Source organism: Seriola dumerili, unplaced genomic scaffold, assembly GCF_002260705.1.
Source record: "Seriola dumerili isolate Sdu_G_001 unplaced genomic scaffold, Sdu_1.0 BDQW01000432.1, whole genome shotgun sequence".
In the NCBI taxonomy this organism is placed as follows: Eukaryota; Metazoa; Chordata; class Actinopteri; order Carangiformes; family Carangidae; genus Seriola; species Seriola dumerili.
The window spans coordinates 1-55,162 of NW_019174687.1; the positions used below are offsets into that span (position 1 = coordinate 1).

The window sequence follows — 55,162 nt, forward strand, 5'->3', positions numbered from 1 at the left end:
ATAACTGCATGCTCAGGTGTAACTGATAACTTTAACATGTAAGCATGAAATACTCATATTCTTCATGGATGGCACTAAATAGACAGAAAACTTATCCTTGAAGTGTTCTGTGATGAAATACACTTAAAGTGAAAGTGTCAGTTTGCACACACAGAGAAAGCTTCTAACGAGAAAAGAGCAGATTTAAGCGCTGAGAATGATTTAACAGCGTTATTGAACATAATGCATGTTCAGGTGTAACTGATAACTTTAGGACATGTAAGCATGAATACATCATATTCTTCATGGATGGTACTCAAATAGACAGGAAAACTTATCCTGAAGTGTTCTGTGTAATTAAATACACTTAGTAGAAACACTTATTGAGACACAGAAGACAGCTTCTAAAAGAAAAGCAGCAGATTTAAAGCGCTGAGAATGATTTAACAGCGTTATTGAACATAACTGCAATGCTCAGGTGAACTGATAACTTTAGACATGTAAGCATGAAATACATCATATTCTTCATGATGGGCCTCAAATAGACAGGAAAAACTTATCCTGAAGTGTTCTTGTGATGAAATCACACTTAAAAGTTATAGCGTCAGTTTGCAGAACACAGAGACAGCTTCTATCGAGAAAGCAGCAGATTAAGCTCTGAGCATGATTTAACAGCGTATGAACATAATGCATGCTCAGGTTAACTGATAACTTTAGGACATGTAAGCATGAATTACATCATATTCTTCTGAATGTACTCAAATAGACAGGAAAACTTATCCTGAAGTGTTCTTGTGATAAATCACACTTAAGTAAGCAGTCAGTTTGCAGACACAGAGACAGCTTCTAACGAGAAAAGCAGCAGATTTAAGCGCTGAGAATGATTTAACAGCGTTATTGAACATAACTGCATCTTCAGGTGTACCTGATAATATTTAGGAACATGTAAGCATGAAATAATCATATTCTTCATGGATCTGCTCAAATAGACAGGAAAACTATCCTGAAGTGTCTGTACAGAAATAACATGTTGGTGAGAAAAACCAGGTTGCAGACACAGAGAAGCTTCTAAAGAGGAATAATCAGCAGATTTACAGCGTCTGAGAATAGAAATGATTTAACAGCGTTAATGAACATAACTGCATGCTCAAGTGTAACTGATAACTGTAGGACATGTAATGGATGGCACGAAAATATAATGGATGGCATGAAAATATAAAGGAAAACTTATCTTCAAGTTTAATGTGATGAAATCACACTTAAAGTGAAAGCAGTCAGTTTTCAGTCACAAAGACAGCTTCTAACGAGAAAAGCAGCAGATTTAAGCGCTGAGAATGATTTAACAGCGTTATTGAACATAACTGCATGCTCAGGTGTAACTGATAACTTTAGGACACGTAAGCATGAAATACATCATATTCTTCATGGATGGTACTCAAATAGACAGGAAAACTAATCCTCAAGTATTCCGTACAGTAATAACATGTGATGAGAAAAACTAGGTTTACAGACACAGAACCGGCTTGTGTCGAGGAAAGCAGCAGATTTAAGCGCTGAGAATGATTTAACAGCGTTATTGAACAAAACTGCATGCTCAGGTGTAACTAATAACTTTAGGACATGTAAGCATGATATCCATCATATTCTTCATGGATGGTACTCAAATAGACAGGAAAACTTATCCTGAAGCGTTCTGTGATGAAATCATACTTAATGTGAAAGCAGTCAGTTTGCAGACACACAGACAGCATATAACGAGAAAAGCAGCAGATTTAAGCGCTGAGAATCATTTAACAGCGTTGTTGAACATAACTGCATGCTCAGGTGTAACTAATAACTTTAGGACATGTAAGCATGATATCCATCATATTCTTCATGGATGGTACTCAAATAGACAGGAAAACTTATCCTGAAGCGTTCTGTGATGAAATCATACTTAATGTGAAAGCAGTCAGTTTGCAGACACACAGACAGCATATAACGAGAAAAGCAGCAGATTTAAGCGCTGAGAATCATTTAACAGCGTTGTTGAACATAACTGCATGCTCAGGTGTAACTGATAACTTTAGGACATGTAAGCATGAAATATACTATATTCTCCATCGATGGTACTCAAATAGACAGGAAAACTTATCCTGAAGTGTTCTGTGATGAAATCATACTTAATGTGAAAGCAGTCAGTTTAAAGACACAGACACAGCTTCTTACGAAAAAAGCAGCAGATTCAAATGCTGAGAATTATTTAACAGCGTTATTGAACATAATTGCATGCTCAAGTGTGACTGATAACTTTAGGACATGTAGGCATGAAATACATGATATTCTTCATGGATGGTACTCAAATAAATAGGAAAACGTATCCTCAAGTGTTCTGTGATAAAATCACACTTAATGTGAAAGCTGTCAGTTTGCAGACACAGAGACAGCTTCTAAAGAGAAAAGCAGTAGATTTAAGCGCTGAGAATGATTTATCATCGATATTGAACATAATTGCATGCTCAGGTGTAACTGATAACTTTAGGACATGTAGGCATGATGTCTATCAAATTCTTCATGGATGGTACTCAAATAGACAGGAAATCCTATACTGAAGTGTTCTGTGATGAAATCACACTTAATGTGAAAGCTGTCAGTTTCCCGACACAGAGACAGCTTCTATCGAGGAGAGTAGCAGATTTAAACTCTCAGAGCACGTTAACACAGCTAATGAATAGTATTGCATGCTCAGGTGTAACTGATAACTTTAGGACATGTAAGCATGAAATACATCATATTCTTCATGGATGGTACTCAAATAGACAGGAAAACTTATCCTGAAATGTTCTGTACAGAAGTAACATGAGGTGAGAAATACTAAGTTTACAGACACAGAGACAGCTTCTATCGAGGAAAGCAGCAGATTTTAACACTCGGAGCACGTTAACACAGCTAATGAATAGTATTGCATGCTCAGGTGTAACTGATGACTTTAGGACATGTAAGCATGAAATATATCATATTCTTCATGGATGGTACTCAAATAGACAAGAAAACCTATCCTGAAGTGTACTGTACAGAAATAACATGAGGTGAGAAATAGTAAGTTTACAGAAACAGAGACAGCTTCTATCGAGGAAAGCAGCAGATTTTAACACTGGGAGCACGTTAACACAGCTAATGAATAGTATTGCATGCTCAGGTGTAACTGATGACTTTAGGACATGTAGGCATGAAATATATCATATTCTTCATGGATGGTACTCAAATAGACAGGAAAACTTATCCTCAAGTGTTCTGTGATGAAATCACATTTAAAGTTAAAGAAGTCAGTTTGCAGACACAGAGATAGCTTCTAACGAGAAAAGCAGTAGATTTAAGCGCTGAGGATGATTTATCATCGATATTGAACATAATTGCATGCTCAGGTGTAACTGATAACTTTAGGACATGTAGGCATGAAATACATCATATTCTTCATGGATGGTACTCAAATAGACAGGAAAACTTATCCTGAATTGTTCTGTACAGAAATAACATGAGGTGAGAAAAACTAAGTTTACAGACACAGATACGGCTTCTATCGAGGAAAGCAGCAGATTTTAACTCTGGGAGCACGTTAACACAGCTAATGAACAGTATTGCATGCTCAGGTGTAATTGATAACTTTAGGACATGTAAGCATTAAATCCATCATATTCTTCATGGATGGTACTCAAATAGACAGCAAAACTTATCCTCAAGTGTCCCGTGTTGAAATCACACTTAATCTGAACGCTGACAGTAAGCAGACACAGAGACAGCTTCTAACGGGGAAAGCAGCAGATTCAAGCGCTGAGACGACTTTAAACAGCGCCATTGAATAGTATTGTAGTGTAGTGTATCGTACTCACCCCTTGAGGAAGAGGAATCAGGCACTGGCTGGTATTCAGTGGTGATGCTTTCCTCCTCTGAGGAGGGTGTCCCATCATCTTCAGGAGAGAATGTGTCCTCATCTTGGGTAGAAGATGTCTTTTCTTCAAATGCAGAGGATTGCTGCCTATCATCGATCTTCGAATCCATCGCATAGTCAATTGCTTAAAGCAGTGAATATGACCTTCTTGCCATCCTGCCAGAGAAAAAATGATCTGGAAGCTGTTAGGCTTACTTCCAGCATTAGTATTGACTGCACCTGCATAAACTCCAGGACATATTTACAAACAATGCCTTGGTTGTTTTTTCTTTACGCTGCAGCTGCGACTTTGAACTCTGCAAGATGTCCTGTGATTTTTTTTGCCTGCCTCAGACCATTTTCTGCTATCCTTAAGATCACACCTATGTCAAAATTGTGTCATTCATTCGCTCAATTGGAGTGCACTAAGCCATCATAGACCGATATTGGAAACTAAGAATATTACATGAAATTTCTCCCTTGGCCAAAAATGGAGAAATGACTAAATTTTGTAGAAAACATTAAACACTAAAATTTTGAAGTGTTGAGTTTAGAATGAAAGCAGTTTTACCTAAATTGTATGATTTAATACTGTAAATAAAAAGGAATTAAAAAATGTAGTTTTCATGGGTTTCAATCGGCCAAAAGTGATGCGTAACTGACCAGCAGCGACTGGATGACGAGTGCGGGAGGCAGGCGAACACTGGAGGTGAAAAAGGGATCCCAAATAATATGGTAATCACCACCTTTTTAACAAAAGTGTGCAGATTGGACAAAACTAAATTATCCTCCAGTATGAAGTTCATTATTCCTCCTGCTAGTATTTAATATGTAATCTGAGTAAAACCAAGCAGTGAGCAAGAAGTCTGTACGTAGTAGGGGACCTACATGTGCTATTTTATTCTGTGTCTGTACGTAGTATTGGCTACACGTACTATTTAATTCGTAGGGGGCTTCGGGCCTTAAAAGCCTACTGTCTGTGTCTGTACGTAGTAGGGGGCCTACACGTGCTATTTTATTCCGTGTCTGTACGTGGTAGGGGCTACAAGTACTATTATTTAAGTAGGGGGATTCAAGCCTTAAAAGCCTACATTTTGTGTTCATAAATGTGTTCAAAAGGTGCCGGGGGCGCCTAGTCTTTAAACGTAAAATTGTGTTATTATAAGGGGAATGTTGGGTGGGCCTGGTGTATGTTAACCATACACGCATTTCAAGAAGGTAAAGTATTGGGGTGGTTTGGATGGATAATAATTTCATGAATTAAAAGATCGGGATACTGTGTGAAACTTAAACACCCAGTGACCGCAGCCACTCATTAGGAGGGAGCTGTAGAAGCTTGTCTCTCAGCAGCCCCAGTTGACCTACAGGAGTCATTCATGAGATATTTCCATGTGTGAAGTACATTAAGTAACTTGTAGTGTATAACTGAGGAATTAATTTGTAAACATGGATGGAAAATTCAATCGTGAAAAAGTAGAGTCCAATATTCCCACTTTAAAAAAGGATTTTGGAGTTCCAGGGACTTGGGGAAAGAAATGGGAAATAATAAAAAAACAAATTGCTAGTGTGTCAGCCAGAGAAGAAAAGAGGGAAAATCTTAAAACATTTAGAGGACTGGTATGGAACAAAGCGACAGCTTAGCTGGTTTCCACATGAGGACTGTAAAGAAGACATAAAAAAGACTCTCCAGACACGACTGAAATCACTAGGACTAATGACCACCAACTACACCACAAACAGAGCCACCAGTTAAAAGAGTCATTGACTTCGATCAGGATATGGAACAAGGAATCAAGCATGCAAACTCAGGAAAGGGGTTAGAAATTATGGGGAAATTGAGAAAAGGAGAAATAGGTGGGATTTTGAGAAAGTTGGAAAACAGAGTAAACAGATGCCGCAGTTTGTGGAGGGCAGTATGATGATTTAGGGTTAGAGGGACAGAGTAAGAATGAGGGTGACAGAGTAGGTGAAGAAAAGATATTAGGAAATAGACATAGCGTCGTAGTAGAAGGGGCAGGATTAAGAAGGTCTGAGAGACTTAAAGAACGTAGGGAGAAGGAAGAAGGATTTTAACAGCCTAAAGACCTGCAGATGCCCCTATTTGGAGGAGGCACGTATAATATTCCAGTTAAATATAAATCATTCTCATTGGGTGACATGACAGCCTTAGTCAATCAGCTGCCTCCTCTTAGGGATGGAGCTAAACCATAGTTAAACAAAGTATCACAGCTTACACAGGGACAAACATTGGCCATGGGGGATATGAGAGGCCTACTTGGTCACTCATGCGGCTCCTGGGAGAGTGAAGCTGCAGCTACAACAGGCTAGAGACCAGGCGACAGATAAGAAAGCTAGTGTTAAGCAACATAAACAAATACTGCAAATGCCTTCTACAGATGTTGTTGCTGCTTCAGCTCTTTCCCTATCCCCATCTCCCCCTCCTAACCCTTCCCCTAATCCATACACTTACGACCCTCTGTATATCCCAGTGTCTGTACTCATGCCAGGTGAGATGTTCCAGGGTCCAGGAAACCAGGGAGGGAGGAGAGGCAATAAGGGAGGAGCAGGGGGAGTGAAAAACAAGGGATGATTTATTTGTGGAGCAATGGATCATTGGGTCAAGGATTGCCCTTATAACGGCTATGCTCAGCAGCAGGGAAGAAGCGGTGGTCCCCCAGGGGGGGCAGCCTTAAACCCACCCCAGCAGGCACCCAATCCACATATGGCCCCAGGAGGATGGCCTCCACATTCTGGTGCATGGGGATAGTTCTCACAGCAGCCATAGGGATGCCAAACAGAGGGGGAACTACACGGCCTGGCAGCTCCCTGTTTTTCTCTGAAGGTGAATGGAAAAACACAATGGGTCATGGTGGACATAGGAAGCTCGCTACTCAACCTTGGGTGATCCACCTTGCAGACTTTCACCCACCTATATTTCTGTTTTGGGATCTTCTGGCACTGAACAAAAACTGCCTTTCATGGAAGAAATTGTTGTGACTGTGGGAAACCAAATGCTGAGACACTCCTTTGTCTATGCAACTGACTGTCCTGTGAACTTGATGGCAAGAGACTGGTTGGTTCGCCTGGGAGTTGCAGTGAAATGTGCACCTCAGGGAAAAAAAATGCATTTTCCAGATGGAACTGTGATCACCTGCAGCTCTTCTATCGATACGTCTGTTAGGCAAATGCCCCTGGGTGCCTCTGCTCCATATACTGCTGCTGAACCACCAGCTGATGTATACTGGGTATTGTTAAATACAGAAAATAATCCCTTGGTAGAACAATTTGATTTATGGGCTCCGTAGATTCACTCTCTCAACTCCTACCACTCTGTTCCTGACCCTCCCCATTGTACTTTTTCTGTCACAGGCCACATCTTTGGCAACCCCCGATTACACTCAACTGTTTTTTCTTGATGTTTCTGAGAGACAAGCATCTGCATATGGTGTTCTCTATCAGAAACAAAGGGGGATTAGGAGAGTGTTAATATACTGCAGTGTACTGTTTGATGTACAGGCAAAAAGAGCCGCTCCATGTGTCAGATGTGCAGCAGCAGTTGCTAAATTGACAGTAAAAATCGCACATGTAGTCATGCACCACCCACTAAAAATCTTAATTTCTCATGCTACAGTTGCATTTGTGACATCCTCTGCATTCACACGGACACCACTAAAACAGAGCAGGATTCTCAAAGTGCTATCATAACCACACATAACATTTGTACATCAAGGAACCAACATGGCAGAACAAATACTGGAAGGGACACCACAATGGCGCATAACAACTACACAGGACAGGACCAAGGTGAGGACTGATTTGAGTAAAACACCTTTGGTAAATCCTGAAGCGCAAATGTATACAGATGGCTATTGTTTCAGACAACCAGATTGTGGGTTGCAGGCAGGATACGCAGTGGTGGAATTATGGATAGACGAGACGTCTTGAATAGTCAAATAGGAACAGATGACTGGAAGTGCGTCAGCGCAGAAAGTAGATTGGTGATGATATAAATATGGCATGTTAACAGCCAGGTGATAATGTCCCCTCAGTGGCTACACAGCATGTTGACACAGACTCACGGACCTGACCACAGGAGCACTAGACAGATGACACATGACTTACGACACTGGTGGATTGACGGTAAGCATGCTGTAGTCAAAAACTTTGTTAAAGACTGCTCAGTGTGCCAGACATGTTAAACCGTGAAAGTGGGAAATGTTATTTGTTGGTAATTGTGGGCTCCTTCTTATGGTGGGTTGAGGCCTATCCCACCGCAAAGGAGGACGCCACATCAGTGATAAAATGTTTGATAAACCACTACATTCCCACTCATGGTTTTCCCAGTCTAATTCGCTCTGACAATGGAACACATTTCAAAAATAAAGACATGGAGATAGTTGAGAAAGCATTAGGATTAAAACATAACATAAGTATAACCGAGTTTTATAATTGTTATTTGTGTCTGTGTGATTAAAACAGAGACCGGCACCACTCGTCTGAGGGAAAGGAGATCAGGTGGACGTGCTGTGGCTGAGGTGAAAAGGGGGGGTCTCCTGATGGATCAGTAACTTGAGCTCTGGCTGAACTGAGAGCCCTCTCAGCCACCATGCACGAACACTCTGGCGTCGACAACCCCTTGGACGACTGGTTTGACCGAGTGCTTGGCAAGTATAAAAATATTATATTATCCATGTTTACTTCATTTGTGGTTATTATTGTAGAATTAGCCTTCTGTGGTTGTTGCTGTATTCGTGGTGCTCGTACTCTAACTGAAAAAGCTATTGTTGCAACACTCACGAAGAAAGACGTCCTGATAGCACCCCCTCCATACGGCCAAATGTGTATTATGATGGATGAACGCCGATCTCTTTTAGAATTGGACGGGGCGGAGGAATCAGAGAACGAGGTGGAGGATGGTATCTGAGGAGGAAAGTAGTCCCACAGGGGAAGGTTAAAACGTTAGGTATGGGGGGAGGTTCCACCCCATCGCAAGGTTGACCTGTGGAGGACACAGACGGATATGTTGAACTCAGTTTGTTGAGTTCAAAAGGGGGTCTGTTGGAAAATTTCAGGCTATTAAACCTAAACCTGTTAAATGTTTTAGGTTAGAAGATATTTAAGTGCTATGGGTGAGTGGTGGTTTAAACATCTGCCTCAAGGAAACTATTTACAACCACTGATAAGTACCACTCTATGGGCATGTGTAGGGGGCAGCCGGAGGTAACGGATAGAGATGTGGTAATTTATGTGTAAAAACTAACTGTCTTCTTTTAAGCTGCTGAGTTTTAGGTTTCACTTAGGGTCGGAGTAAGATGGGAAGGAAGAAGCCAGCAGAGCCAATCAGAAGACGACAAAACGCCCATGCACATTTCTTTGTTTGTACCTGTATAAAAACACTGGATCAGGGAAAGTTAGGTTATCAGACTGTGGACTGACCAACACTTGTTATTGGTTAGGGAAATACACATTTGATCCAGAATTCTGTAATTGTTCATTGTTCATTGTTTGCTGAAAAGATTCACTAAACAAATTTAACTAAATTCTTTGGTGTGGACATGCACTTGTCATTTGAGTATTGTGATCACTGGAAGGAGGGGTGAGGGTTTTTTCCTCTGAAGAGCAAAAAATTCCTTCAAGAGACAGCTTCTATCGGGAAAAGCAGCAAATGTAAACACTGAGAGGACCTTAACACGGCAATTGAATAGTATTGCATGCTCACACTTAATCTGAAAGCTTGACAGTTTGCAGTTTTCTCGTTGGAAGCTGTGTCTGCAAACTGTCAGCGTTCAAATTGTCATTTCAAGAGAGAACACCTCAGGATAAGTTTCCCTCTCTATTTGAGTAGCATCCATGAAGAATATGATGGAATTTCTTTCTACATGTCCTAAAGTTATCAGTTTTACCTGAGCATGCAATTATGTTCAATAACGCTGTTAAATCATTCTCAAGGCTTAAATCTGCAGCTTCTCCGTAAGAAGCTGTCCCTGTGTCTGCAAACTGACAGCTTTCACTATAAGTGTGATTTCATCACAGAAGACTTAAGGATAAGTTTTCCTGTCTATTTGAGTACCATCCATGAAGAATATGATGTATTTCATGCTTACATGTCCTAAAGTTATCAATTACACATGAGCATGCAGTTATGTTCAATAACGCTGTTAAATCATTGTCAGCGCTTAAATCTGGTGCTTTCCTAGATAGAAGCCGTCTCTGTGTCTGAAAAAGTAGTTTTTCTCACCACATGTTTTTTCTGTACAGAACACTTAAAAATAAGTTTGACTGTCTATTTGAGTACCATCCATGAAGAATATGGTGTATTTCATGCTTACATGTCCTAAAGTTATCAATTACACCTGAACATTCAGTTATGGTCAATAACGCTGTTAAATCATTCTCAGCGCAGAACACTTGAGGATAAGTTTTCCATTTAAGTACCATCCATGAAGAATATGATGTATTTCATGTTTACATGTCCTAAAGTTATCAATTACACCTGAACATTCAGTTATGGTCAATAACGCTGTTAAATCATTCTCAGCGCAGAACACTTGAGGATAAGTTTTCCATTTAAGTGCCATCCATGAAGAATATTATGTATTTCATGTTTACATGTCCTAAAGTTATCAATTACACCTGAGCATGCAATACTATTCATTAGCTGTGTTAACATGCTCACAGTGTTAAAATCTGCTGTTTTCCTCGATAGAAGTTGTCTCTGTCTGTAAACTTAGTTTTTCTCGTCTCATGTTATTTCTGTACAGTACAATTTAGGATCAGTTTTCCTGTCTATTTGAGTACAAACTGACAGCTTTGGAATTAAGTGCGATTTCATCACAGAACACTTGAGGATAAGTTTTCCTCTCTATTTGAGTACCATCCATGAAGAATATAATGTATTTCATGCGTACATGTCCTAAAGTTATCAATTACACCTGAACATGCAGTTATGGTCAATAACGCTGTTAAATCATTCTCAGCGCTTAAATCTGCTGCTTTTCTCCTTAGAAGCTGTCTCTGTCACTGCAAACTGACTGCTTTCATATTAAGTGTGATTTCATCACAGAACACTTGAGGATAATTTTTCCATTTAAGTGCCATCCATGAAGAATATAATGTATTTCATGCTTACATGTCCTAAAGTTATCAGTTACACCTGAGCATGCAGTTATGTTCAATAACGCTGTTAAATCATTCTCAGCGCTTAAATCTGCTGCTTTTCTCGTTAGAAGCTGTCTCTGTGTCTGCAAACTGACTGCTTTCACTTTGAGTGTGATTTCATCACAGAACACTTGAGGATAAGTTTAACTGTCTTTTATAGTGCCATCCATGAAGAATATGTTGTATTTCATGCTTACATGTCCTAAAGTTATCAATTACACCTGAGCATGCAATTATGTTCAATAACGCTGTTAAATCATTCTCAGCGCTTAAATCTGCTGCTTTTCTCGTTAGAAGCTGTCTCTGTGTCTGCAAACTGACTGCTTTAACTTTAAGTGTGATTTCATCACAGAACACTTGAGGATAAGTTTTCCTGTCTATTCTAGTGCCATCCATGAAGAATATGATGTATTTCATGCTTACATGTCCTAAAGTTATCAGTTACACCTGAGCATGCAGTTATGTTCAATAACGCTGTTAAATCATTCTCAGCGCTTAAATCTGCTGCTTTTCTCGTTAGAAGCTGTCTCTGTGTCTGCAAACTGACTGCTTTCACTTTAAGTATGATTTCATCACAGAACACTTGAGGGTGAGTCTTCCTGTCTATTTGAGTACCATCCATGAAGAATATGATGTATTTCATGCTTACATGTCCTAAAGTTATCAGTTACACCTGAGCATGCAGTTATGTTCAATAACGCTGTTAAATCATTCTCAGCGCTTAAATCTGATGCTTTTCTCGTTAGAAGCTGTCTCTGTGACTGCAAACTGACTGCTATAACTTTAAGTGTGATTTCATCACAGAACACTTGAGGATACGTTTTCCTGTCTATTTGAGTACCATCCATCAAGAATATGTTGTATTTCATGCTTACATGTACTAAAGTTATCAATTACACCTGAGCATGCAGTTATGTTCAATAACGCTGTTAAATCATTCTCAGCGCTTAAATCTGCTGCTTTTCTCGTTAGAAGCTGTCTCTGTGTCTGCAAACTGACTGCTTTCACTTTAAGTGTGATTTCATCACAGAACACTTGAGGGTGAGTCTTCCTGTCTATTTGAGTACCATCCATGAAGAATATGATGTATTTCATGCTTACATGTCCTAATCAGTTACACCTGAGCATGCAGTTATGTTCAATAACGCTGTTAAATCATTCTCAACGCTTAAATCTGGTGCTTTCCTCGATAGAAGCCGTCTCTGTGTCTGTAAACCTAGTTTTTCTCACCACATGTTTTTTCAGTACAGAACACTTAAGGATGAGTTTAACTGTCTATTTGAGTAGGATACATGAAGAATATGATGTATTTCATATTTACATGTCCTAAAGTTATCAGTTACACCTGAGCATACAGTTATGTTCAATAACGCTGTTAAATCATTTTCAGCGCTTAAATCTGCTGCTTTTCTCCTTAAAAGCTTTCTCTGTCACTGCAAACTGACTGCTTTCACATTAAGTGTGATTTCATCGCATAACACTTGAGGATACGTTTTCCTGTCTACTTGAGTACCATCCATGAAGAATATAATGTATTTCATGCTTACATGTCCTAAAGTTATCAGTTACACCTGAGCATGCAGTTATGTTCAATATCGCTGTTAAATCATTCTCAGCGCTTAAATCTGCTGCTTTTCTCGTTAGAAGCTGTCTCTGTGTCTGCAAACTGACTGCTATAACTTTAAGTGTGATTTCATCACAGAACACTTCAGGATAAGTTTTCCTGTCTATTCTAGTGCCATCCATGAAGAATATGATGTATTTCATAAGCATGTCCTAAAGTTATCAATTACCCCTGAACATGCAGTTATGGTCAATAACGCTGTTAAATCATTCTCAGCGCTTAAATCTGCTGCTTTTCTCGTTAGAAGCTGTCTCTGTGTCTGCAAACTGACTGCTATAACTTTAAGTGTGATTTCATCACAGAACACTTCAGGATAAGTTTTCCTGTCTATTCTAGTGCCATCCATGAAGAATATGATGTATTTCATAAGCATGTCCTAAAGTTATCAATTACCCCTGAACATGCAGTTATGGTCAATAACGCTGTTAAATCATTCTCAGCGCTTAAATCTGCTGCTTTTCTCGTTAGAAGCTGTCTCTGTGTCTGCAAACTGACTGCTATAACTTTAAGTGTGATTTCATCACAGAACACTTCAGGATAAGTTTTCCTGTCTATTCTAGTGCCATCCATGAAGAATATGATGTATTTCATAAGCATGTCCTAAAGTTATCAATTACCCCTGAACATGCAGTTATGGTCAATAACGCTGTTAAATCATTCTCAGCGCTTAAATCTGCTGCTTTTCTCGTTAGAAGCTGTCTCTGTGTCTGCAAACTGACTGCTATAACTTTAAGTGTGATTTCATCACAGAACACTTCAGGATAAGTTTTCCTGTCTATTCTAGTGCCATCCATGAAGAATATGATGTATTTCATAAGCATGTCCTAAAGTTATCAATTACCCCTGAACATGCAGTTATGGTCAATAACGCTGTTAAATCATTCTCAGCGCTTAAATCTGCTGCTTTTCTCGTTAGAAGCTGTCTCTGTGTCTGCAAACTGACTGCTATAACTTTAAGTGTGATTTCATCACAGAACACTTCAGGATAAGTTTTCCTGTCTATTCTAGTGCCATCCATGAAGAATATGATGTATTTCATAAGCATGTCCTAAAGTTATCAATTACCCCTGAACATGCAGTTATGGTCAATAACGCTGTTAAATCATTCTCAGCGCTTAAATCTGCTGCTTTTCTCGTTAGAAGCTGTCTCTGTGTCTGCAAACTGACTGCTATAACTTTAAGTGTGATTTCATCACAGAACACTTCAGGATAAGTTTTCCTGTCTATTCTAGTGCCATCCATGAAGAATATGATGTATTTCATAAGCATGTCCTAAAGTTATCAATTACCCCTGAACATGCAGTTATGGTCAATAACGCTGTTAAATCATTCTCAGCGCTTAAATCTGCTGCTTTTCTCGTTAGAAGCTGTCTCTGTGTCTGCAAACTGACTGCTATAACTTTAAGTGTGATTTCATCACAGAACACTTCAGGATAAGTTTTCCTGTCTATTCTAGTGCCATCCATGAAGAATATGATGTATTTCATAAGCATGTCCTAAAGTTATCAATTACCCCTGAACATGCAGTTATGGTCAATAACGCTGTTAAATCATTCTCAGCGCTTAAATCTGCTGCTTTTCTCGTTAGAAGCTGTCTCTGTGTCTGCAAACTGACTGCTATAACTTTAAGTGTGATTTCATCACAGAACACTTCAGGATAAGTTTTCCTGTCTATTCTAGTGCCATCCATGAAGAATATGATGTATTTCATAAGCATGTCCTAAAGTTATCAATTACCCCTGAACATGCAGTTATGGTCAATAACGCTGTTAAATCATTCTCAGCGCTTAAATCTGCTGCTTTTCTCGTTAGAAGCTGTCTCTGTGTCTGCAAACTGACTGCTATAACTTTAAGTGTGATTTCATCACAGAACACTTCAGGATAAGTTTTCCTGTCTATTCTAGTGCCATCCATGAAGAATATGATGTATTTCATAAGCATGTCCTAAAGTTATCAATTACCCCTGAACATGCAGTTATGGTCAATAACGCTGTTAAATCATTCTCAGCGCTTAAATCTGCTGCTTTTCTCGTTAGAAGCTGTCTCTGTGTCTGCAAACTGACTGCTATAACTTTAAGTGTGATTTCATCACAGAACACTTCAGGATAAGTTTTCCTGTCTATTCTAGTGCCATCCATGAAGAATATGATGTATTTCATAAGCATGTCCTAAAGTTATCAATTACCCCTGAACATGCAGTTATGGTCAATAACGCTGTTAAATCATTCTCAGCGCTTAAATCTGCTGCTTTTCTCGTTAGAAGCTGTCTCTGTGTCTGCAAACTGACTGCTATAACTTTAAGTGTGATTTCATCACAGAACACTTGAGGGTAAGTCTTCCTGTCTATTTGAGTACCATCCATGAAGAATATGATGTATTTCATAAGCATGTCCTAAAGTTATCAATTACACCTGAACATGCAGTTATGGTCAATAACGCTGTTAAATCATTCTCAGCGCCTAAATCTGGTGCTTTCCTTGATAGAAGCCGTCTCTGTGTCTGTAAACCTAGTTTTTCTCACCACATGTTTTTTCTGTACAGAACACTTAAGGATGAGTTTAACTGTCTATTTCAGTACCATCAATGAAGGATATGATGTATTTCATGCTTACATGTCCTAAAGTTATCAGTTACACCTGAGCATACAGTTATGTTCAATAACGCTGTTAAATCATTCTCAGCGCTTAAATCTGCTGCTTTTCTTGTTAAAAGCTGTCTCTGTGTCTGCAAACTGACTGCTTTCACTTTAAGTGTGATTTCATCACAGAACACTTGAGGATAAGTTTCCCTGTCTATTCTAGTGCCGTCAATGAAGAATATGTTATATGTCATGCTTACATGTCCTAAAGTTATCAGTTACACCTGAGCATACAGATATGTTCAATAACGCTGTTAAATCATTCTCAGCGCTTAAATCTGCTGCTTTCTCCTTAGAAGCTGTCTCTGTCACTGCAAACTGACTGCTTTCATATTAAGTGTGATCTCATCACAGAACACTTTAGGGTAAGTCTTCCTGTCTATTTGAGTACCATCCATGAAGAATATTATGTATTTCATGCTTACATGTCCTAAAGTTATCAATTACACCTGAACATGCAGTTATGTTCAATAACGCTGTTAAATCATTCTCAGCGCTTAAATCTGGTGTTTTCCTCGATAGAAGCCGTCTCTGTGCCTGAAAACCTAGTTTTTCTCACCACATGGTATTTCTGTACAGAACACTTGAGGATACGTGTAACTGTCTCTTTGAGTACCATCCATGAAGAATATTATGTATTTCATGCTTACATGTACTAAAGTTATCAGTTACACCTGAGCATGCAGTTATGTTCAATATCGCTGTTAAATCATTCTCAGCGCTTAAATCTGCTGCTTTTCTTGTTAGAAGCTGTCTCTGCAAACTGACTGCTTTCACTTTAAGTGTGATTTCATCACAGAACACTTGAGGATAAGTTTCCCTTTCTATTCTAGTGCCATCCATGAAGAATATGTTGTATTTCATGCTTACATGTCCTAAAGTTATCAGTTACACCTGAGCATGCAGTTATGTTCAATAACGCTGTTAAATCATTCTCAGCGCTTAAATCTGCTGATTTTCTCGTCAGAAGCTGTCTCTGTGTCTGTAAACCTAGTTTTTCTCACCTCATGTTATTTCTGTACAGAACACTTCAGGACAAGTTTTCCTGTCTATTTGAGTAGCATACATGAAGAATATAATGTATTTCATGCTTGCATGTCCTAAAGTTATCAGTTACACCTGAGCATGCAATTATGTTCAATAACGCTGTTAGATTTAACAGCGTTATTGAACATAATTGCATTCTCAGCGCTTAAATCTGCTGCTTTTCTCGTTAGAAGATGTCTGTTTCTGCAAACTCACAGCTTTCAAATTAAGTGTGATTTCATCACAGAACACTTCATTATAAGTTTACCTGTCTATATGAGCAGCATTCATCAAGAATATGATGGACATCATGCTTACATGTCCTAAAGTTATCAGTTACTCCTGAGCATGCAATACTGTTCAACAGCGCTCTTAAAGTGCTCTCAGCGCTTCAATCTGCTGCTTTTCTCGTGAGAAGATGTCTGTTTCTGCAAACTCACAGCTTTCACATTAAGTGTGATTTCATCACAGAACACTTCATTATAAGTTTCCCTGTCTATATGAGCAGCATTCATCAAGAATATGATGGACATCATGCTTACATGTCCTAAAGTTATCAGTTACACCTGAGCATGCAGTTATGTTCAATAACGCTGTTAAATCATTCTCAGCGCTTAAATCTGCTGCTTTTCTTGTTAGAAGCTGTCTCTGCAAACTGACTGCTTTCACTTTAAGTGTGATTTCATCACAGAACACTTGAGGATAAGTTTCCCTTTCTATTCTAGTGCCATCCATGAAGAATATGATGTATTTCATGCTTACATGTCCTAAAGTTATCAGTTACACCTGAGCATGCAGTTATGTTCAATAACGCTGTTAAATCATTCTCAGCGCTTAAATCTGCTGATTTTCTCGTCAGAAGCTGTCTCTGTGTCTGTAAACCTAGTTTTTCTCACCTCATGTTATTTCTGTACAGAACACTTCAGGACAAGTTTTCCTGTCTATTTGAGTAGCATACATGAAGAATATAATGTATTTCATGCTTGCATGTCCTAAAGTTATCAGTTCCACCTGAGCATGCAATTATGTTCAATAACGCTGTTAAATCATTCTCAGCGCTTAAATCTGCTGCTTTTCTGGATAGAAGCTGGATCTGTTTCTGGAAACTGTCAGCTTTCACATTAAGTGGGATTTCAACACAGAACACTTGAGGATAAGTTTTCCTGTCTATTTGAGCAGCATTCATGAAGAATATGATGGACGTCATGCTTACATGGCCTAAAGTTATCAGTTACACCTGAGCATGCAATACTGTTGCTGTCAGATCTTAAATCTGCTGCATTTCTGGATAGAAGCTGTATCTGTTTCTGGAAACTGTCAGCTTTCACATTAAGTGTGATTTCAACACAGAACACTTGAGGATAAGTTTTCCTGTCTATTTGAGCAGCATTCATGAAGAATATGATGGATTTCATGCTTACATGTCCTAAAGTTATCAGTTCCACCTGAGCATGCAATACTGTTGCTGTCAGATCTTAAATCTGCTGCTTTTCTGGATAGAAGCTGGATCTGTTTCTGGAAACTGTCAGCTTTCACATTAAGTGGGATTTCAACACAGAACACTTGAGGATAAGTTTTCCTGTCTATTTGAGCAGCATTCATGAAGAATATGATGGATTTCATGCTTACATGTCATAAAGTTATCAGTTACACCTGAGAATGCAATACTATTTAATCGCCTTCAGCGCCTGATTCTGCTTCACGCTTAACTGCGTTTGGGACGCATTTAATCACCATCATCATCAACAAAATCTGCACGTCCAGCATTTGTGCTGCTAAAAATAAAACAACATTTTTTAAATATAATCTGACAGCAACTAGGCCTTCCTTGTCAGTGGGTTTGGGGTCATTCAGAGAGTACAGTTTATCGTATATGTCTTTGCCTGTAAGGTAACCTCAACACCTCACTGAGGAAAGTGTCTGACTCCAGGAAGTAGGTGAGTCTCTCTCGAGACCAACACAAGAACTTACAGTTCTTCTCTTACATGATAGTCACCTGTCAATCACAGTAATAAATTTGTTTTTTCAAGAAGTGAGGATTGTATAACCTATTCATGAAATCTTAGGAGTATCAGGTTAAATAAAGCTCTGACTAATTATTCATTTTACCCCACATAAAGGCTAAGTGTATGGTAAGACAATCAAGTCTTTTTTTCATTATTTATTCTGAGATTTTTAACGCAATGAGCAATGATGACATAAATCGGATTTGTTCATCTCTTTTATTTGTCAGTGATCAATTTGTCAGAATTTGTCAGAACTCTCGAGAATCAATGAATGAATTGGTGTAGATGTTGTGGAGGAAATGGCCTCTGTATGACACCTCCATCCTGTCACAGAGAAAAAAGTCAAAACTCAGATTAATCTGAAATACAAAAATGTGTATTATGTTAAAAAGTGGCAGCCACTTGTTGACTGGTGAAGCCAAATGAGGAAGTTCCTTGAAGTCCCATTTCCTCTAATGACCCCTAGACAGAGTCCCACATTACTCTTAGAATTACTCTCAAAATTATTTCATAGGTTTCAAATTCAATATTGTTTAAAAAATATCCAAATTCACTTTCAAATTAACTCTTAAAGTATACACAAAATATTCAAACAGTTCCAAATTAACCTACTTAATATAAAAGTTTATTCATCGGTTTATTCATTTATCATAAGTATAAATTCATCATCATAAGTATAAATTCATCATCAGGATTAGTCAAAAAGTCCCAGAGTTACTCTAAAAGTTGCTCAAACATCCCCTAAACGTTTCTTAAAATTATTCAAAAAGTTCCACATCCAGTCCCAAAAGTTTTCAGAAGACTTGTTTTCACAGAATAAAAAAAAACAGAAAAATTATCCTGGCAAAAACCCCCAAAACAAACAAACAAAAAACATTCACTTTCCTTTCAAGGCTTTTGTAGAATGTTTTCTCATTATTCTTAGATATTAAGGTATAATATGTATAAACCTATATCAGTGTTTGAAGGCTGATGTCAATGTTGATATATTTTATATTATAAAAGCAAATAGTCATTGTTTTTATTCAATATTTACATATTTAATATAAGTAATGCTCGCAAATAGCAGAAAATGTATTTTAAGGGCACACGCTCTAATTTTGTTATAGCTCCTTCTTATTGCTGCTGTTTTAAAAATCATTGTCAGCCATGACAAACTGGGAGAGTATATTTTTTTATTTTGTTAGGGTTGGGAAACCTTGTGAAGCAGTATTTAGACCATGGAACACAAAGAACCCCCAAACAACTGACAGATATGGATATTCAATGGTATAAGACAAAAGCAAATAAGTAGTAAATAAGTAAAAATCATATGTACTAATTGGAGAAGCTGGATCAACACAATCAACCAATTATCAAAACTGCTGACAATTATTAATTTGTCTTATTTATCAATCATTTCAGCACCAAACCACAATATTAATAACAGTGTTACGTGCCGTAGTGTTATGAGGTTGTGTGTGCGTGCTGGTCTGCCCTCTGCCCTCCCCTTTTTTCCACCAGGTGATTCGGCACGGTTGTCCCTGGTTCCCCAATCAAGGGCTGGAGCTTAAAGGGGGAGTGATGAGGCTTGGCCAGTGCCAGAGTAACATTCAGCATCTTTTGAACGGTGTGTGTTGTCTATAAGATAGCTGCGTAGAGCTTTAGTGTTGATTCTGATAGTGATAGTGTGTGATAGTGCGTGATAGCTTATTGTTCATTAAGCTTGGTTTATGTACAAATATAGTTAACCATTGAGTGTTCCACTGTTGTTGTTATAGTTTTCTAAATTCCTTATTTTTGGCTGAATCTGTTTTCCTGTTCTGCACGGGCAAAACAGAAAAGAATTTTATTCATTGTTACTTTCCTGTACCCCTGGACTCTCATACGGAATGTAAAGAACAGTAATAAGAAATGCAGTATTTGTCATTTGAACAATATGAATCAATCACTGAGACTTGTCCATCTATAAAGGATGACTGACAGAACAACAGCTGCACCTGGATTCAAACAAAATGCACATACTTTCCTTTGAGGAGAATGCTGAGACGTTCATCCACAGAGGTCTTGTCCTCAGCAGCGTACTCCTGGCCTTTCTTCAGTGTCTGGATGGTGCAGAACTGTCCTGTGAGCCTCTGAAACAGAGCCTCCTTCACATGGAGGGACTCAAACATCCGCTTGTAGACTGACAGCAGCTCCCTGTTAACCTTAGTCTGGCAGAGCAGAGTCATAAGCTTACCTTATCTTTCCAATGAAAATCTCATCTAATGTTGCTGTGGTCAAATTTAAATAACATTCAAAGAGTTGGTGAATTGGTAAAGGAACAGTGACTGTGGAGGATATGTGTCCTGTCACATTATGAAAAGTCCTGGTCTGGCTCTACCAGCTTGCTGGAGGTCCCTTTCTTACATTAAATCCTCGAGTGGCACTCATGGATTTGATAAAACCTGCATCCTATATGTTATAAAGCATGCCTGAACTCAAGAGGATATGCTGCTTCCTGCCAGAGACAGCGAAGAAAAACTCAGCACTGAGCCTAAATAAACACTTGCAGGCCTCGCTGTTAGAATGTGAATGAGGGCATTTTGTTTTTTAACTCACTGGCCTTCACTTGTACAAGAGGAAGAAGAAATGCATGAAGTTGACCACCAGAAATACCACATTCCAATCCATCACATCCAGGTTGCACCTATACAGAGTCACCAATGAAATTAAGAGACCACATCCTGTGAGGGTTAAAGACAGAGAACAATGTGTATTTAGGGGAAGAAATATCTATAAACTAAATATTAAAACTTGATTCAAAGATTCTCAATCTAAAGTTAAATACTTTAGTCTGATTTAATATTAATTCATAAAGACAACATCATATATAGCTACTGTGGTTGTAATTTCAAGTTTCTGATTTTTATCACAGCCGTGCAACCATATTTGTCACTAAAATGCATGAAATGTACTTGCATCATAAGTATAAACTGAATACATGTGGAATTAATCAATTATTAGTTGTTAAATACAAGTCATTTATAAAGTACACTATATGGGTCAGGTATTTAAGACTGATTAATGAACTTAGTATGCAGGAAAATTCTCCACCCTAAACTAGAATGAGTTGCAGGGATAATACTAAAGCCTGTAACTTTACATTTACAGGTTTAAGGATACTTAATTCGGCTGCAGCTTAAAACAAGAAATTATTTTTCATTAAATAAATATAAAAATTAAATTAATTAATACATTAGTTGATTTATTTATTTTCTATTTTATTACTATACTTATGACCCATCTAGACTTTGATAATACAAGAATACCCAAGATGTTTTAAAGTTACCTTACAAGACTGACTACTGCAGCTCTGTTAGTTTACTCTTCCTCTTTCTTCTCTGAGACTAGCTTTGGCCAAAGGTCAATATACATAAATGAACTGTCAAAATTACAACCACTTTTCCTATAAATCTGCTGCTTCCTGTCTCCACTCTCTTTCCAAGTAGAAGATAAACATGTTGGAAGTGCTTTTTCCATCTGCCATTCTCTCCTTCCTTTATCTGCTATTATCAGAGCCTTTTAAGACCTCAGCTCTGTTATAAATTGATCCCTCTGTGCAGAACAGATGGTAAAAACAAGCTGGTAAAAATTTACTGATGCTTTGATGCACAGGACAGTTTTGATTATAATAAAAACATCTGTTGATGCTGTTATTAGTATTCTCCAATATTCCAAACTACAGTATTATGAACACAGGAATGCCATCGGCGGGGGCACTGTGGACTGAGCTGTAATGAGGAGGAGGCACAGCAGGATCATGTGCAGACCAAGGGTAGTTGGGATGACCACGCCTAGCAGCAGGGAAAGTTTCCACAGATGGAATAGGAGGTGATGGGTTTGCTCCCACTCCTGGCACAAAGTGGCATTGGGCATAGTCGGGACTCCTGGAGTGGACAAGGGGAACGAGGGCAGTGTGTTGTAGAGGGGGTGGTGGTGCTCTGAGGTAGAGGACATCCTTCAGCAGGGTCACCTTAAAGACTAGGGCAAGGTTAGAGAAAATATGATTGGATGTATTGATCAAGGATTTCAGGTCACATGCAGATTTGTACCTGTGGCACCTCAAGCCACGCCCACTTCTTACGTAGAGGTTCCATTGTCTGCTGGATCAACGTTGCCATCATGTTGGTTCGACCGGGCAACTTTACATAATGTTCAGAGAACTGGACTGCACTACATGTAGTTTTATATTTCACTATCGTTACTCTAATATTTATTCTATTATAATTGTTATTACATTATTGTGTCGTTCGACCAGCCAGCTGGAGCAGCCGGATCATACATAACTGCAAACGGTGCGATCGATCCAGAAAGAGAAGAGGCAAGTCGGGATAATAATAATTGAAGATTCAAGCAGTTGTAGTTATTGACTTGTGTTTGTGCAATAAAAAATATCCAAGAAAAAAAAAAAGGATTTGTGAGAAAATATTTTACAGATGTGCAACTTCATTGCATGAATTCACATTCTGGTTTGCAGGTGTGCAAATTTGGCCATGACTTCACATATTTGATAAGGGTGTGTAAATGTGTTTTGCACCACATTCACTGTAGCAACTGTGGCAAAAATGTGAGTGTATGGGTTTCTTGATTTGCGATTTCTAAACCAGGAGTGTGCAACTCCTATTGCATTTTTTCTCTGTGACCTCAAATTTACTGATACATGTGTGACTATTTTATACAACTACTAATTCCCCTCTCACAGGTGCTCAGTTGTTTTGCACCAAAAATACCTTCATATGATAACAAATACAAACAGATACAAACACTGCACAGCTTTCTTTTTAATTAGCTGAGTGGAATGAGGTAAAATTAGAGGTAAAATGGACTTTTATTTAGATGTAACTGCCACCACCATTTTTTATGCAAATTTAGGAATAAGTGTTTATTGTATTTATGCATTCTAATTTGAGATAAATATGACTTATGTACAGTAGTTCAGGGTTGGTGTGTGCAAATATTTAGTCTATTTCAGTATTTCTTCAGCCTGTGAGCCATCACTTACGAATTTAGTACACACAAATCTAGTTGGTCAAAACTCATAACGTATGTCACGTTATGTTTTACCAAACAAAAAAATATAATGCTATAGAATATGTAATTTCTGTGAAAACAACTTTTTCAAATTGCATTCATCTACAAAACAGACCTAAAAAACTAAATGATGAGCACTTTGGCTGTGTAGTTACTGCACTCACACAGTTCAATGTTACTACATATCCTGTGATAAATCTCACAGTAGGATTTCACATGGAAACGCCTGTATAAAGATTTGACTGCATCTGTTCAACTCAGGAGATTAACTATAGTCATGTGCTCACAATCTTTTTGTCAAATTTTGCTGAAGTTACTTTTACTTCCCGACTACAAGCGACTTAACATTCTCCCACTGTAACAGTATCTGCTGCTGTCTTTTCCGTCACATGTAAAAATAGATGTAGTTGTGCTCTCAAGCTTCAGACAATTCCTGATAGCTTAATTTTCCTAACCGCTTGCCAAAGTACCGAGAGGAAAACTTACCGTACCGCATCTGTCGGTAAAACTGCGTACTGTCTATGAACTGTCTGTACCGCAAAGGAGGAGGAAGGATATCGATGAAAGACTTAAGACGCTGCTGGTGTCTGCAGGCTGGACCCTCAGATCGGGGTCTGCACGATGTGCGTCGCACATTCCACACAGCTGACAGTGTCAGACTGAAATAGGCAAGAAGGCGAGAGGGGTGAAGCCCGCAGTGACTGAGAGCTCCGGGGGGGGGGGGGGGGTTCCTTTAAAATACTCAAGATTTCCTAATAATATACTGAACACTATTCTCTTTAGCAAATATTTCTGCGACACACACACACACACACACACACACACACACACACACACACACACACACACACACACAAATCTAGTTTACACAATTTATTTTTTCAATAAAAACACAGACACCATTAGCCTATTTACGTCAACATTTTACATTGGCACAATGCTATATTGACATTAAGATAGTTACTGATCTACTGATCTAATCTATCACACATTACAGAAACTTTTACCATTTTGACATGTGCAGTCACCTATTTATTTCATTTTCATAATGTACATATACATCCAGGTAATGAGCTGCTTTTAATTAAACCATAAGCTGTTTGCCTTTACTCACTTTAACATCAGTTGAACAACACAATCTGAAGTGTTATACACTTAAAATTATTTACATACAGACACAAACATACACATTCAATTCAGTTACATCCACAGTCATTTATATTTATTACTTCTTGACTGCGTGCTATTTGAATGGATGCTGAAATTAGACTTGAGCTGGAAAAGCAGACAGAAAAAGATGGCAAGATGTCTGAAGTTCTGAAGATCTGTTGTCATTTTCTTATGTTATGCTTCAGCATATAACTGAAACTATAGTCATATCAACAAATTATTATTCAAAATTATAACATTATAGGCAAATGGCTACTCTGCTAAATTGTTCTAAAGTGACAACTAAACGCTAGAGGATCTTTCAAGCCAAATGACTAGAAACTAGCACCAAGATAGGATTTTACCACAGGTACACACACACACTTGTCTAATACACAGTCAAAAGTAGACAGTCTCATCAGTGTACACTTGACTGAATGATTCAGATTTAACTTTGAATATTTGAGATTGTAGTTGGGTACAGCCTCAACAGTGAGACATCAAATTATTTTCTAAACTACCTGCTTAATTGGATAGTTCAACATCCTGAAAAACATGTGTTTTCTCTTTCTTTGTGATATGTCTTGGCAAACAGTAGCCAGTCATAGTGACTGTGCACTATGAATATATTAAGAGAACTTGATGCCACATTCCAAGATGGCATCCCATTCATTTCTATAAAACTTGCTGCCAGGACACATGTGCAAAAAAGGTTTCCCTGGTTTCCGTGGTTTTTGCCCGATAAAACCTGAGCATTAGAGTTCTTCTCCAATTGAACCAGTTGAGAGCATTACAACCAATGTTACAAAGAAAAGGTCAGAATGAGTGTAAGATATACTGAACCAAAGTTACAGAGGCTCGTACATATTTATTGCAGGTTCTCTTGTCAAAAGCTGTTGCAGTGTTGTGGGGATCTTGCACAGACAGAGCTTTCAAACTGTCATTTGTCAAGGTTATGTGAAGACTGAAAGCATCCCACAGGTTGGTCTTGTTACCAAACCTACCATAAACAGTCTATAGATGTTAGGCTATCAGTTATGTGACCTTGTTCTTAGTATTCTCCTCCAGCAGTATCCTCTTGACCTGACACACCAATGCTGACTGCCAGCTCCACATACCTAATTTGCATTTTGAGGTCTGATGACAATGGGGGCAGATTTGAGTTAACTTCACTTGAAACTCACTAACCCTTACATGGCACCAACACACTTAACCCTTACAAAATGCCAGTATTTTTTTACATTTCATCCTTACACACAATGAGTTACTTTAGTTCCAAGTTTTTAAGGCCTGGAGCAAATTGTGTGTGTGTGTGTGTTTTTTTTTTTCACAAAGTCCTTCCACCCTGTCCCGGCACTTGCAGCAGGACCTCTGCCATTTCTAATTCTGTCCCTGGCATGTGACAATTACTTGGTAGGCGGAGATCATAGCGCTGCCCGGACCTATTGAAAGCCTTGTCATTCAGGGAGTATAGCTTCTCTGCAATATCATTGCGCACAACCAGAGCAAAAATCTTGGCTATGTAGCGATGCTTAGCAAAAAGCAGATACAGTTTCTTCCTCCTCCACGCCACATATCGGCAGGGGTTATCAGCACGCAGGGTCACCTGTGGAGAATAAAACATTTAACAGAAAGATGAGGCTGAAAGGATGCAAGCTGGTTTCACATGTGTAAGGTAAATGATAATTCCAGCTTATTACAACTTATGTCTTATAGTTTATCCCATCATTTCTATCAATTATGATAACAAATGTAAGTGCTGAGATCTGAGAAAACTTATAACCACTCAAGTTTAATTGACATTTTAATCATACAAGTCTAACAATTTATCAAACTGACCAATAATACTAATACTCATTATTCATCAACTGGATTTGATTAACCAGTTTACAAATTTACAAGTTAAATTAGTTTAACAACTTTGTTCATAAATGTTATGCATGGACTTTTGAGATGGGACCCATTGCTGATGGAGATTTGTCATCTCTCAGCTCCAAGTCCCTGGTTCCTACTGTAGAAGTAAATCTTTAAAAGCAGGTCATAAATAGATAGTAATTTTGAAAATGGGGTCAATAATTCTCTAAAGTAGCTGGTGCTCTAGTGAGTATTTGGGGCAGCAGTATGGTATAGTATGTGGGATTCAGCCAAAATAAACTGCTAAGGTGACTAAAGTGTGTGTTCTTGGTAATGAGGGAACATGTCACCCAGTGCAACAGTGTGTAATTTTGGACAATACCACATCTTTTTCACAACTAACATTTTCATTTGTCATAATGGGTAGAGCACGGATAGACCTAATCAGGGCTTATCAGTGCAACTATTTACACACTTCTATTTTTAGTTGTGAGTTAAACAGTAAATTATATTCAGGAGCAGAAATGTGAATAAAACCTATTACAAAATTCCACTGACCATTGAAAAAAAAAAAAAAAAAAAATCACATGAGCCCTAAAGACACCACTTTTCTGTCTAAACTGACTTTTTTTGTGTGTGTTTATAACTAAGACCTACTTCATTATCAATTAATGCCAAAGCACAATGATTTACTCAGCCCCTCCTTGCCCTGTTCTTTTTCTGTGGGAAGCACTGTTCATTTCATACCATTTATACTGTTTAAAGCATTTTAAAGTATAAATAATTGCACATTATTTGATTGATTTTCATTGCGGCCCTAATGGTCTTTATGCACTCCTAAATTTTTCAACTTAGCTTGGGACAAAAGGTCAAAGTGCCCCAGTGAGACATTCCCATTACCCCACATTCAAAAATACTAGGACCCTAGAAATGCAGTTGGAGTTTAATTAATTACACCTATGCTTTTCATGCTAGGAAAATATCTACAAAGGCCTGTGGCACAAAGAAATAAGATAAATAAGATGTTTGTTGGGGCAATTAAGATTTGTGGACCTAAAATTGGGATTAAACTCAGAAAACCTTGAATGATGTTGGCACAGGGTTTAGTGAATTGCCATTCCTGAGTTATTAATGCCTGAATGTTTTTTGCTCATGCAAAAGTTAAAATTAACCTGGAAGACACCCTCCTCTGATGGTCTGAGAGAGTCCCACTCAGGTGAATCCAGAAACTGGAAAGGGTAGATATAATGCAGAAACTCTCCATTAACTGTCACACGGATTCTGTTGGAGGATGGATGGGAGGTTGATATTAATTTTACAGCGGGAAACAGTAGCATGAACAGCATATCAACACTAAATCACACAGGACACAAAAACTGTTGCTAAAATGATAATCAGTGATACTGTATCACAACAGATGTCCTGGCAGAACAGCTGGGGAAAAACACCTGCAGTGACTTAAGTATATTGGCTGAACAGGCTAGAAAGTTTCAACCCTTATAGCATATATTTTATGCAATTTAGTGCGATTGATTGTTGAGTTAGGTAACCCTTTCATCTTGGACATCTAGAGGCAACACCTCCATCATCAACAACACAGTTCTCCAATAGGTTTTGCCACTTTTGAATAACAGATGTTTTCATTGTCTATTGCAATGTGTAGTTGATACCCTCTGTTCTGTCTAGGTTAGTGAAATATTACCATCGCTCAAAAGGAGGCCAGCTTCGGCTGAATGTTTGTTTTAACGAACCAAACAAACAAATTATTGGCTTCTCACTAATCAAATCACTATCATCATCAAAAAGAACATCATTTGCACTGATCTCCCTGCTAGCCAACTACACATAGCCCTGACAGGCGGTGATGGGAACTACCCTAGAAATGAATGGCTAATGGGAAGCACAAAGCTAAACTGGCTTTTTCTTTTGTTTGACCAGTCAAGCAGCTCATTTAACAACCCAAGAGCACAAGTGGATTTGTTGATTTGGCAAACCTCTCACAGTCCATTGAAAAGCATTTTAAGTCCCAAGGTCATATTACATCTGAACTCAAACTAACCTTTTGGACAAATGAGGATAATAAGGCACTGGACCAAGTGGCTGTTCTGTAACTCGGACACCAGCGGGAGACATTCCAGGACGACATAAGTCAGCTATCAGCTCTGGCAACAAGAGCAACTTTGTGGAACTAGTGTAAGCTTTTGCTGAGTTTGATACAATGTTAGCACAACACTTATTATTGGCTACTGCATTTACCAGTATGTCAAAGACAATTCAGAATGACATAGAAAGCACTGCTCATTTTATTCTAAGAAATAGCCAAAGACAAACACAGTGCCATTCATAGCAGCTGAAGTGGATGTAATCACATATCCTGAAAGTGCCAACTGACTGTTATAGTCCGCTATGTTAACAAAAAGGGTAGTGAGTGTTTTATTGGTTTCTTTGACATTAGCGTCTACAGAGATGCTGAAGCCATACGTACTGTGGTGATGAGGGCAATTACAAACTACAGTCCTGAAACAAAGCTCATTTGTCAAACATATGATGAGCTGCATGAGAGGGCAAAGAGGCAAAGTACAGGCACTTGTCAAGGCACAATGCCCATATGCAAGATTAATTTAGTTTTGGCTCAGGGAACAAGCAACATTCAGAAATAGAAAAGCTATTTTTGCATCTCTCGTCTGGTTCCACAGCGTCTTCAACCGTTCAAGTAAAAGCACAGCACTACTAAAAACTGGCTTGTTGGTACTAGTCTGTGTACTCTTGCCACCTACTGGGCTTTAAGCAGTTTAAGCATTACAGCAACACACCACAGGATTATTATTGAGTGAATGAAAACCTTCAACTATGTGTTCATTCTTTAGCTCACAAGAAGAAATTCCAAAGCAGTGTCATGGGTTACCCTATAACATGCATGTATATAGTGTGTCCCGTTTTGCTCGCATCTCTCTCATTGACTATCCAAAAGTTCTATTCACCACAATAAACAGCAGCAGGATAAGAGACAGAACTAAATGATGTGTTCTGTCTGTTGATTTCCATTCTTAACCACAGCACAACACCTATACACAACAAGCAGCGCTTCATTACAACCTGATAGGAGTGTGGGAAAACAAGACAAATATCGCCTTGACATTTTCAAAGGCAATCAGTGATTGTCCAGATGATCGGCGATCACCGATATCATCAGCACAACCGTAGTTTGCATTATTTCTTGCTGATTGCAGTTATTGTTGCAGATGTCCCCACATAAGGGTATGCACATAACCAGTGCTTATGGCTGTGAGAAGTTTCCACGTTTTCTTACAGTATTGGTAGAAAATAAATTGCATTGTGTTTTTGTGGTCCACAAAAGCCTTGCAAATATTATTGTTGTTATTGTTGGGGATGGGGGAGTTCCACCCCTAAAGAAAAATTTTAAAACCAAATATTTTATTCATGTTATTTTCCTAATTAATGTACACGTTTCAGCTCAGTGTATCTAATGTGTGTCACTGCCATTTGCAAGTCACATTTGTCTCCTCTGCTTTCTGTTCAAAGTGTGTGTCACACATGGAGCAGAGCAGAGGAGAGAATTTGACATCTTGTTATGTTAAATGCTATAAAAGCTTTCCAGCAAGTGTTACAAATCCCACTAAAACCAAAGATGGGACAGACATCGACCCCAAACAAGGGTTAATTTGAAAAAAATCATCGTACATATTTACTCTGTCTTTTAGCTATGTTTCACTTTGGGAACATAGATAATGTCACTGAAGCCTTGACTGTATTTCACAGCTCGTCAGGTGTGCCAAAAATAGAATCAATTTGGTCTAAATTTAGAGAAGGGAAGAATTAAATTATATAGTAAGCCATATTTTCACTACTGTCAATTCTAGGGCTAAATGTAGGCTATGTTAGGGACACTACAGGTATAGTAGAGGTACATTATAATGGGGTATAATTATGGGGCTCAGTTTCACAACCACTTTTGCTTCCTACCCAGTTAATAACTGTGTTTGAATGTATTTTAAGCCCATGTAGCTTTGCTAAAGCCATGTCAACCAAATCTACATGTAGCACATGTGAGTTCAATTGTGACCCATGCACATTTATTTGAATGCATTTCTTTTGTTACATGCTGTATTTTACAAATTAGACTCTTTGGTATATTAGGAGTCTGAACTGCACTTGCAAATGTCAGCGAATTATTGACATAATCTATCATCCTTTAGCAAAACAAGTTTCAGATATAAATACAATTTGGCGTCAGACATTATTATGGGTGATTGCGTCACCTGCCAGACAGGAGCACTGACAGCTTGTCAATAGCGGTTTTTCCCTCTATGGCGAAGCAGTGGTTCTGCTCTATGGTGTGGATGTCTCCGTCACAGCAGGCCACTATCTTCCCAAAATGTGTGAGAGACACGCCTAGTTTTTTAAACATACAGTGGTAAAGCTCCTGGAATTCCTGCTCGAAGGAAACGCTCCTCAGCCGGTAGGCAACATGCAGCACTTGTCCCAAACACACGCCGAAGAGTGCGACACTCCATAGAAAAGAGTCCGTAGTGCAGGGGTCCGACCATGCCCAGAGAGTTGAGCAAAAGAAGCCCAGAGTTAGGAAGGTGAATAGGTAGAGGAGTCCATAAAAACCGCTGCCGCCCATGAAGCCGAGGAATAGGAGGATACTGGCGAGGTGGAACACGGAGCCTTCCGAGCCGTCTCTCCATTCCTCACATAGCGGGTACAGCGAAGCCACTTGCTCCACCGTAAAGTTCATGGCTTCGAAGTCCGGAGGTTCCATGTGTACAAAAGTGAATTAAACTACCAGCAGAGTTAACTCAAAGCAACCAAGGGTCTCTCGGAGCACTCAGAAAACACCGCAGACACGAACATACACAGACATACCATTCGGCCGTAGGCATCCAACTGTGTGAAGAGGACCGAGTCAGCCAAAATACGACCGGAAATTGTGTTGGTAGAAAAAAAAAAAAAAAAATTCGTCGGAATTACTGAGCAAAGCGCTCATATTCAGGCTGAGCAACACAGCGCAGCCTGCCTTATATGCCAAACATATGCGGAAAGGACAATCGAGCACCAGACAAGATTTATTAATGGAATTAAGAAATAAATTAATGAATCAAATTTAACGTTCAAACAAATATGCCTAAATAGGCGTACATTTATTTTCATAAACATCTAATCATTAAAGGACTCAGATCAGGATTAGGAGCAAAAAACATGATCAGGACCACTTATGAGCTTGATGATCTTCCATGTAACAGGCGCTCGGAGGTGACTGGTTTTGAAGCTCCTGCCTTTATTGGGTCTCGAGGGCTGTGCCTAATAGGACCAGTCAATAATCCACAGAGCAGCTTTTAAATTGTAATGTATTATATTTTTAATGTCAGACCAGAAAAAGGTTTATGGGATCTATAAATGCTAATCAAAATATCAAAGCTTTTATTTTGACAAGCAAAACAACACTTCTGCCATGTCTGTCTCTGTGTGACTTGACACTGGCAATGTATCTTTTTATAACAATCTTAAAAGATGGAAGTGGTCGTCTTTCCCGGTGGCCCCTGATTCTAAATATGAAATGGTGAACGTGATAGTGGGGCAGAAATAAAATAAATAAAATAGATTAATACTAAGCAGATAAAAGACTATAATGTAAAGATAAGAAGTAGTCAGAGTGTAAGTGAACTGATTTCCTCAAATTTCCTCTTTAATGAGAGCTATGGAAGGTTACGAGGGTGAGTGATCTTTGTGGACCAGAATAGCAGCAGTACTCCCTCTGTGTACCCGGTCAAGGTGACTGTGACTGTTTGCTGGATGGGAGAAGGTGTGTGGGTGGCATATGGGGTAGCAGAGAAGGACAGAGAGCCCCTGGGTGTATTTCACATCAGGTCAGACATAAGGAGCTGGTGCAGAAACAGTCTTACCAGGTCTGACCCAGTTTTTTCAGACAAGCGATGTGGGATGACTAGAACATAGAAATGGGGTGTGTGTGTGTTGTTCCATACGTTTGATGGCATGCTTAAGTCTCATAAGGGAATTTATCTCTATGCAGTACACATCAGCAGATACCTAACACCATCTATTTTTAGAGCATTTCCACCCTGGACAGTCTCTGTATCTGTATGATTACATGCACAGGAAAATGTGTGTGCATACCTAATTTTAAGTCTGTGTCAGGAGTTAAAGAACCCAGATGCAGCCAACACAAGGGAGATGTGAAAAATGTTTAATAAACAGAAGAACTTACGGAACAGGAAGCAGAAGCACACGGAAACACAGGGAACTTCAACAGAAGCACAGGGGACTTGAACAGATGAACTGACAGACAAAGAGGAGCACAGAGACTAAATAGACACAAGGGACGCAAGGGTGATTGAACACACGTGAAACACATTAGGGCGGGCCAGACAGTCAATTCGGAGGGAAACAGGACAAAGACAGGAAGTAAAAACATAATTAGAAACACAGAAAATAACTACAAAATAAAACAGGAAATGACAATAACAAAAGTCCAAACGAAATCTCAAATGTAAAACGTCCGTCATGGCAACCGATGACAGTCTGTGTAAGCAGCCTGAGATCAGATATCAATAAATGAGAAAGAGCCAGTCTTTACTAATGTTGGTATGTAGGCAGGGAATAAGACTGTGTGATAACGTGATAACTGTTATTAGCAGATGTGTCAATCACACACCACTTTCCCTAAAATACACTCATGAGAAACAAATAATGATTAATCTGCTTCAGAAGATAAGATTTCTATCTGCTAGTGCTATTTTAGAATTTGGCATCCTGGGATAGAGCTCAGGGTAGGGTAGCAGTTACAGGAATCCTCTCTGGTGCCAGAAGGTCTCAGGTTCAGTGAGTGCTGAACTGTCCTGAACTACAAACTAAAGTTTATTTATATAAACTTTATTATTTAGGTTCAGCCTCAGCGCTCCAATCAGCCAATTTTCTAGCAGCAGCAGTTGGCTTTTTTTCTGTGAAAAATCTCTGATAAACTTAATCCCAACTGCTCAACAGCAAACTGACAAGGAGTAAGGAAGAGACTAAGAACCGAACAACTGAAAATCAAATACTGTATTCCCAGATGACACTGTATTTTTACAAAAGTATGACTGTGTTGTTATGGCTGATGTCAATTCTCATGAATGAGCATGCTTGTAACAACCACAGTGATTGGCTGCATGATTATAGACCCATCTGTGCTGGTGAACATGCATGCGCAACAATATTAAATTAAAAAACGATAGCCGTTAGCGATAGACAAATATAGACCGAATTAGGACATACAAATTAAATAATTTGGTTATTTTTTTGTTTTTTGGATTTTAAATACAACTCTGAGTTTTGCCTAGAGTCTTGCAGAGTCCTGGTGACCCACAAAAACAGTAATTTGTGGCTGGTATTTTGTCTTAATTTAATTTCCAGGTTCGGCTCTAAAAAAAGAACATGCTGGTCGGATCAGGGGTTTGGATGATAAGTGCATTAAAAAGAAATAAAAAAAAACAACTTGATGTACACTGTAAAATGTTTTCGCCGTTAAAAAACAGTGAACAACTGGAAGCAGGGTTGCCATTATTTTACTGTAAAATTAACGGTACCATGCTGTTGCTGGTATTTACAGTTTGCTACTGTTTTTGTAAATACAACAAAAAGCTGTTATTTTCTACTTTTACAGTAAAATACTGATGAAGAATTGGCAGTTTATTACTGTTTATTTACACTTTTTTCACAGGAGCTATATTTGCAGATTTTTACCGTTAACTGTAGTACATATATAAAACATGCTGCAGTATAAGCTATTGATAAATTAACTGCTAATAAAAAGAACTACATTTATTTCCCTAAACTTTATGAGTTGATAAATTATTCCTTGGCAGTCTTGCTATAAAACTATATTTTAATACATTGAATAAACACGGTCTTTGAAATTGCAACTTAAAATTTTAAGACAAATAATACTAATATACTTAAAGTGTCTTTTCAAACCACATCTCTCTTTATTAAGCTTGTGAAAACACAACATGCAAATAAACAAAATTTCAGTCATTTAAAAAACATCTCTAAGAAGTGTTGTAGTCTGCATGAACATTAAACACTGAACACAAATAAACACAACAAAATATTATCAAAAATAATCAAGTGGTTGTCTAACATAAGCTGTCATACTGTATGTGAATATTTATAAGGATTGTATGAGGGAACATCTTAAGGAGTGAATGATTGGCCAGGTGAACTGAAATAAGAGTGTGCCTAAGACACTGACAGTGTGTGTGTGAGTGAGAGTGTGAACTGACTTATGTAGAGTCTCACTCAAAGTCCTTAATTTCTTTAGTAGACTGGAGACACAAGGGTTGACTGATGCCATCTTTTTCTGGGTGACCTTCCCCAGACTTTGACCTGTCCAGCCTTGGTGCCTCTGTCAGGATTTATCCCCATGAATGTCCTGAAAAACAAGAGTGTGTATTCAGGTGGGGAAATAGGACAGTGTACTTTCATGGTGCAGATTAAGTAATAGGTTGTTTCGCCTTGATTAGTGTCAGAATAGCTTCCTTAACATGCTCAGATGTTTTAGGCAGCTTGTATGTAACATGTGAGACAAAACTCAACAAACACAAGGTCAACATGATCAAAGCTGCTGTGAGCACACAGTACCAGCTGAAGGATGTAAGCATCTCACCTTTGAACGAATTCCAGTGTGCATGCAGCATCATCTTGGGACTTAAGATTGAAGCTATAGTGAGTAGGAAAGACTGCAGCGATTCAGTCAGTCAATTCAGTCCCGACAGTAAAGTAATGTTATCTAAATAAAATCAGCAGCGTCCTTTGGAGCTGAGCACTTAACAGATGCTAACACAAAGTAAAGTGAAGATGAAACTCACCCTGTAGTTTGGAGGATCAGGATCAGAGTCCAGCTCCTCTCTCTGTCACAAGGTGAAACTGCCAGGGAAAAGGGTGATAGACAGTTAACATTACAGTGTTACCGACGTTTTCAGATCACAACAGAAGGATTTTTTTCCAATTAGCAACTGTACAGCTATACATCGAAGTAACTAACGTTAGCTGAAAGTACTCACTGTTTGCTTGTGTGTGTGTCAGCTCAGACTCTGATCTCAAATGACTTAAACTTTATTTGAGTCCAATGCTCTTTACATTCACTCTGAATACACTTCATTTTAGAGAAATAATCCTAAACATAAAGATAAGCTTAAAGTATCTTAAAGGCTAACATTACAAGTAAAATAACTCGACTTGTTTGATGGTATTCTACTAGATAATCAATACAACTTGATTGGAAATGTGATGTATAAGGCTCTCACCTATTCAATTGAAGGATGAAGATAGAAAAAAATCAAAACTGCATTGTCCAATCAAACGTGTCTCATGCTCTGTTTTCCCAAAATGCATTGCAAAAAATACTGTGAATTACTGTTTTAATACTGTTTCATGAGAGAAATTTACAGTAATATACTGCATTTAAAGATAACAGGATTGTACTGTTGAAATTTCCCCATAAATTTACAGGAATTTATTACAGTGTACTGACTTTAATCAGATGCATTACTAATAGGCATGTTAACTGGAGATGTGCTGCTCAATATTATTAGAATAAGCAAAAAATAGTCATTTAAATTGCATGTCATGAATTAGGCCTACCTTCATTTTAAAATATATTATCTTAGTTTCACATGTAGGATGAAATGGCTCAAAATGATCACTTTGAATGTGCTGCCTAACCAAATTATTTGAACAGTGCATGGTTATTGAAGGATTTGCAGTTTCGAGTCGGGCCACAGATCATGTGTCCATGGATAGGGGCGGGTTGCGTAACCAATTGGCCATACTGTGCGGGTGGCAGGGCGGGTATGGTATTGCATGTCACAGGGCCGGGGCGGGAGTGGGAGCAGGTCTGGAAAATCAGACCTGTGCAGGACTCTGGTGTTGCCACCAGAAATACTTGGATGACACAGTTATTGTTGTGTGCATAAGGAGTGGGCAGGAAGAGGAGTACAGGGATCTGACGATGGCCTTCAGTGAATGAAGCGACAAGAACTGCATCCTTCTGAACACCTCCAAGACCAAGAAAATAGTCATTGACTTACGGAGGTTTAGGCCCACCCTTGAGCAGGTCAACATTAGAGGGAAGGACATTGAGGTGGTGCACACTTAAATAAATAGCATCTGAACAGTAAACTGAACTGGTCACTGAACACGGATGCCGTCTACAGGAAGGGGCAGAGCCGGATCTTTTTCCTCAGGAGGCTCAGGTCCTTTGATGTCTGCCGTGAAATGATGCACATGTTTTTTCAGTCAGTGGTGGCCAGTGTCCTTTTTTATTCTGCAGTCTGCTGGGGCAGCAGCATGTCTGACATGAACACAAGGAGACTTGACAAGCTAGTTAAAAAAGCTGGATCTGTGCTCGGCAGGAGTCTGGACTCACACAGGACTGTTGAGAGATGCATGTAAGATGCAGCCATCTTGAATAATACCACCCTCTACACAACATTCTGGCAGGACAGAGAAGCAGCTACAGCTTCAGCAAACATCTCATCTCACTGCTCTGCAGGTCTGAATGAATTTTCTAAAATGCATCTGAATGATGATGTTTGTGTTTAATTTAACAAATAAAATTAAATTCACTCAATGGAAAAAAATGTGTTTAGTAAATAGATTGGCTTCCAGATGGCTGGAAATTCTTCAAGCCGTTGGCATTGCAACATTGCATTGTCCCTGTTGCCAAGTAAAGTGCTTAATTTCTGCACTGACTGGGTTGTTTCGGTTGGTTGGAGATGTTATTGTATCCCTAACAAGCTCCACAACAGTCATTATTCCCTCAGGATCGGGGGCGGTACCTAAGTGACTGAGCGTCAGGTATGGTTTCCCCAACATTGTGACGTGGAAAGACAGCAGCTAGGTAGCTTTCTGAATTACTCTTAGTCAATAAATGAGTCCTTAGTACTGACACAGCCCTTATTTATAGGAGTTTCTCCTAAACCTTCAACTTGCTTTGTGAATACTACCCCAGAGCTCAAAGAAAATTGAATACTGAATATTCAACAGGTGAACACAAATATGTGAAATGTGAAATAAGTATACGTGATTTAAATTAAACAAAATATGAATAATCACCATTATCCTTTCACACCACCACAATGTTGATATGACATTGCTATTATTGCTGCCCTTTTTATGTTGGGTAAATTGGGCCAACCACAGCTGATTCCAGTCTGGCTTAGACTCAGTGGCAGGGGTTATTTTTTTTCTATTACACTGACACTTATACAGTAAAAGGAGGACTTTGAGGAGTGATGTTTTTGGAAACAGAAACAGAAAAAGACAAACACTGTAATGTCTGGATGAGGAAGAGTAAGAGCAAGGGGCCCAGGGAAAAGAGAAGGCCCAGTGAGAGATGCAGTGAGAGGTGCAGGAGCAGTGAGAGATGCAGTGAGAGGTGCAGGAGCAGTGAGAGGAGCAGGGCCAGGGAGAGGAGCAGGGCCAGGGAGAAGAGCAGGCTCAAGGAGAGGGCAAGGTAGAGGTGTAAGAATGCGTGGTGGTGGCATTCCAAGGGCTGCAAGAACAGTAGTCAGTGATGAAATTCATGCCACTATCATTGACCATGTAATCAACCACCAATCCCCTTTCACTAAGAGAGGCTGGTGAAAGAGTGCAGCCCAATTTGAGGCGGTCAACGGTTGCCTCCATTATACGCATCTTTCAACAAACCAACAGGTAAGTATTGCATTTTACATGGATTGTTTCTATTCTCACTTGACATGTCAATAAGGCCATACAGTAATGCATATGTTGATTTTTTTGTCCCTCTAAAGAAAGCAACGTCTTCCTCCCTCTGGGGGAAGAGGAAAGCTCCTCAATAATGATCAAGAGCTTGCCATTGTAGAAATGGTTGTTGCAAATAATGCAATAAAACTGCATGAAATTCAAACTAGAATTGTGGGTTAGGGTTACCATGAGATATTTGACAATATCGATAGCATCAGCCTCACAACCATTACGCGGACATTGTCCAAACACAGAGTACGGATGAAGCAGCTCTACACTGTTCCCTTTGAGAGGAACAATGAGAAAGTCGAGGAGCTACGATGACAATATGTCCACGTATAGTGTATATTCAATTCAATGTCCAGTTCTATAAGCTTTGCACTTTGCAAGTAGGTAACCTACACAGTAATAGGTTACAGTACAGTATGGTATACGGTAATGACATGATTTACATAAACTTTGTTTCAGAGAGTTATGGAATTGGAGGCCAACCAGGCCCCTCATGAATTCATACACATAGATGAGGCAGGATTCAATCTGGCCAAAAGGCGTCGACGTGGACGAAATGTAATTGGAAAAAGGGCCACAGTTGATGTGCCAGGACAGAGAGGGGCAAACATTACCATGTGTGCAGCAATTGCAAATGCAGGATTACTCCTTCACAGATGTCAGGTTGGACCCTACAATACCGAGCGCCTCCTTGCCTTTCTCAATGATCTCCACCAGCGCCTGGTTCCAGAGCAGGATCAGGAGGGTTAAAACATGAGGACCTTTGTAATCACCTGGGACAATGTGGCTTTCCATCATTCGCAAGCAATAACAACATGGTTTGAAGTCCACCCAAGACTGGTACGTCTCTTCCTTCCACCCTATTCACCTTTCCTCAACCCCATAGAGGAGTTCTTTTCTGCAAGGAGGTGGAAGGTTTATGACCATCAGCCACATGACCAGATGTCCCTCCTTGAAGCCATGGCTGCTGGCTGCAGGGACATCACAGTTGATGATTGCCAAGGGTGGATCCGACATACCAAGTGGCTTTATCCCAGGTGCATCGCCTTGGATAATATCAGATGCGATGTTGATGAAAACATGTGGCCTAACCCTGAAGATCGCAGAGATTAGATACAGTAATTTTGTGCTTTTTTTTACTTCCCCCCCTTTTTATCTGGGCTTTTTACTGTTGTTTTTTTGTTCAGAATGCTCTTGTGTGTTTCATGGATATTTTGTTCACTGTAAGCAATACTGTAAAACTTTTTCTGTTCTATCATACTGTAAACAGTATCTCTACTGTACCTCCAGTAAAGGAGTAAACAGTAAAGGAAAAAAAAACTGATTTGCTTTTTACTGGAATGCTTTTGAATGTGAACATGTGGACATACAGTTCCCAACCAAGAAATTTAGTGTAAAAACGGTGGATTGCATGTTTTGCATGCAAATACCTGTAAAACTGAAACATAAAAGTCTATGCAGTTTTTGTAATGTCAACAATAGCCAGTATTTTGAAACCTGGTGTACTTTGATTGACTGCATGTACCTTGTGAAGTGAAAACAAGTGTTATTCTTTGACATAATAATTCATTTAGAGTCAGATTTCCAGTGTTTTGGTAAAGTTAGTGTGTGCAGAGAAAGATGTGTTCTATTTTGAAATGAAAAGTTAGTATATGTTTAACAAAATGTGTTTTTGAGAAGAAAATTATCCATTTGGCCAATTGTGTTTTGTAGGTGTGAGTCTGTGTTAAGAGTTTAGAAAAAGTATCTGAAGTCTTGGTAAGCGCTTGTTAGCGATTGAAAAAAACTGTATTCAATTGTTTGTTTATTATCAGCTGAGATATATTGTTTTTGAACTGATATCATCGCAGAAGCAGAGGTTTTTATACTGTATCTAAGGTTTGGAATATTGTTTTTGCTATTGTGGGATGTTGTGTGTTAACATTCGTAAATAATAGAAAAACAATCCATAATTTTGTTGGGAGGTATAGCTTGTCTGTTAAGAAAATGTAAGCATTGTGGAAATGTGTTCACTGACTGCATATTGTGTGAAAACGACATGAAATGTGTGAATGGTATGGCCACAAAAGGCCGATGCTGTGCTAATTGTGTTTAGAGTTTTGAAAATGTGACAACTGGTTGGACAAACGCTTGTTAGCGACTGAAAAAAACTGTAATACCATGAATGGATATAAATCAATGTTATAATGTGTCACTGATCAGATGTCTCTGAATATTGAATGTCAGATACACTTAATAACTCATGAAAAACCTTTAGTTGTTATGGCTGTAATTATAAGTAAAATCATGCTCTTTTCTCTATCCCTGTCAATTAAGTTACATTTTCACATGAAGCAATGCACTACCAATGTTAAACGTTCAACATGTCATAAGAACTGCAACACCAACAGCTAAGTTAACAAATGCAACAGCAGCCTCACTTATGGTGTGAAGTCTGTTGGTTTATAATTTTGACTAAAAACTATAAACTACCACAAAAATAACAATTACTGAACTACCATGTTCTGAACAGAAGCATTCTAGACACTAACAAGTAACTTTAGCATTTGTGATCATAAAAAAGCAAAACAAACACACTTCTGAATACAGCACAGGGGATGATAGGAAAAATGGGCTGTCACTATTACCAAGCCTCATTTTGATTCGCTCCCGTTTTCAGCATTTGATATGATATGCAAGATGTCTGCTTCTCAAATATAATGGGACTAAATGGCACAAGTCCTATGGTGCTCAAAGCACCAAAAAAATACATTTGAATAATTCAAAACCAGTGTCTCTTTTCAGAAGTCATGACTCAAGATAATTCACAGACATTGTTGTGAGCAGTTTCACATAGGAACTACTTTCTTTCTTCTTTCTTTCTTTCTATTACAAAAAAAGGTAGTTCTGGTAGATTCTACTACAGAAAGAAAGTAGTTCCTACGTGAAACTGCTGACAACATGATTTTTGGAAAGAGACACTGGTTTTGAATTTTTCAAATGTAGTCTTTGGTACTTTGAGCACCACAGGACTAGATGGATGAATACAACAGGCCAGAGGAAAAATATGTATTTTTGATTTTGGGGTGAAATGTCCCTATAAATGAATCGCTGACTATTTTGATAATCAATGAATTGGTTTGAGTAATTTTTTATTTTCTGGTTTCTTTACTCCTTCATGACAGTAAACTGAATATCTTAGAGTTGTGGACCAAACAAGACATTTGAGGACGTCATCTTGGACTTCGGGAAATGGTGATCGACATTTTTCACAATTTTCATAGACCAAACAACTAGTCAACAAATCTATACAAATCTATTTTCGCATTTAGTTTCTATCTCACCTCTGTAGCTACCCTCTGAAGATCACCGCCGCCCAATGTGCAGTGTTTCTTGCCCAGCTGCTGAGTTACACTGCTGCTGCTATGACCAGCACAGAGAGTGGGGAGGGAATCTTTGAACATAATCAGAAGAAAAAAGACAAGCTTTATTTGCCAGGTAAAATAAACAGAAATTCTACATAGTGAAGTTGTTCAAGCATTACAGAAATTAACACAATGTCAGTAATATTAAACAGCACAACATACATATTAATTTATCTGATCTTTTGCATGTTGTCTGTGAACTGCTGCATGAGTCTCTGGACAAAGACTGTGTCAATAGTCCACTTCTGAAACTGGCTGTAGATAATGTCCACATGAGGCATGTTGCGATGGAACAGTTCCAGGAAGAAGCTGAAAGTTTCATCCTCCTGTAGCCTCACAAATCCTCCAGCTTCTCGTATAGTGGTAGGATCAATCTCTCCTGAGTCCCTGATGGTTTCAAAACACTGGAGGAGATCATCTTTGTGCTCAAACACTGTGTTCACAACATGGCTGTGGAAGTTCCATCTTACTGTTGGGAGTCTGTGCCACCACTCTGTCAAGCACACTGGTTCTCTTAGGAGATCTTGAGAAAAAAACAGAGAATCCGGCCAGGTCAGAGAAGAACTGGCAAACTTTTGAGCTGTGTGATGTCACGAGCTGCATGATGAGGTTAAGTTGATGAGCATTGTGGACATAGTGTGTGTTCACATACATACCTTGCACTTCCTTCTGCACACCACCTGTGGCTCCTGTTGGGAGTTATAAGTCTGAGTTTGCTCCTCTGGTCATCAGGCAGAATGGAGCTCCACCTATCCAGAAGCGCTGTGGTGATGGACACGCGCTATCCATTTTGCGCTTCTGCCTTCATGAATATGCAATATAGGCGTGCCTGCCAGGGCACGCCGACTTTGCACTTTCTTGCGTCTGGTTCATTCCAGCGCACAGTTGCTGTTAGTTCTGGCATCTCCCAGAGCGTTTTTTCCAGTGCGTTGTCGCAGGTGTTGAATGCCATGTGCCGCAGCATGGGCCGATACATTCAATTTCCACGCACGCGGGTCACATTGAATGAGACAAAACATGGTTTTTATGCAGGCTTCCCCAATATTATTGGAGCGATAGACTGCACTCATGTTCAACTTGTTCCCCCTTCTGACAAGGAACATATTTACAGGAATCGAAAACACACACTCTCTCTGAATGTGCAGGTTGTGTGCGACTCAAAAGGGATAATCACAAACGTTGTGCCAAAATATCCAGGGTAAGTGCACGACTCATTTATCCTGAGGAACAGTGCCCTTTTTTCCAACTTGAGAGATGGCGAATATGGAGATGGCTGGCTTTTGGGTGAGTTGATCCCTTGTATGCATTGGAGAAATTCTTTTCTAATGTCTTTTAATTGAAGTGTTTTGTTGTTTTAATATATTCTGTACTGTCTTTGAGTTCCATTATAAGCGCTATACAAATAAAATGTATTATATCATTCCTCACACTATGAAAAATGTGAAAGTGGTTCATGTTCTACTTTTAGGTGACAGTGCGTACCCCTTCACCCCTTCCTCTTGACACCTGTGATGAACCCGACCACTCCAGGCGAACTCCTCCAGCCCGTGAATACAATTATGATTGGCTTGTTTCACCCTCGTCACCCCCGACCTATAATACAATTCAAACGTAATCTGGCGGGAGCTAGTCACAGAGACTCAGGAAGCTTGTGTGATGTGTGTGGAAATAACAGAGGATAAGAAAATAGGTAGGCCCTAATCAAGTCATATTGTAATATCGTAGCCAAATAATGCCTGGTTTAGCCACTGAGCTAAGAGAGCTTATTGAAGGCAGAACTAAATCTAAAAGAAGACACAGAGAAGTAATCAAATGGATGCAGAAGAAAAGGCTTCTAAGAAGACGGATGAGATGCCAAAAATGCAAACACAAGATGAAATTCAAGGAATCAGTTTGCATGCATGGTAAGTTTATTTTTATTGCATGAAATGACAACATACATGGGTATTTTGGTTCAGAATTCTAGTGAAAATGAAATCTATTTAATTGTGAGCTAATAAGAGTGCCAAATATATCTTAATTCATGTTAACATTAATTTCTAGAAATACACTACTATACACTACACTACTTAATACTAATCTACAAGATCACAACACGTCAAAACGTTGTGAGTTTATAGATCTGCTATTTTCAGAAAAAAATACTGAAAAAATTTCAACACTGAAACATATTAACACACATTTTATGGGGGTTCTTGGCACAAAATATTTTCAGATGGGGTCCATGGCCAAATACATATTAATTTGGGGGTCCTTGACATGAAAATGTTTGAGAATCACTGCTCTAGCCACTACCCTGGCCTGTGTCATTCTTATCTTTGTATATATCTTCAGGGTTTGCAAACACCATAACCACAGAGGGAGGAAACTGAAGAGGTCAATTAGACATAAATCTATATTCAGCAATTCAAAGGTCTCCCTCTTCAACTGGATGTGCTTTGTGTACAGGTACCCTATGGCATAGGTATATGATTTTAGTCTGTCTATGATGAAAAGTGTTTATTTCAATAGAAATACTGTATAACTATGCTGTCATAAACAATAACTGGAGACTATGTAGTAAAGCTTGTGATTATTATGTTATGGAGCATCTCTAGACTGATGATAACAGGTGCTTGGAGTTATTTCACTTTTGTGATTTATTTTGCTAAAAGGTGTAATTTACAGCTTGAATTCTTATTCTTAACAGTTTAATTATGGAAATATGTTTAATTGCTGTTACTTATGGGATGCTGTGTTGGTCAGCATTAGGCCTGGTGGAGCAACATGAGTGTCTGACCCTGCCTCTTGAAGCTCAATGGCAATTGGCTCTCTCAATCTATAGGCTCTGGCAATTAATATTAGAAATAGGATTTTACAAATATCCTACAGTATTAGTCCCAAATGTATTGACAGAGCTCTGTAGAAAATACCACAAAACATATTTTCCATCATTATTGCTGTTTTTGTCTACACAGTAGTGGACAATTTTCATATCCTGGGATGCAGTAGATGCAAACTTTGTGTATCAAACCAAAAAGATCAAAAGAACTGTGCTATAATAATTATTTGCCTTGTTCTATCAGATGTGCACAAGGCCTATGTCTACGTCAAGTGGACATGATCAATGATGAAATTTCTGGAAGCTCAGCAACCCTGTCCAAGATGGCTCAAAAGCTGCGAGATGTGTGCACTACTGCGATGGACAGGTATCAGCAAGCAAGAGGCCAGTACATTGGGGGCGGCAGCAGTTTGTCACCGTTGATGAGAGCCACATCAGACACAAAAGAAAGGCAAGCAGCAAACATTATTATCAAGATAGTAATGCAAATTACCATTGACTGACAGATTATTCATTTTGTTTAAAGAAGAATAATGCCTAATATTTTATGTTTTCAACAGTACGGACGGGGATGAATGGCTGGTGGCTGGAAGAGGAAGAAGTGGGTGTTTGGGATGCTAGGTGTGAACCGGAGAGGAAGAAGACATGCAAAGCCTGTTCTTCGCTTAGTCGAGAGAAGAAGAAGGAGAGATCTGGTGCCACTTATAGCTCACCATGTTAAAGTGGGATCTACAATAATAAGTGATGAGTGGCGGGCTTATCGCAATGCTTTACCTCAGCTAGGTTACACCCATTTCACTGTCAATCACAGTGTGTCATATGTCGATGCCCAAACAGGTGCACATACTCAGCACATAGAGAGGGCCTGGAGAACGGTTAAGGAAAATGTATGGAGACTCAGGGGGAATCATACAGAGGAGTTACTGGTAGACCATCTCAGAGTTATTGAATGGCATGAGTGGCTTGCCCGTGAGCATTGCAAAGGGCCGTTAGGACGGATAATCCATGACATTGCTTTGATGTATGGACATTAAATGTCCCTCTGAAATTCTGTTTATCCAGTGTTTAGCACAAAAAGTGTCCAAACCTCATGGGTTTGTATACTGTTGTATACTGCTGTTCTGCCATGTGATGGCTCAGTATGTGTGTTTCTATACATTAAACACAATGTTCAACATTTCATCTGTGGTGTTTCTTTGGTAAAATACAGTACACAGAAAAGCCTATGGGTGGAACAAGGTTGAGGTACAAAAATTTGATATTTTAAATATCACATCAAATTTCTGTACCTTGAACTTGTTCCACCCATTTGCTGTTCTACAAAGTTTCACTGGTATTAGTAGATGGTTAACAAACTATTAACAACTGATCCGTAAAGTGTGAGTTAATATACTAGTTAGGTATTAGTTATTAGCTTATGTATGTTATTGGGTTATTCTAAAGTTGCAACTATTCCTCATTTACTAACAGCTAATAAATGAGGAATAGTTGCAACTTTAGAATAACGTCCCAATAACATATATAAACTATTAACTGATACTTAACAAGTAATTTACTTGTTCATGATCTATTACTAATTTATAAGGTATAGTTATAAATCATTAACATACAGTTAACAATTCATTTATAACTCATTAACTAACAGTTTATTAATGATCTATTAAGTATCTATAAGGAATCATTATAAATCCTTGAACTGTTAAGAAACACTTAACAAGTCATTCATAACTCATTAATTAACAGTTTACTAATGATCTATTAACTAGTTATAACGGATAGTTATTATAAAGTGTTACCCATTTTGGTTAATATCTTATAATCAGTATGATAAAACTTAATGGTCCATAATTTTCTAATTTAAGAGGATTCCCTCTATTCTTCAATGAAATTTTATTGACCCCTGTCGCCATAGTCTCTTGCACCTCCTTTTCCTCCATACATTTATATACCCTCCATAGTATTGGTGCCAAGATATCTGAAAAAGTCTTATAAACTTCATGTGTTAGTCCATCCAAACCTGGATTCTTATTAGATTTTGTTTGTCCTATTGCCATTTTAATTTCATCAATTTCAACAAACCACCACTCACAAACATTTTCCACAAGGGATTATCTTTTTCATCTCTTATGCACTTCATTACATCCTTTTTATATGCCTTCTCTATGAACAAAAACAAAAATTTTGCAAACATATTTTATATCTCTCACCCAACTTAAAATATTTCTCCTAACTAAACACAAATCTATTCTACTTTGTTTTACATTTCCCATCACCATTTGTCTTCTTGGAAAAGCTCTTTTACAATGATTCTCTTCCCTCCGTGCATCTACTAAATCCTGCTTTTGCATTATATAAAATAAAATGTTCCTTGAAGTCATATTTGAAATGAGAATAACTAGATGTAGCTTATCTTCTGCACCATACATTTAAATCACCTATTATCATACAGTTGTCTGTAGCTAACCTTTTCATTTGATCAAAATTTTTTTCTTTCTGTTTCTACATTTGGTGCATCTAAATTAATTAATCTAAATACATAATTTTGATACCTAAATTCAATAGCACTTATTATTCCTTTATCATTTGGAAGACCTGCTTTATATCATTTACAATCCCTTGTCTTACTAATAATGCAACACCGCATGCCCTCTGATTACAATGATTAACAAAAATATCTCCATTCCACAAACATTTGATTTTGTCCATTATTTCCATTGTCAAAAAATTGCTCTGCTTTTGTTTTTTCTCTAAGTCCGTTATAATTAAAAGAAATTATATTAATTGAGGGAGTCATAATAAACATAAGAAGAAAAAATAGCAGAGCCACAGTCATACCTTTAATTTCGAACTTTCATCTTCCCTTTTTCTTTCTATTTCCCCTTCTTCTTTCTTTTCAGCTTTCTAATTGTGTCTTCGCTGATGTCCATATCTTCTCCGTTGTCTGTGGAATCCTTTTCTGCAGAATTCCTCCTTCTGACCAATATTTCTCCTCCTGCAACCTGATAAAGCTCTCCATCTCCACACTTGGTGGCATCTCCCTCCATCACTCCAGACTCCTTTATGAGGACGACCAGGCCTTGGCTGTCCTCTCTGTCTTCTCTTTGCTCCCTCTCCTGAGTGAGATCCTCGTCCTCTCTTTCCTCCTATTCTCTAATAGATAAGTCCACATCACCATCCTCTTCCCCGCGCGCTGCCAATGTCCCACAGAGCAGTTGCCTCCTCGCACACACTGCATTTATCTTTTTCCTCACACTCTCTTGTATTTATGACATTTAAAACATTTACATGTCGGACAGTCTTTGACAATATGACCTAGTTGTATGCATAAATGACAGACCTTCACCTGTCGATCATGAATGACACGAAAGTGTTCAAATCCTCCAGCTGTTTCAAATGTTGTGGAATATGGTAATGATTGAACAGTGACTGTGAGTTTCACTTTTAAAAATAGGGTTCTGTCGGCAATGTCTGTCCCCGGCCACATCCGTCTTTTATTGCGTCCACTCCCCACTCTCTCAGTTTCTCCAAAATCTCCTCGTCTTCAATATATGTCGGTAGATTTAGGAAAGACACTACCAATTCATTATTTCTGTATTCTTTTTGCTATTAGTCTGTTATTTTTTTTTTATCCTCAGTCCATCCGTCAGCTTCTCATTTTTTCCGGTTCGCCCTTCATTGTTAATTCATAGGTTTTCTGATCCTTAAATCGACACCCTATGACTTCTCCGCAATCCTCTGTAATTTTCTTCAACATCTCCATCATCGTCACTCTGTCCTCTCCTTCAATCTCCACCACCACTGTTAGTTTTTTGTCAATCTTCTTTTCTTTGTTTCCAACCTCCGTCTCGCGCCTCACAATCGACTTTTCCTTTCCTTTGTCCATACAGGTGTTGTGCCAAAAAGTGACTGCCTGCCAAAAAGTGATTTCTGTCCGTGGGAGCGCGCACAGCCCGTTAAAGCTGAAAAGCACAGTTTCTATGCTTCTACAGCTGCTTCCATCTGGATCAAACAGCCATTACAAACAAATACTCTAACTCTGTGTCCGAGCTAATAGTGATGTTATGTATGTGTGAGGCGATAACGTTTATTTCAACAGAATTTGCGGCCATAAACGTGTTTGCTGTTCATAGTGTAATCAGACATGATATTAACGTGATTACAGTCAATAATGTTATTTTTATGTTTGTGTGTTTGTTATGTCTGATATCCTTGTTAAATAGACTGTAATTAACATGATGTATGTCTGACTTATGTATGCAATAAAGACTGAAAGGGTTTTCTGCCCCAAAATTACTTCAAATCACTCACCTCAGTTATGATTTGAAGATTATACCATAACCAGTACTCCTCACTAGTTCAAAACTCTGTAAAGGGCCAATGCAACACATAAAATGCAGTTTTTCACTTGACAAAAATTGATTCCAGCTCCTAATGTTGGACTGAAAGAGATTTTCTGCCTCAAAATGTCTTCATGTAACTCACCAGAATTATATTTAGAAGATTATAGCATAACCAGTACTTTTCACTAGTTCAAAACTCTGTAAAGGGCCAATGCAACACATAAAATGCAGTTTTTCACTTGACAAAAATTGATTCCAGCTCCTAATGTTGGACTGAAAGAGATTTTCTGCCTCAAAATGTCTTCATGTAACTCACCAGAATTATATTTAGAAGATTATAGCATAACCAGTACTTTTCACTAGTTCAAAACTCTGTAAAGGGCCAGTGCAACACATACAATGCAGTTTATTTATTTATTTATTTTTATTTATTTATTTTTTTTGGGGCTTTTTGTGCCTTTAATGGACAGGACAGTAGAGAGAGACAGGAAATGGGGAGGCAGACAGAGGGGGAATGACATGCAGGAAAGGGTCGTCCGATGTGGGAGTCGAACCGGGGGCCAGCTGCAGCGAGGACTGTAGCCTCTACATATGGGGTGCCTGCGTAACCCACTGCGCTGCAATGCCCCTCAATGCAGTTTTTTACTTGCCAAAAATTCATTCCTGCTCCCAATTTGATATTGAAAGGGGTTTTCCTTCACAAAATGACTTCATATCACTCATCAGAGTTATATTTAGAAGATTGTTCCTTAACCAGTACTCTTTACCTGTTGAAAACTCTGTAAAGGGCCAGTGCAACACATACAATGCAGTTTTTTACTTGCCAAAAACTGATTCCAGCTCCTAATGTTGGACTGAAAGGGATTTTCTGCCTCAAAATGTCTTCATGTAACTCACCAGAGTTATATTTAGAAGATTATTCCTTAACCAGTACTCTTTACCTGTTGAAAACTCTGTAAAGGGCCAGTGCAACACATACAATGCAGTTTTTTACTTGCCAAAAAATTGATTCCTGCTCCCAATTTGATACTGAAAGGGTTTTTCGCCACAAAATGACTTCATATCACTCATCAGAATTATATTTAGAAGATTATAGCATAACCAGTACTTTTCACTAGTTCAAAACTCTGTAAAGGGCCAGTGCAACACATACAATGCAGTTTATTTATTTATTTATTTTTATTTATTTTTTTTTTTTGGGGCTTTTTGTGCCTTTAATGGACAGGACAGTAGAGAGAGACAGGAAATGGGGAGGCAGACAGAGGGGGAATGACATGCAGGAAAGGGTCGTCCGATGTGGGAGTCGAACCGGGGGCCAGCTGCAGCGAGGACTGTAGCCTCTACATATGGGGCGCCTGCGTAACCCACTGCGCTGCAATGCCCCTCAATGCAGTTTTTTACTTGCCAAAAATTCATTCCTGCTCCCAATTTGATATTGAAAGGGGTTTTCCTTCACAAAATGACTTCATATCACTCATCAGAGTTATATTTAGAAGATTGTTCCTTAACCAGTACTCTTTACCTGTTGAAAACTCTGTAAAGGGCCAGTGCAACACATACAATGCAGGTTTTACTTGCCAAAAATTGATTCCTGCTCCCAATTTGATACTGAAAGGGTTTTTCTTCCACAAAATGACTTCATATCACTTATCAGAGTTATATTTAGAAGATTGTCCCTTAACCAGTACTTTTCACCTTTTGAAAACTCTGTAAAGGGCCAGTGCAACACATACAATGCAGTGTTTTACTTGCGAAAAATTGATTCCAGCTCCTAATGTTGGACTTTAAAGGTATATATATTTGTAGATATATATATATATATATGTAGCTTTATATCTACATATATATGTGTGTATATATATATATATATATAGTATATATATATATGTATTATATATGTACAGAGAGAGAGAGAGAAAGAGTGATTGTCCATGCATTGTCCACGCATACTTGATTGAGACGTCCATGCATATTTGATCGACACATCCACGCCCACATATTAACCAAAGTTCTGTGCACAGAAAGAGATGTGATGTGTTCAAAATCTACAGTTACATCAATCTCAATTAACCTGAGAACGCACAGATTGCGACATGGATGCCTGTCTCTTTGACCAGATACTATGCTTCTTAAATGATGGAAGCTTTCCCCCAGGATTGTCCAGAATCCAAAAATTGAATTTTCACCGCAAGACCAAGAGTTTTGAGGTGCAAGGTGAGTTGAGCCCTCAAGCTAAATTGCAATCATTGGCCTAATGAGAGCATAGGCTACATCTTATGTGGCAAATCATATAAAATGCTTATAAATGTTAAATAGGTTCAAAAGCAATTGTAAGTGTGCCTTCTGATATATTTAAATATATTTTAGAAATAGTTAAGGATGCGTGTGTTTGAAAGTGTGGTTTTTTTTAATGATTTATCTTCGATTAACAGCAATCAATCGAAATTGCTTTGCCACCCTTATTACATTAGTAATAATAGCCTTAATTAGAAGCAATGCAACTTCTTATGTAACAAATCCTATAAATATTTAATAGCTTTAAAAGTAAAAAAATGAATAAAAAAAATACAAAAAATATAAATTCTAATAGCTCACAATTCACTATTTTTTTTTTTGTTTCCACTTTTAAAAATAGGGTTCTGTCGGCAATGTCTGTCCCCGCCACATCCGTCTTTTTATTGCGTCCACTCCCCACTCTCTCAGTTTCTCCAAAATCTCCTCGTCTTCAATATATGTCGGTAGATTTAGGAAAGACACTACCAATTCATTATTTCTGTATTCTTTTTGCTATTAGTCTGTTATTTTTTTTTATCCTCAGTCCATCCGTCAGCTTCTCATTTTTTCCGGTTCCCCTTCATTGTTAATTCATAGGTTTTCTGATCCTTAAATGACACCCTATGACTTCTCCGCAATCCTCTGTAATTTTCTTCAACATCTCCATCATCGTCACTCTGTCCTCTCCTTCAATCTCCACCACCACTGTTAGTTTTTGTCAATCTTCTTTTCTTTGTTTCCAACCTCCGTCTCGCGCCTCACAATCGACTTTTCCTTTCCTTTGTCATACAGGTGTTGTGCCAAAAAGTGGACTGCCTGCCAAAAAGTGATTTCTGTCCGTGGGAGCGCGCACAGCCCGTTAAAGCTGAAAAGCACAGTTTCTATGCTTCTACAGCTGCTTCCATCTGGATCAAACAGCCATTACAAACAAATACTCTAACTCTGTGTCCGAGCTAATAGTGATGTTATGTATGTGTGAGGCGATAACGTTTATTTCAACAGAATTTGCGGCCATAAACGTGTTTGCTGGTTCATAGTGTAATCAGACATGATATTAACGTGATTACAGTCAATAATGTTATTTTTATGTTTGTTGTTTTTTATGTCTTGATATCCTTGTTAAATAGACTGTAATTAACATGATGTATGTCTGACATTGTATGCAATAAAGACTGAAAGGGTTTTCTGCCCCAAAATTACTTCAAATCATCACCTCAGTTATGATTTGAAGATTATACCATAACCAGTACTCCTCACTAGTTCAAAACTCTTGTAAAGGGCCAATGCAACACATAAAATGCAGTTTTTTCACTTGACAAAAATTGATTCCAGCTCCTAATGTTGGACTGAAAGGGATTTTCTGCCTCAAAATGTCTTCATGTAACTCACCAGAGTTATATTTAGAAGATTATTCCTTAACCAGTACTCTTTACCTGTTGAAAACTCTGTAAAGGCCAGTGCAACACATACAATGCAGTTTTTTACTTGCCAAAAAAATTGATTCCTGCTCCCAATTTGATACTGAAAGGGTTTTTCGCCACAAAATGACTTCATATCACTCATCAGAATTATATTTAGAAGATTGTTCCTTAACCAGTACTCTTTACCTGTTGAAAACTCTGTAAAGGGCCAGTGCAACACATACAATGCAGTTTATTTATTTATTTATTTTTATTTATTTATTTTTTTGGGGCTTTTTGTGCCTTTAATGGACAGGACAGTAGAGAGAGACAGGAAATGGGGAGGCAGACAGAGGGAATGACATGCAAGAAAGGGTCGTCCGATGTGGAGTCGAACCGGGGGCCAGCTGCAGCGAGGACTGTAGCCTCTACATATGGGGTGCCTGCGTAACCCACTGCGCTGCAATGCCCCTCAATGCAGTTTTTTACTTGCCAAAAATTCATTCCTGCTCCCAATTTGATATTGAAAGGGTTTGTTTTCTTACAAAATGACTTCATATCACTCATCAGAGTTATATATTAGAAGATTGTCCTTAACCAGTACTCTTTACCTGTTGAAAACTCTGTAAAGGGCCAGTGCAACACATACAATGCAGTTTTTTACTTGCCAAAAAATTGATTCCTGCTCCCAATTTGATACTGAAAGGGTTTTTCGCCACAAAATGACTTCATATCACTCATCAGAATTATATTTAGAAGATTATAGCATAACCAGTACTTTTCACTAGTTCAAAACTCTGTAAAGGGCCAGTGCAACACATACAATGCAGTTTATTTATTATTTATTTTTATTTATTTTTTTTTTGGGGCTTTTTGTGCCTTTAATGGACAGGACAGTAGAGAGAGACAGGAAATGGGGAGGCAGACAGAGGGGAATGACATGCAGGAAAGGGTCGTCCGATGTGGGAGTCGAACCGGGGGCAGCTGCAGCGAGACTGTAGCCTCTACATATGGGGCGCCTGCGTAACCCACTGCGCTGCAATGCCCCTCAATGCAGTTTTTTACTTGCCAAAAATTCATTCCTGCTTCCCAATTTGATATTGAAAGGGTTTTCCTTCACAAAATGACTTCAATCACTCATCAGAGTTATATTTAGAAGATTGTTCCTTAACCAGTACTCTTTACCTGTTGAAAACTCTGTAAAGGCCAGTGTCAACACATACAATGCAGTTTTTTACTTGCCAAAAAACTGATTTCCAGCTCCTAATGTTGGACTGAAAGGGATTTTCTGCCTCAAAATGTCTTCATGTAACTCACCAGAGTTATATTTAGAAGATTATTCCTTAACAGTACTCTTTACCTGTTGAAAACTCTGTAAAGGGCCAGTGCAACACATACAATGCAGGTTTTTACTTGCCAAAAATTGATTCCTGCTCCCAATTTGATACTGAAAGGGTTTTTCTTCCACAAAATGACTTCATATCACTTATCAGAGTTATATTTAGAAGATTGTCCCTTAACCAGTACTTTTTCACCTTTTGAAAAACTCTGTAAAAGGCCAGTTGCAACACATACAATGCAGTGTTTTACTTGCGAAAAATTGATTCCAGCTCCTAATGTTGGACTTTAAAGGTATATATATTTGTAGATTATATATATATATATATGTAGCTTTATATCTACATATATGTGTGTATATATATATATATATATATATATATATATATGTATTATATATGTACAGGAGAAGAGAGAAAGATGATTGTCCATGCATTGTCCACGCATACTTGATTGAGACGTCCATGCATATTTGATCGACACAATCACGCCCACATATTAACCAAAGTTCTTGTGCACAGAAAGAGATGTGATGTGTTCAAAATCTACAGTTACATCAATCTCAATTAACCGAGAACGCACAGATTGCGACATGGATGCCTGTCTCTTTGACCAGATACTATGCTTCTTAAATGATGGAAGCTTTCCCCCAGGATTGTCCAGAATCCAAAAATTGAATTTTCACCGCAAGACCAAGAGTTTTGAGGTGCAAGGTGAGTTGAGCCCTCAAGCTAAATTGCAATCATTGGCCTAATGAGAGCATAGGCTACATCTATTGTGGCAAATCATATAAAATGCTTATAAATGTTAAATAGGTTCAAAAGCAATTGTAAGTGTGCCTTCTGATATATTTAAATATATTTTAGAAATAGTTAAGGATGCGTGTGTTTTGAAAGGTGGTTTTTTTTAATGATTTATCTTTCGATTAACAGCAATCAATCGAAATTGCTTTGCCACCCTTATTACATTAGTAAATAGCCTTAATTAGAAGCAATGCAACTTCTTATGTAACAAATCCTATAATATTTAATAGCTTTAAAAGTAAAAAAATGAATAAAAAAAAAAAAAAAAAAAAAAAATATATATATATATAATATATATAATATATATATATATATATATATATATATAAATTCTAATACCTCACAATTCACAATTTTTTTTTTTTTTTACTTTTTACAGATGGTCAGTTGTACTATATTAGGTACAAAGGACAACCTCAGTGCCTCAAGGCAAAGGTCTTATGTGGACAAGAGGAGACAGACAAGGTTTTTGTGGACTTCCATGCCAGCAGTGGTAGGGGCACCACTGTGGCCAGAAGAAAACCCGAGAGGCTATTCACAAAGATTTACTGGTCTGGCCAAGTCAGAGGACATAAATCAGTGGTTAGTATTGA

At 38.4% G+C, this 55,162-nt stretch overlaps 2 protein-coding genes and 1 long non-coding RNA gene across 6 annotated transcripts; 1 reads left to right on the plus strand and 2 right to left on the minus strand.

Moving 5' to 3' along the window:
* Window positions 1-18,573: 18,573 nt before the first annotated feature.
* Window positions 18,574-24,001, minus strand: LOC111233946 (blood vessel epicardial substance-like). Of its 4 annotated transcripts, none has more exons than XR_002665634.1 (4): window positions 23,877-24,001; window positions 20,919-21,006; window positions 20,343-20,530; window positions 18,574-18,662 (listed from the first exon to the last, which is right to left on the minus strand). XR_002665634.1 is itself a non-coding variant. In XM_022761877.1 (3 exons), the coding sequence occupies exons 2-3, from the start codon at window positions 20,489-20,491 to the stop codon at window positions 18,587-18,589; spliced, it is 225 nt and encodes a 74-aa protein (XP_022617598.1). In that variant the 5' UTR covers window positions 20,492-20,530; window positions 23,877-24,001; the 3' UTR covers window positions 18,574-18,586. The 4 variants fall into 4 exon arrangements, 2 of the variants coding, with proteins under 2 accessions (XP_022617598.1, XP_022617597.1); XR_002665633.1 differs by having other exon boundaries at window positions 20,919-21,043; XM_022761877.1 differs by lacking the exon at window positions 20,919-21,006.
* A 300-nt stretch (window positions 24,002-24,301) lies between these two features.
* LOC111233933 (popeye domain-containing protein 3-like) lies at window positions 24,302-31,290 on the minus strand. Its single transcript, XM_022761858.1, has 3 exons — window positions 30,674-31,290; window positions 27,566-27,674; window positions 24,302-26,145 (listed from the first exon to the last, which is right to left on the minus strand). Exons 1-3 carry the CDS (start codon window positions 31,177-31,179, stop codon window positions 25,867-25,869), a joined length of 894 nt encoding a protein of 297 aa, XP_022617579.1. The 5' UTR covers window positions 31,180-31,290; the 3' UTR covers window positions 24,302-25,866.
* On the plus strand, window positions 26,052-40,470 carry LOC111233934. Its single transcript, XR_002665632.1, has 3 exons — window positions 26,052-26,214; window positions 38,049-38,129; window positions 38,649-40,470. It is a non-coding gene; the product is annotated as an uncharacterized LOC111233934 (long non-coding RNA).
* The last annotated feature ends 14,692 nt before the right edge of the window (window positions 40,471-55,162 follow it).

Coding starts and splice junctions, on each gene's coding strand:
- LOC111233946 (XM_022761876.1), bottom strand. CDS start 20,548: ATGACTCTGCTCTGCCAGACTAAGGTTAACAGGGAGCTGCTGTCAGTC. Junction 18,663..20,342: donor AGCATTCTCCTCAAAGGAAA/GTATGTGCATTT, acceptor TCTCTGTGACAG/GATGGAGGTGTCATACAGAG.
- LOC111233933 (XM_022761858.1), bottom strand. CDS start 31,179: ATGGAACCTCCGGACTTCGAAGCCATGAACTTTACGGTGGAGCAAGTG. Junction 27,675..30,673: donor TCAGTGCTCCTGTCTGGCAG/GTGACGCAATCA, acceptor ATCCTCCAACAG/AATCCGTGTGACAGTTAATG. Junction 26,146..27,565: donor CAGAGGAGGGTGTCTTCCAG/GTTAATTTTAAC, acceptor TATTCTCCACAG/GTGACCCTGCGTGCTGATAA.